Genomic DNA, 72,089 nt, shown 5'->3' with positions numbered 1-72,089 from the left:
TGAGATAGTATTCTTTCAAAAACCTTCTTTATGTTGTTGAAATGAACTTCGTCACTACTTCCCGTAATTAGTAGATCATCAATATAAAATATGACATCTTTCATGTCACTGAAAATTTGATCCATAATTTGTTGAAAAATCGCAGATGAAGTCTTTAACCCAAAAGGAAGTCTGGTAAACCGGTAGTACCCCCTGTGTGTAGATATAGTTAATATGTCTCTGCAGGTTTCATCAATGGGAATTTGTAGGAACGCATCCTTGAAATCTATCTTGGTGAACTTCTTCCCTTCCTTGAGCTTAGCGATAAGATCATTTATTCTTGGAAGTGGGTATCTGAAGTCCTCAAGGGCTGGGTTGACAGTGTCTTTGAAGTCGGCGCAAACCCTAACGCTCCCATTATCCTTGTAGACAGCGGTTATCGGACTTGCCCATCGGACATCTGTTACAGGCTCAATGACTCCATCTCCTATCCATCTCATAAGTTCTCTAGTAACAGCGTCTATCTTTGAATAAGGTAACCGTCTAGGTGGTATGATTTTCGGTTTGGCATCGTTACGTAGATATATCTTGACATTCCCTTTATTGATCGGTTTTTTAGTCAGTTTAGATTCGCAATCTTTTATTAATTTCTTTATTTCATCTTCATAGTTGGTATCAATGTTTGCTATATCAAAATATTACTAAAGGCATTAATCCACATACGTCCCAATAACGCATTTTTATTAGATTTAACGATCACGGCTTGCAAGTGTTTGGTGATACCTTCGTAGGTTACTTTAACTTGAGTGACGCCTATAATTTTAATTAAGTTTCCATCATAAGCTGTGAGTTGTAGAGTGGACTTTTTAAGATCTTTAATACCTATTTGTTTAGCCATATCATGAGGTATAATTGTGAATTTAGATCCAGTATCGACTTGCATTGTAACGGTAACATCGTTTATTTTTAAGGAAGCCATGAATGCTTGAGTTTATGCTCTGTTAAATTGTTGATATTAAAATCACTATCATTATTATTTTGTGTAACATCATTTTTATTTTCCACAATCTCTTCAATATTCATATTGCAATTGTTGCTATTACTTTGGCTCTGATCATGATATTGTAATGGTTTTCTTTGATTAATATTTTGATTCTAATTTTTCCACTCATTATTTTCTCCATTATTGTTGTTATTATAGGATTGATATTGATAACCATATCGATTATTATATTGACTCTGATTTCTTTGATTGTTGTAAGACCAGGAATTGTTTCTCCCATTATAATTATTGTTTTGCCAAGTACCTCTACCATAATTGTTTGAATTGTTATTGTATTGCCAGGCATTGTTTCTATTATAATTATTGTTGTGCCACATGGAGTTTCTTCCGTAATAGTTTGAATTGTTATTCGAAGATTGGTTATTACGAAAATTTCTAGAGTTACCCTCACTGTCTCGAAAAATATTGTTTTGATAGTTTCGGCTAGCACTATAATTAGGCCTAAAATCATTATAATTCCTCTTCTTAAAATCAAAATTTTCCTTATGAGTGTTACGTCCATTATAATTAAAATTATTTTCTTTAAAATTATTACGTTCATAATCATTAGAATTATTCTCATTATTACTAAAAGTACTTTTGCATGGTATTTTATCCATGTTTAAATTGTAAAATTTTTTATTTTTATCCAATTTTTTATCATTATATACATAATTTGTATCGCTAACGTCTGGTTTAATATTGCTGCCATCTAACTCCACTCCTAATTTCATCATCTTATCTAAACCTTCGTGCTTATGTTTATTTAACTTCCTTCTGATATTATCATTTAAAGAACAAGTTATTAATTTCTCAATCATTCTTGTATCGTTATCAAAATCGCATTTTTTATGAAGTTTTGAAATTCTAAAATAAAAAGTATGGAAGGACTCCTCGGCACCTTGTACCGCTAAATTAAAGTTCTTTATATTTACATTAATGTCCTCACTTGGAATTAACAGTTTCAATTTACCAAAAACAATATTAAAATCTTTTAACTGTGCTTTAGAACATATCGACGTAACTTGGTCTACAATCTCAATTGGTAAGCTGCATAGTAGTGTCCTAACTTTAGATGAGTCTGACTCAATATGTCCTTCAAAGTATGTTTCTATTAAGTTAAGGTAAGTCTCAGATAATTTTCCTGATAACTTGGGAAATTTAGGAACATATTGAGTGTGTGTAAGAGTTAATTTTTCGTCCATGATATAATTTTATTTGAGTAAAGTAAACTTTCAATATTTAAAATCGTAAAAGCAAAACATTGTAGTTCATTAAAATCAAATTTAAGTTGTCTAAAAATTTTAATTTTAATCAAGAGAATATGGTCCACTAAGTTTTAATAGTTTATCTATAAAAATTCTAATTCGAATTCGTAAAGAGGATTTAATCCACTAAGTTTCAATATAATTTGTCTGTGAAAAATTTAATACTAATTCGTGACTAAGTTTTTAGAAAAAAATTTATTGATATTCTATAAAATGAAATATAGGGAAAAATTTTCTTTACCCTATAAATATAATGTCAAATATGTAGAGCATAAAGATATTTAAATTTTAATATTCAATAATTTTACAAAATATAAAAATAAAATTATTGTCATCAAGAATATACGGTTTTCCATTTAGAGACATATATGCATCAATCATTTTTCGTAAAGATTTAAAATAAAAAACAATTTCGTTCGTCCTATTATCACGTACATAAGAAAATTCTTTACATATACCCATTTCTTTCAACATATTATCAATAATAACGTATTGAGGTATATCATAAGTTTTAAAACAAAACATCACGACGTAAAAATTGAAAGATTTAGACGAAAAAATATTTTTTATCATATAACTCCTTTATTTATATATATATATACTCTATTTTATTTTTTATTTTTTTTACCTTTTTATAATTTTGTAAATTTGGATAAAATTTTGACTATCGAAAAGAAAAGTCAAAAAATTTTATTTGTCCTTTTATCATCTCCAATATCGAACGACGAATTTGATAAGTAATACGTTTACTTTTTATTTTTTACAAAAGAATTCAAGGTAAAGATATTTTAAACTTTTATTATTTTACTTTGTTTTATATTTTTTTTTAAAAAGAAAGAAAAACGAAAAAACGTACCACCGTAACCGGGGCACCATAAAAGAAATAAAAGAAAAGACTTAGATCAACTATTACTATTTAAATTTAAATCAAATTTATTACTATATATATTTTATCTAAAAAACATTATATATATATAAATATAAAAAGTTAATTGAACATATTAAATAATCAACTTAAATAGTTAATATATAAAATAAATAATATTCAAATTTAAATCAAATAATCAACTTAAATAGTTAATATATAAAATAAATAATATTCAAATTTAAATCAATCAACAAAAACATATATAGGTCAATCAATCCCCGACCAAATACAAGAAACGAAATCGTTCATAATGTAACATCAATTCTTAATGAATTTACTATTCCTTATGATTCTTCAAGTTATTATAATAAGATGCATCAATATTTGGAGATTGGTTATCTAGAACAACCATTGAATTAAGGTAAATTTATAAAATATAATATATATTGAAATATATTTTAAAAGAATATAGAAAATCGGAATAGGTAAAGAAAAAACAAAAATTAGAATATTCAATTTTTTAATATTTTAATGTATTTTTTAAATCTATTTTGTTATATATTTGATCGTCATTTATTTTGAGTATTATGCAAAAATAAAAAAAATGATTACAATTTTTTAATTTTTTGCTTTTATTATATTAACTTACCCTGTATTAGGCTAGTAATTTACAGTATGTTAGTATTAGGCTAGTAATTTACAAAAAAGGATGCCTTTTTTTAAATTTTCGTTAACATTTTTAAAAATATATTTAAATAATATTTTTATAAAATAAAAAATGGAGATTAAATATATATTAATTTGTAAATCTAGTTTTATTTAATATTATTGGGAAAGAACATATTTACTAGCTTATTATGACTCAAATTTTATTTTCTAATTTTAAAATTTAATAAATATATCTCCAAAAGAGGGAGTTAAATACATAAATATTAAAATATCCAGGTAAGCCAATATTATTGGTTAGCGCTATATATAGGGGTATAGAATGCAAACCTAAAAATTAGAAAAAATGATAAGTTATTTTGACATTTAATTTATGTAACCTCAAATTTGTAAAGACATATTGCTAACGCGATTGATTGAAATCTCTTCATTTTTGTTTCCAAATCTTATCTTTAAGTGTAAAACATTAACCTAAAAAATATTGTCAAAATTTTATGATTTGACCGATTGCAGAATAAAAATAGTCAATGACTAATGCATTGCTGGTGATATCCATTGAAAAATCCATTTTCGTTATATGTCGCAATAATTATGTGTATAAGATCATCCTGGAAAATATTTTAAAAATATTATGATTTGATCGATAACCGACTCGTAATAGAACCAATTACTGAATATTGCATTGCTGACTTTATTCTTGAAAAAATCTTCATTTTTGTTTATGCGTATATTTACGCGTTAAGCATTATTCCCAAAAATCTTTTAAAATATGTTTTGACCGATAGCCGAGCTCAAAACTAACCGGTTACTAAATATTGGAGACCAAAATTACTAGAATTATCAAATGAAGAATATTCATTTTTTTTATTTCTTTATAATTACGTGTGGAACATTATCCCAAAATATGTGTTAAAAATATTGTAATTTGATCGAACCGACTCGTAACAGACCCAATGACTAAACAGGCATTGCTGGCGTTGCCCATGGAAAAATATTCTTTGTTTTATACGTGTATATTACGTGTTTAGCAATCCCATAAAATGTTTTTAAAATATTGTGATTTGACCGATAACCGACTTGTAACCACCGATCCAATGACTAAATACAATAATGTATAAATATATAACTTATTTTTGAAAAATTTTGGCTGAATTAAATTGGCCAAAGAGACTTAATTAAAAGATAGTCCGAAAGGAATTTAAATAAATTGGTGTAAGCGGTCCTAACGGGCCGGTAAAAATATCGGGGTTTTCGGCCTGACACGTGGAATTATCGGGTTTTTCGGCTCGGCCCATGATTTAATACTCATCTCATAAAAAATGTTTTATAAAAATTGTATCGCCAGACCCGTAAAAATATTTTGTACAATATGTCCAGCTTTGCCCGAAAATTTACTCGCACGATCCGGAATGAGTCGACATTTACCCAAAATCCCGATAAATGGGAGTCTTACCATCTGAGTTTGATTATTTCTAAAATAGCATGTGAGAATGGTCGAAATAAAATAATAATTTATTTATCATTGAATATTTAAAAAAATATATATATAAATTTATCAATATTTTTATATAAATCGAAAAAATTGAATTTTTGATAAATTTATACTTATTTTTAAAAAAAAGTAAAGAATGAATGAATATTTTGGTGAGCCTTCACTTCAAATATTAATCAAAACTATATATTTAGATGGAGGTTACAATCAGGTGATTGTTTAAAATAATCTGTAAAATCGAATTCAAATGAATTATTTTTAATTGCATTTATATTTTGATTTAAAATCATTGATTTATCGATATTGTATTATTCCATCTACGTTTAACTTATTGATGAATCAATTTTATGATTAATTTTATTCAGTGCTGGAGAATTTATGAAATAATAAAATTATCAAATAAACCATAAACGTTAAGCATATATCAATAGTAGTAACATAGGAATACATGGATAAGCAACTCATATAGAATATTCTCAAATACATGAATACAGGTAGATAAGGTGGATCAAAACAGTCTGGTATATGTTTTTTTGGTTTATTGGTAGTCACCTGATTAGATATGTCAGCCTCATCTTCGCTATCATTTAAGCCTTTTAGACCCATAATTCGGGCTTTCATTCGAAGTTGATGCTTTTTGCAATCAATATTAGAGATTTTAGAAAAACTGTGATTGTAACACCATGCCTCCAATTTTGATGCCCAATGATTAGGCAAATTTTTATGTTCCGATTCAACGCACTTAACAATAAAGGTGTTATATTCCAATATAAATACCAGAATAATTATTATTTGCATAGGAATATCAGAAATTTTTTCATAAATATAGTATATCAATTCTATTTAAAAAACATTAAAATTAAATAACAAAAAATGGAATCGATTTGAAGAAAATTAAATTTGATTACATATCTTTTTTTTAGAAATGGATTTAAAAAATAAATCGTTTGATTGAATTGAAATCTTGTATAGATAACCACATCGATATCCGTATATGAGATTAGGATCATTCTTAATTTCAATATAATTAAAGGTATATATTTTAGGTACGTATGATTTAGAGCCCAAACCGAGTTGCTAAAGGGCATACCTATTTTTAGAAAAATAGGAGCAATTATAATTCTTTTTAAAATGTTGGAAGCGATCAAATTTTGTTTTGCATCTATACAAAAATGCAAAATAACAAAATATATAAACTACGAGAATTATAATATTAGTTAAATTAGTTACAAGAGGATTCTAATTTAGAAATAAACAAATAAGCATAATAAATAATATAATTAGGACGGCGTTTATACTTAAACGAAATAGCCTTAATTTAATTTATACATTTTTAATTTTATTTTACAACTGAATGCCCATTTACCTAGATGTATAATCTTAGTAATCTACAGGGATAAATTCTTTGCAACCTTTGAAGAAGTAAATAATTGGGCCCAAATTAAAAACATCTCTAGCCTATGTTAAATCAAGATATTGGCCAAAATCATCTCCAGGCCCTGCGTAATATTTTTTGGTTAAAATATTAGGTTAGTCGTTTTTATAAATATAGGAGTTTGACGACGCTATTGTATAGTACCATAATAGCAACAAATAATGAAAAATAGGTTAACTGTCTTCTTATAAATTAACTGAGCAAGAGCGGCGTCTTCATGAGTTTAAATAAGTATAAGACGAAACTCTAATGTATGTGTCCTTACAGCAATACTGTCAATTTCTTTTTAACATGTAATAAATGAACCGTTGATTTTTAGCTCAAAAGCCATTATATACTATTTAGAAAATTAAAATAACTATTGATTTAGAGAAAGGTCTAGGAGGGCTGAAGGTCAGTCTAGAACAAAAAGCAATGACCGGTGCAGGCGATGATCCTTAAAAACCACTCTTTTGCGGTTCAATTTTTCAAAATTTTTAACAAATATTTTTTTAACCCTTATTTTCTTAAGTGTTAACAAATATAATTATGAATATCAGTTATATTATAGATAATGATAATACAACGCTTATTTAATTTTTATTTATACGAATTAAAATAATTCCTCTATAAAATAAAAAGGAATTAGCTATAACTCGGTGTGAATTTGAGATCTGCAACACAAAAATAATTTTGGTTCGCTAATATTTAAAAAAAAATTTGAGCCTGGCAGGACTCAAATTTTTAAAAAGATATCATCTAATTTTGTGAAACAAATTGATATATTATAATTATCTTGCAAGAAATGGCGCTAATATATTATATTTGTAGAATTATTTTTTTGACAATAAAATAAATATTTTCCATGTTTAAATAAATTCGGGTCGGCGCTGGCGGACAAATAATCTTTATTTTTATCTCGGGAGAAATAAAAAAAATTTTGTTCGGGATCGGGCCGAGCAAAACAAATTTTCCAAAAAAATTTCGGGCCGGGTCTGAAAATTTAGGCCTGATGTAGATCACTAATGAACATAGTAATAATAAAAAATATAACTCAATAAACAAATAAAATTTATGAAAATTAAATTGGCCAAGCAGACCTAAAACAAAAGGTTCCTAAATGAACCCAAAAGGGTACAACTCAAGGAAATCATTTTTAATTACATGAAAAGTCTGACTTAATAAGATATTTTAAAAGAATGAATAAATTTGATTAAAAACCATTATAACTTAAGCCTAACCCATATCTCAAATCTTTATTTAAAGCTAAACCATTTCTTTCAATATTTATATGTTTAACTTTAAATATATTTCACCCAATTAAAAAAATTCCCTGAATTGGGTTAGTTACTCTTTGTTCTGAAGAAAAAATACTTAAGATAGACTGCCTATATTCCTCCAAATTTTTTTTTATTCAATTGTAAGATATAAGATGCATACGAACCCCGTTCATATCGTTGCCCTCCACCGTGAAAAGAATATTGAATAATCATAAGGCTGCATTCAGGGGCGGACTGGCCATAAGACCAGGTGGGCATTTTGCCCACAGAGGTCGCGAGAAAATGTTGATTTTTGAGGCCGATAAGAGGAAAATATAAAAAAAAAAGGCCTAATTAGAAAGAAAAATTTTTATGATTTGAATATCACATATCTTGAGAATTGTCATATCGTTTACTATATTTTAATGCATAAAATATCAATAACGTCGCTTGATGCTATACATCATTACCACGTTCTTTTCTTTGTTTTTTTTTCAAATGAAGTGAAAACGCTTCCGTTTGAGTAGAGTGAAAGCTAAGTTTTGCTTAATTTATAATATTATATTTTTATACATTGATTTATTGTTGAAATAGAAATAATATAGCCAACATTTCTTGTTCTTAATTCATTAAAATCAAATAAAATCCAGGTCGGTGAATCAGATAAAAGGATGGATGCTTGGGTGAAACAGAATAATTCATCTGGCCAAAAAAAGTTGAGAAGGCTGAAAAAATAGATGAGATAAGGTGGTGGGCACGTGAAAAAGCCCTTAGATGGATATATGGCAAAGAGAGCTTGCTCCCAATAACGATAAATGCACTTCAATTTATAATAGATAATAAATTATTTGAGACAAAAACTTGATAATTTATGGAAATTTAAAACTCTAAGTATAGCTATAATATATTTGGGAATTTTTGAAATAATGGGGCCATTTTTGTAGTAATACCAACTACTAATTATAAACAATACGACCACTGATTTATATTTCAATTTATTTTTGATATCAAATTTTTATTTATTATTTTTCGAATGTTCGATTCTGTTTTAATATACAATATACATAAATAATCATTTATTAATTTATTACATTTCCTTCAAACAATTTAAAGTTAGATTTCTTCAATAAACCTCTTTGTAGGTTTACGGTTTCTTGATGAGCAACGTAATGTGGTATTTGTATTTGTGTTTGTATTTGCTTCATTCACTGGCACAACCATTTCTGTAACTTCCAAAGAACTTTCATGATTTGGGATAACTAAACGATTTCTTAACTGATCTGCATGCTTCCGTAATGTTTTCCCGGAAGATTCAACAATATAAGAATAAAGTCCTATTCTTTCTTTAATTACTCCCTCTCTCCAACCATTGGTATTTTCATTATTTAACCATATAGGTTGTGAGATTTCAAATTCTCTTTCCTTTGAATGTAAATCATGATGAAGGCTTTGTTTATCATTAGCCCTTACTATTTCGTGTTCGGCATTTGGTCGGATCCAATCCAGACTTGTTTTCAATTGCCTCCCAAACATAATTTTAGCAGGAGATCTCCCTGTGGAACTATGCTCTCCCAATCGGTAGGTTGTTAAAACCTGTGTCATAGCTTCTTCGGGATCGCTAATTGAATCTCTCGTTGCATAATACCGACCTTTCAAAGTTCGTACTGTACGTTCAGCTAATCCGTTAGTTTTTGGATGATAGGGTGCTGAACGTATATGACGTATGTTATTTAAATCACAATACCTACGGAATTCCCCAGATAAGAATTGTGGTCCATTGTCTGACACAATGTACTTGGGTATTCCAAACCTAGCAAACCATTTTTTTAGTCGTTTTATCATAGCATCAGCAGAGGTATTTTGCATTAGATCAACTTCTAACCATTTGGAATAGGAATCGACACCTATTAGCCAGTATCGCGAATCTACTGGTCCAGCAAAATCAATATGGATTCGCTCCCAAGGTTCCTTTCCAACAGTCCAAGAATATAGAGGTACTTCTTGAATACTAGGTCTATTTTTCTGGCATCCAGAACATATTTTGATAAAATTTTCTATATCAACATCACATCTGGGCCACCAGCAATACAATCTAAAAATAGATTTCATTACATTTTCCCCAGGATGTCCCCGGTGAATCATTCCTAACACTGCATTTCTTAATTTATTAAGAATAACCAATCTCCCATTCCATTCTATAATATCACTTTGCTGAATATGTATGGCTACTTTTTTTAATATTAAATCTTGCTTCGACTCTTTTCGTAGAATATTTTCTGACAATTGCATATCATCCAAATTAATACTTCGAATATCCAAAGCATGTTTAGAATCTTGATTCTCTTCCGTGTCTAATATTGGAAGCCTTGATAATGCGTCGGCGATTACATTTTTATTACCAGGTCTATATTCTATTGTAAAATCATAAGAAGCCATCTTCCAGGCCCAACGTGTCAAACGATTATTAGAAATTTTAGGTAAATCGCGTTTCTCCCCAAATAATCGCTCTAATGGTTTATGATCAGTTCGAAGTAAAAATTTTCTACCATAAATAAATGAATGAAATTTTTCAATACCAAATAAAAGTGCTCGAGCTTCTTTATCAATCGGAGCGTAGTGTTTCTCTGATTCTAATAAAGTACGTGACGCGAACGAAATAGGTTTTGTCCTTCCGTCTACAAATTGATGTAACAACACAGCCCCTAATCCTGAATCAGATGCGTCGCATTCCAAAATTATAGGCAACTGCGCGTTATAAGGAATTTACGTTTCCTCGGATGACAATAATTTCTTAACCTCATCGAAGGAATTTTGTTCATCTTTCGACCACTGCCAAGGTACTTTCACGCTCGTTAATCTATGTAGTAGCGCCGCTTTAGAATGTAGATTGCGAATAAAACGTTCATGATAATTAACTAGTCCTAGAAAAGATATAAGTTGTATATTTTTAGGTTTTGGTGCATTTCGGATAGCCTTCACCTTTTCCGGGTTAGGATGTATACCGAATTTATCAATTATCACCCCTAAAAATGAAACCGATTTTTGTAAAAATCTCACTTTTGTTAATTTCGCCTTAAGACCTGCTGCATGTAATCTGTCTAACACTATTCGCAAATTATTTAAGTGCTCCTCATCATTTCGACCAGAAATAATTACGTCATCTAAATAGACACCAGTCATTTGGCAATCTTTTAGTAACTCATCCATATATCTTTGAAATATAGTTGGTGCACTTGCCAATCCAAATGGCAATCGTCGGTAACGGAAATAGCCCTTATGAGTCACTATCGTTAGTAGTTCATGAGATTCCAATTCTACTTCCATCTGTAAATACGCATCTTTCAGATCTATCACGGTAAATTTATCACCACCTTGGATTTTCTCTAATAAATCGTCTAAGGTAGGAATAACATGATGGTCATATAATAAACACGGATTGAGTGTAACTTTGAAATCAGCACAAATTCGAATATCGCCATTACTCTTGCGTACATTTACGGTTGGCGTTGACCACTGTACCCTGGTTATAGTCGAATCAATCTTTTCAATAATTCCTGCAGCTACTAATCGGTCTAATTCCATTTCAATTGCTTTGCGAAGTGGAAATGGTACCCTACGGGCTGGAAACGATCTTGGTACAGCGGTATCCTTTAAATGTATTCGCACTGCAAAATCACGTATATGTCCCATCTTATCATCAAAAATTTCTTGATGTTTATTAATCAAATCTCGAATTCTAGAATCTAGTGTTATGCAACATTTTTCTTTTTCAATATTGTTGACCAAATTGCGTACTTGTTTAATCATAACCTGACGAGGCATTTCTAAATTGAATGCTATAATTTATGGTAATCCGAAAAGAGGCACCCCAGTTGTATTCATTATTACCACTGGTAGAGTCCTTGTCTGTGATCCAATCCTAACATTGACTTGGGTCTCGCCCTTGACGTCTAACGGATGATCACCATATGCAGTCAATGGACTGGTTGGCCTAATTTTTGGTCGCCCAATACTTGTCCATATATCAATTCCTATCAATGACGCTTGTGCACCAGTGTCAAAATCAAATTCAACATCTAACCCATTTATCTCTGCAGTTAGTTTTGCTCGATTCTCTCGATTTTGTTGAATCTTCCAAATATTATGAATAGAATCACTTGATGACACTCTTATATAATTTAAATTCTTTGATTTACAGCAAACTGCAAAATGACCAATTTTTTTACATTTATTACATGCCGCATTTGTAGCTGGACATCTCACTTCTCGGTTATGAATAAAACCACATTTATAACATTTAAGTTTATTATAATCTTTATCATTATTATATTTGTAGTTATTATTCTCTTTATCAAATGTATTATTATACTTGACTTTATTATAGCCTTTATCAATTGTAGTCGTCGTTTTTATTGGATGTTTATAATTATCATTATCATTTCTTTTGTTATTAACATTTATCTTATTAACAACTGGCATATTTTTATTTGCCATTTCTTTATCTGCTCGCTCAGAAGCTAATGCCAGATCAAGAATAAATTGAAAAGTCAGTACATTATTATCTCTATCAAGACCGTCGGGATATAGAGCTCTAAGATCTCTTTCCAATCCCGGTATTTCCATGCCAACCATAAACTGATCACGTAAACGCTCGTCAATATCATTAAGATAATGACAACGCTTGCCAATTGTTCTAATTTTATCTGCAAATTCAGTTATGGTTTCAGTTGTTCTCCGTAATCTAACGAAATCAAATCTAGAAGCAAAAGCTGTTGACGTCGGTTTAAATAGTTTAAAACATATTGACTTAATTTCCTTAAAAGATAAAGTTTCGATCGAATCAGGATAACAAAAACGGTCCACCAACTCAATATTCTTATTGCCAAAAAATGTTAAAAATATATCTTTATATTGACATTCAGATGGGCTTACGTTTTTTAACCGAAAACTGGCTTCCCATTGAGAAAAATATCTGTGGATAGAAATATCCAACTCGAATTTATCAAATTTAATCGTAGATAAATCCGCTATTTTTTTTGAATATCCATTTAAGGAATTATTTTCTCCATTTAAGGAATTATTATCTCCATTTAAGGAATTATTTTCTCCATTTATCGTCGCCATTTGTAGTAATACCAACTACTAATTATAAACAATACGACCACTGATTTATATTTCAATTTATTTTTGATATCAAATTTTTATTTATTATTTTTCGAATGTTCGATTCTGTTTTAATATACAATATACATAAATAATCATTTATTAATTTATTACAATTTTCATATCTTCAAACTAAAAATTTAGGTACTTTGTCGGCATGGAAAAGGATAGAAGATGCTAAGTCTTCTGTATCATCGATTCAAAATAAAGCAATAAAATGGCTTCTAAATGAAACACTTCATAAAGCTCCCGGAGAGTATCAGGGTACAGAATGCTCCGCCAAAAAATAGAATGTCCTCAAGATTGACCTTATAGATTCGAAATATTTCGTCCTATAATTAATCAAATTATAAACAGCTTGTCGGAACTGCTTTCTGTAATTACATCCAAGAAATTTTGATGAAATAAATAGTAAAGGTATTTCTGAAAAGGTATTGACAAAACTGGCACAATTGGCATATATATTGAGTGTTAAATTACGTAACGAATTATGTTCATTTGCGTATTCAAAGATTTGGCAGCAGAATTAAATGAAACGGACGATGATATCGTATGTAAAAGTGAGGAGTCAAATGAAGAAGATGGAATATTACAATATGATAATAATTCAGAGTGTGATAATAAATGTAACAAGTGTTTAATATGTATGAAATTCTTAAAAGATACAATATGCATACAAGTGACACTAATTTATTTTTGTATATTTTAACTTTGTCATTTACTCAAGTTAATTGCGAGAAAACATTTAGTATATTTTATAAAAATAGGCTGAGAGCTAATATTGACCAAGAAAAATTAGAAGCGTTTTTAATGTCAGTTGAACGAGAACTATTAACGCAGATTGAACTAGAAGATATTCTTGTATATTTGCGCAAAGGTTCAAAGTTAATGAGAGATTTATTAACGTAAAAATTATATATTTTCTTATTCTTTTATTCGAATATTATTAATATCTATTTACAATATGATCGGTGCCTGATTTTATAAATGCAGCAATTTTATTGCAATAATTTTATGTGTAATTAATTGATTTGATATATTGAGTATGTATTTTTTTATATTTAACACATGTATGATTTGATTTTATAGTGCAATATCGTTGTAAATCTAATATAAAATATACATGTGCAATGAATATTATTATATATATGATTATCGTACACTATTCTTTTCTTTTTTACTAAAAATGTAAATTGTTTGAACTTATTTTCAAAAATCATGTAAATCGAAGAAGCCATTTAAGGAAACCGGTCGAAGGCCGGGCAGAAGGCCTGCAAAATAAAGGTATGGGGGCGAAGCCCCGAGGCCGCTATAAAATAATGCCCATGAGGCCATAGAGTCGTCAGTCCGCCCCTGGCTGCATTCATAGTGGGATCTGATCAAGCATGATTTTCTGATTATAAAATTTTATATATTAAAATCAATCATTATTAGATTATTATCAATGAATGGAGTTTTACAATATTCAATATAGAAAAATTGATATCATAAAAAGATCTTTAAAATCGATCAGCAGTTAAATCGTGCCAGGTTATCGGATCCTACTACGAATGCAGCTTAAATACTATGCAGATGACACGTGGTCATATTTTAAAGAGCAAAGGGGTGCTATTTTATTCTCCCCCAAAATAATGTTTGATTTAAGTTTAAGATTTCCTTTTTTTATAAAATGACATCTATTTAAAAATTTATATATGGAATTTTATATTTGAGTTAAGAATATTGGCATATAAGTCTCAAGGAATTTTTTCGATTGGTCATTCATTCTCATAAACTTAATTTGACTTGAAGTGGGAAATTTTAAATCAAGTGTGAAGAAATTACACTTATTCTAAATCTATCCCCTCCCCCATACACAGGTAGTCACACCTTTCCCCGATGGCAAAACTATAAAATCTGAGAATATCCTTAGAAATTTCAATGAAGTAATTGTATTGTACCCCTACCCATACACTAATATTAGGATATATCCCGCACCCTTTAGTCTAAGAGTGGAGACAGCGTCCCACCCCAAGATAAGTATACCTCTTCTGATTTTTTACATTTTTTCCTAATGACTGTTTTTTAAAGGGTCTTGAGATTTACTTAGGGACTGTGTTAAATATTGATAAGCGCAGCGCCCCACCAATTTAAAAAAGTAGTTCTATTATTATTTGACATTTTAATCAGTATTTAATTCATTAAAGCACTATTACAACATATTTTTTTTTAAAAATAAATATAATAAAAAAATAGTATGTGTATAATAAAAAAAATAATATCATATCAAATTGTTTATAAATGTGAGATCCCATATATTATATTTTTATGCTTTTATATAATAATAACTTTTAACTTTTCTATAATAAATTTTATTAAATATATTTTTAAAAAAAATCAGATAAAATAAATAAATATAAAGGAATAAATATTTAAGGTTTGGGACATTAATTATTTAGGCATACTAGTACTGCAGCGATATTATGAGTGTAATATTTATATAATATTAATTATAAACTATTAAAATAATTGTTTGATGATATCTTTAAAAAAACGAATAAGTTTGTATAAAAACGTAGCTGATCCTACGCGTTTTCTTTTAGTTTTAATTCAAAAGATATTTTGTTCACGTTTTGCAGATTTAATTCGGATAAAGAGCCTTCCTGTAAACTCAGACACATATCAATGGAAGTGCTATCGGGATTCGTTAAACTTCTAACCCTTCGGCCTGCTTGAAAATAACCGTCCTTCAATTGAAAAGCATTTGGCAAATTCTCGAAGTCATTTTCTGAAGCTTGACATTTGAAATTGCTATCATCGTCTGATGGAGGTAAGCACGTCATCATAGCTTCGAGGCAACTTATAAACAATTCCAAATTGTTTGAGCTTACAATATTCTAGATAAAAAATAATCATTGAAAGGTATATATATATATAAATAAAGGAGGATAGACATTATTATTACTTGATTAAACGATCCCGCAAAAGTCCAAAATCCTCCAAATCCAATCGCTAAAAAATATTTAAAAAATAATCAGTTGAATCTTTTAATTTAAGATATTTAGAATTCTTTCTTCCTTTTCTTCTTTCTTATTCATAAAATGTTGAAATTAAATTTCTATGTAATAAAAAAAATATTTGAGGCAGTCTCCTGTGTTAGAATTTATATAAAATATTTAATTTAATATATACACCTAAACAAACCAAAATGCGGTGCTAGTTCAAATCCTTTTTAGTCTGGAACAGAAATAAGGCACAAAAATATCATGGGCTGAAGAAGACTTTTAATTTGAACAAATCTTAAACTGCGGTTAAAATGATAATTTCGTATCTTTTTTTTTCATTGTTCTTCTTAATTCTTTCAGAGACAATAATAAAAATGTATTTATTTTTAAAAAAGTATATATTCTAATACTTTGCAAATAGGATAGCTGATAAACTTGATGCTGATGAGATTCTTCATAAGGACCAGCGTTCAAACTAGGAGGTTCCTGAACAGCATCATTAACTTCAGGGGAAGGAGTTGGGAATACAGGGGTTATGTCGGGTAAATAGATATTCGAGCCTTTGAACTTTAGTGCATTCGTTGTTAGCGATGAGCGGTGAGCAAATGTAATCGAGTTATTTATTATTGTTTCAAAAGATTTCAAGGGATGGGCCAAAGTGGATGAGTTAAAATTGGAAACTTGTAGCAAGCTGTTCATTAGCTGACGCCCGTCTATCAGGTTATATACCACGGGAAATACTAAAGGAAAAATCTCGGACGCCTTGGCGAGATACTGGTATATCACTAGTTTTTTCGAGGAACCGTTGACTGCGTTATGCGAGGCGAGAGGTAAATTGTAATATTCGTCCAGTCTTAAGAGTGTGGCTAGAAGAACCATCAATAAGGCTTGAACATCGGGATTATTCCTCAGCAATTGAAAAATGTTTTCGTGTGAACATAGAGAAGTGTGGTGAGATTTAGGGGTAAGGACGGTAGAAAAGAAGAAGTCCCTAAAAGAGAGACCCGTTTCGCGTAAGTAGGGTGACGAAGAGGCGGATGTTAGTAGCGAGTAATCATCGGTCGATGGTTCAACTTTATGTATGGTATTCAATGATCCCAAGGAAACAGAGTTGAGAGAATTATCGAAACGGCTTTGTAATACTAAGTTCGAAAAATCTGACTGGAGGTCAGGAGATTGACAGGTTGGGGTTGGCATTGAGCTAGATCTCCTAGTCTTGGAAGCAAAGAACATCGACTCGTCCTTGTTTACGAAACACCTAGGCGTCAACTGATTTTCTATGCCAAGATTGTCCTCAAACGTGACATTTTTCTTGGAAATAGTAGGATCGCTATTACGATTCGTCTTGGTTAAGCTGAGATGGTTGAAAGGATCGGATCTGTTCTTTTCATCGTCAAGCAACGAGGAATGATTTAGAGCACAAATCTCGATCTGGGAGTTGAAAATGTTTTTCTTCGAAATTGGGCAAGCGCAAGAATCGGACTTATGAGAAGGACTCTTACATTTTTTTATAGGATATCTAAGTTTGATCTCTTCGGTCACAGGAAGCAGCGCAGTGATGTAAGGCAAGTTATGAAGAGAAATTTTTGGTTGATCATTAGAATTATCGAGCGATGTTATCATCAAAAGATGATTAAAAATGCGAATAGTTCTAGAAACGACGCTCGTATTAGGATGGCGGTAGCCTTTTATTAGATGCCCAACTAATGCAAAATTAAAATTGTGCTTAAAACTAAGGCCGACGCAATGATCAATTTGTTTGAAATGCCAATCTAAAGGTTTTCGAAAGGACATCATGACATGTTCTAGGGAGTTTTCGTAAAAAATTCCGTAGCCGTGCAAAGAATGAAGAACTTGCTCTAATAAAGCCAAAGCGCACTCGTAAAATTTAATATCTTCAAATTGCAGAACAGCGATTGCCACCCAAAATAGAGACGGGTGTATAAGAGAGTTCTTCGGAACTATTGGTTCGAGTCTGGTCAAACTTAAAATAATACTTTCAATCAAAATTTGATTTTTATCGAAGGACTCTAACGCTTTAGAGAGGATGCACAATAAGTGTTTAATGTCTTGTTCGTTTAAGGATTTATTACTGCACCCGTAAACGATCATAGCGCGAGGTTGAAGCGATGGATTAGATCTATTTAAAAATTATTAAAGAAATGTACGAATATTAATAAATAACCAATTCGAAACGCCTGTAAATTTTTAATAATTAAGTGCCCTGCAAATTCTTTTTCCAGCCAGAGCCAGGCCCGAAATTTTTAATTCACTAATATAAATCAAATAAGGTTAAATACAATAAATAAAAAATCCATAATAATGGCAAAATATGAAAAGAATAGAGACGAAAATGGTTAGATCTATATATATTGGAGACAGAAACTAAAAAAAATTATGAAAAAAGATTGGGATAGAAGCGAATGAGAAGAAATACTGTGGTTAGAATATGTTAAGCGAAAGAAAACGACGATTAGGTGAAGAGCGATATGATGAGAACGAGGAAAATCTAAAACAACATAAAAATGGTAGAGCATACTCTACCATAGTATTACAAATTGTTATGCCAACCACGGAAAGGGGATCATATGGACAGCTGACCCACCGTTATAAAAAGAATAGGAAGTGATAGGAATTATTTATTTTAAATTTATTTCTCGGATAATCATAAAAACGATATGCCTAAAAAATGTATCCCTTAATAATAATATTATTTATTCTGTACATTAATGTTTATTACTATCCTCCAAATTATAAATATTAATAAATATCCTGCAATCACTTTAATGTATAAATAATATCAATTTATTTTTTTTCAAAAAGGTTATTGGAGAATTACTATTTTTCATACGAATATTAAATTATTTTTTTTGAAGCCCTAATGAATTATACCTAAAAGTAAACGTTTTATTTAAATCCGTCCAAATTTGCAGCCAATCGCAATCCGGAATAGTTTTGTAGCAAGTTTCGATGATTTCAAGGAACGCGTCAATCAAAAATTCCAAATAGTATAATGATGGTCCGGGCGTGATATCATTCGAAGTAAAAAGATTATCGTACATGTCTCTTTGCTGAGTATTGGTTTCGTGTCGGTTGTCATTAGGGGAGACAAAGAGTAACGGCAATTCTCCTTTATCATTCGTATGCTTTAGATAATTACATGGAAATGGTATAGGGGTAAAGGCCATAAGTGGAATCGATTTACAATCCTCTACACCGAAAATAGAACGAAATTTTGTCAAAGTAAACAACTCAGTCAAACTTAACCTCAAAAGTTTTTTGCTATCTTCGTTCAAAACCACTTTGCTACTAGTACATAAGGAATGCATCACGTTTATAGTGAGCCCGTGTAAGCAGGCTCTAAAGGATTGGCAGCCGATTCCAGCTAACATAACGACTATGTAGCACAGATAGGGTAAATGAGAACTAACATCTACTAGGTCGTCAAAGGAGAGCGCTAGCAAATAGCGAGTTAGAATTGTAATTTCGGTCCAGGATTTGTGATGAGCCAATGAAGGAGTGGAATTAGAAGCGGTAGCGTCTAGAATTCTAAACAGCCTGAAAATTATTTTGCGGGAAACAGCACGCCCATTTAGGGACGCTAGGGAAACGATCGTATCCAACAAAATCTCTCCATGACGACTCCCAAGTCCTACAGACAAACTCGATTCAATGAAACAGTCCAGGGTGAGATCAAGAATGTCGCCGTTCATCTGCCCGATTCTAGCCCAGCATGTTGCAGTTAGATTTCCCTCTTGCACTGACAGTGCCAATAGTTTGTTAATGATACTGACTAAACGTTTCCGTTTGGTGTCGTTGCAAGAGCTCCCCCCGTTTTTAATAAACCTGGGTAAGTTATCTATCCAAGGAATGGTATATTGCAAACGAGCTTTCACATGAGATGATGACGTGCATCGTGATACGCTTTCTTCCATGAAGTCGAGCGTTAAGTGGGGATGAGCGCGAGCCAAGCGAGAGCTTATTCTTTGAACAAAAGGTAAATCTTCACAGTTGGATGGTGGAATGGAAAGGCCATCAGCCCAAAGAAGTTCGTCTTCAAGACCCAGATTGAATGCGGAAGATAGTGCACAAAGAAGATTATATGCAGCACTGCGAAGCATGGGGAGTGATGGCGTGCTTAAATGGGACAAGGCCATATTGAGGAGAGTTCCGGGGACGTCTTTGGCCCTCATCCGAAAACGGGAATGGGGCTCCGAGAGAAACAAATGAGAATCGACTGGGTGGTGTTGCTGTTGAACTTCCCAATTTGCACGCATGTGCACAAGTAAGGCTGCTATGGCCTCACACTCAGGGTGAATGAAAGAAAGTGGGCGTCCATCTTGGTTGGCGACCGTAAATGTGAAGGTGTCATCATCGAGTAAGCCAACTTCCTCGATCTCCGATGCGTAATACACGTCGTTAAGATGGGTGACATATCCCAAAATTTTGGTTCGGTCCAGTGAATTCACTTGAATAGCCTCGGGACCTATCTTTATAGTAACACGTGTCCCTTTGTGAGCGAGTTTAAGGGCGTTTCCATATATCTTTAGATCATCATCCAAGGACAATGTAGTGCTAGGAAGTTTTTGCTGGCACGGATCAATGTAATGGCCCAGCCTCGAAAGAGATTCGATGAACAAAAGCTTTTGATTGTTCTTAAGTGGTGATAGTATTCTATCGTGAAATTTTGTGAACTCCCGAACCCACGAGTTACAATTGTAAACATAACAATGGGATAAGCTGGCAAATATTTGATCAGGAAGGAGAAGAAACCATTTTGGTAGGAAATCTGTTTTGAAACGATTTTCGTTTTTGACGTTTGTCAAATCAAGTACGATATCGAATGGTTTATTGGAGTATGGTTTAAGAGTTAGTATTATGTGATACAATAGAAGATCTCCATTCATCTCTGTAACTTGATACCTTCTTGCGATATAATAAAAAACAGGGTGGTCCTCCTTGGATACACCTGATTGATAAAATATATTGAGAGATTTAATGTTTTTAAAATCATCCTTATCCTGCACGTTATGTTTCGTCATCATTTCCTCAAACCTTGTGGTGTTCATTTCAGAGGCTACCCAATTTGTAGTAGCAGGGCCTTGGTTAGGAGGACCGAGGTATCCCAGCAGGGTAGTGAGTTTATCAAAAGGACGACGACCCGTAGTTTTATGATCATAACTCGTCATTAGGTACTCGCCAATTTTTTCTTGGTAGGTCCATAATAGTTTGTGCAAGGTGCTTAAGGTGTTATCGTCGATATAAGACTGGCATCGATCGTAATCTTCAAGTTGCTCTGTAGGTTTATTATTAAACATCTCGTGACAATTATTATTATTATTGGTAGAAGAAGAGAGTTCACTGGAAATGTCATTAAAAAAACTATCGCAACAGTTAATATTGGTCCGCAGATAAGGGTTGAAGGGTTTCATGTAGGATTCTTTAAATAGGGTACCGTTTGTGATCTTCTGCAGCACTTTGCCGATCAGGGTGAGTCCTCTTTTAAAGCGGGGATCAAGTGATTGATTGCCGTTTTCTAATAAATCGTATTCCTGGGGCACTAATATAGCAGGATTTATGAAACGCAAAATTACCAGACTTCCGGCCAAACCCCGTGATGGTAGAGTAGTGTTAGCACTATTATCATCGTCATCATAATGGTCGTGCCTGACAGCCAGTTGAAGGCAATGGCACATAGTGCGCAGTTGGGGAGGAAAGAGTGAGCCCGAGTTAGTCACTGCTGAAAGTACAAGGTCACAATGATTTTGTAGGCGAGATGCATTAACGGCAACAGTCGCTTTTATGTCTTCTCGAATGCCAGATGCGTGAAAGGGAGTTTTGGAAATCAACCTTTCAGGATCCACCTCAAGAGAATAGGTTGGGTCGGAGGAAAAAGTGTCATAGAGTTGGCGCAAAGGGGCACTGAGAACTAATTTCAGATAGGTGGCCCCAAACGTCCTAAAACAAGCGCTCATTAGTTTGTTGACGAAGTCGTTCCCACGCCAAAAGCAGGGATCATTATTGCCTAATCCTCTCACACTGCTTATAGTTGCTTGTTGTATATTTTTAATATTTAGTAGGGAAAAAAAAATATTAGCATATAAATAGTGTCTTCATGTTATTTTTTGCTAAAATTATAGGTATCAAACTAAAAGCAATTTTTTTAAAAAATAAAAGATACACAATTAATTTAATATGAACCTAGGCCGTTATTCTTTTAAAGTCTTATCCCACATTCTAATTAAACTTAGATAATATGTGATTTTTTGTAAAAAAGAAATGTTGAATATTAAACAAGCTTTATTTTATAAATTAGGACACAAAAAATTTTGTCCTGGGTTACCGTTTATGTTGATATCTCCTGGACTACCTCCTTTACGTTTATAAGAAGGGCTGGAAGTCTGGCGAGAAAAGGCGTTCCAGTACAGTTGATAAGATAGGTGCTTTTCCTCAAATACGCGTACTAAAGTGCGAGCAAGAGCGTCAGCGTGAAGCGGATGCTGGGAGCAAGCATAAGCCAGAGCTGAAGCGATTGGCAGCTCTCCCGAGTCCGTTATCATTGTGACCAGGTCGGTTAAACGCCCAAAGCGGTCGCCATGGGCTGAGTCAGATAAAGAGTCGAATTGGGCTCCCTCTCGAAGGATGTTGGCTAACATCTCCAAAATGAATGTCTAAATGGATTTTTAATTTTGAAGATTATTAAATATATGGCTGCTAAAAATGGGAGTATGATATTTTAATTTAAAACCGAAGTAGTTATCTTTATTTTATCATCAATTTTAAATGAACTTAAATTTTTTTTATCTCCAACCTGGTTTGCTAAATTGACATTTTGAAAGACAAAATGGCGATGAATATGAGGTTATCTTATATAAAAGAATAAAAAAGCTTAACTTTATAAAAGTCCGGTAAAAATAAATAACGTTAAGAAGACTAGGCTAGATTGGGTTTAAAACTAAGTTAGGGTCTAAAAAATCATCTGAACTTTAGCTCGTGGTTTTAGGGTTCTTAATTAAATTAAAGAATGACATAAATTAGTTATCTGCATCGGGTCTAATTTTTCAAGCCCGACCTGGCCCGATTTTTTTATATTAGGCCCGATCCAGCCTGAACCCGAATTTGGGCTATAGGTTAATTTAAAAAAAATCTTATATAGTTAGTTACGATTTGGTTTAACCTATAAAAATTTTAATAATAAAATATTATAAAAAATTAAATTGAAACAGAGTTAAGCGAAGTTGATAGGAAGGCCGAAGGAAGGCTTAGTATAGGAAGGGAAGAAGGAGGATTAATGGGTAAGTAAGCGTGAGATACACAGTGGGTCAGGCCTATGTCCAAATTGGCGTTAAGCATACGCGAAGCTGTTAGTATCGTAAGATCGTAAAAGTGAGAAAAGGATTTGGTCGAGGTGGAAGAAAGAGGAATAAAGGGAACACAGGATGAAGGGTGCTCTGATGAGTTTAGCAGATCAGGGCATGCGAGAGAGGATGAAGATATTGAATGGCCATTTACGAGATTCAGGAAAACGGTGAGATATCTGCAAATATAGAAAGACATAAAATTTGTAAATACAGAAAAAATTAAAACAAAATTTGGAAACTAGAAAAATCTAGGAACCGGAAGTCATTTTAACATTAAGAACCGTCTACTATATGTAGAGGTAATTTATATATATTGCTTAAAATGGTGTGTGGATTCATTTTAGAATTTTTTTTGATTGCTTTAACAGAGTTAGGATGGAACTCGCTTTACTTTTCAAAATTTAGGATCCCGAGCCACTTTCTCTAAAAAATGCATAATCGGAATCTTTCTTAGTACAGATTACAAACTGAATAACATGAATAATTTTAATCTCATCTTACCCCCTCATTATGAAAATATAGCAAAAACAAAATTCAGTTATAGCAAATGAAATTTGAAGGGACAGAAGCCCTTTTAACGTACTTTTTTTTACAAAAAAACTATCAAGTATAGAATGTGCTAAACATAAGTCAAAAATAGAGAAAATTATTGACAGTTACTTTTGAAATAAAAGGCTTTTAGCTTCCATCACGTTGCCTCGATCCATCTCTTGAGGCTGCAGGGGCAGGCCATCCAGCAAAAGTGCCAAGGCGTTCAAGCATGCCGAATCTAATTCTCTATTTTTTACGTAATTAAAATAATTCTCGCCGATTTCACCTTTATATTTACGACCGTCAATACCGAATGGGTAACAGTGATAACATTTGTCGGGAATTAACGAAGATCTGCGTTCGCTAGAATGAGAAGTTGGCATTTCATCTGAGAAGTTGTAATAAAGATTACATTCGTTGCAATTATTTGTCATTAAGTCAGAAGATTGCCTATTTTCGTGGTAACACTTGTAGCAGTTATATTTGTTGCCTAAAGAGGGTAAAATGAGTAGTTCGTGATTGTAATTTTGTAATGAAATAACTTAAGGTTTTAATAATGAATTCGATACTACCTTTCAATATATTCATCCATTCGCAATGTTTTATTTTTTAATATAGTATATGGTGAATTCCATATCAAATCAACAAAAACAAGTCGATTTTCAACCCGACCCCCTTCAATTTTTCTTAAATTTTGTATACTGGTAGTATATACTATAACTAAGAAAAAAATGTAATTCCAACACTGTTTACCCGCTAAGATATGGCCGTTTAAAGCGCGGAAAAATGGTACATTTTTGATAAAATGCACCTCATTTATTTTCAAATATCTCGAGAAATAATTATGTTAGAAAAATAATTTAAATTTTATTTTGTAGCTTTATAAAAGTTCTTTAAAATGACATAAAAATAAATATGATGGACATTTTATTAATATTGAAAACCGGATGTGTAAAACCGGAAATGGCCATAGAAAAAAAAGGTATTTTTTTTCAAAATTTTTTTTCTGTAGATAGATATCACATTGCTTTATATTTGTACAAAATCCTAGATTGTGATGAACATGGGTTTAGGAGTTATCACTCTTTATATGGCTAAAATTGAACAAATTTAACATTAATATCATCATATTTTATTTTAATGAATAGTTATGAAATAATGTTATTTTAAAATTTATGTCTAAATGATAGGCCCTTACTTTTTTTTATCTTTATAAAAAAAATTTGAGAGGTTGCTGGGATAATGAGCTGTTTAAAACTTTAGTTAAATTTTATCTCGAAATTAAAATTACTTGACAAAATAATTTTAAATATTTTATTTAGCATAAAATAATCTACCAAAATTGAAATTCAACAAAAAATTTTCCCCCATATATTCAAAATTAAAAGAAAGGCTTAATATATTATTTGACGAGAATTCTATAGATTATAAAACATTCAAACAATGGATAGCAGTTGATCAAACTACCCTCGAAACACTGATAAAATCCGCTGACGAATTTGTAGATTATTTAATTAAATAATTAAACAATTTAATTCCTCATTTGTTTATAGCTTCACGATAATCATTAATTCGAAACTTTTTAAAATTCAATTTAAATGTTGGCAAATTCTTAATTATTGCAGACTTTTCAGAAAACATGCATTTTTAGTGCAGAACCATGCACAAGGATTTAATCAGACCAATAATCAAGCCACTATCAACTCTTTTATAATTTATTACCGTGAGAACAACATAACAAAACATGAAAATTAGTGGTTATATCAGATTGTTTAAAGCACAACGCATGTGCATTTTATTTATTTTAAAAATTGATAGTATTCTTGAATGAAAGATTTAATAGAGTGGCTAAAATTTATTATTTTTCTGATGGAGCAGTAACCAATATAAAAATAAAAGATTTCATTAATCTCTACAATCATGAAAATGATTTTGGGATAAAGGCTGAGTGACATTTTTTGAAACCGCATAAGGTAAAAGTCCATGCGACATTTTGGGGGCCGTTACTAAACGGTTAGCAGCTCGAGCAAGCTTGCAACGTCCATATGAACATCACATATTGACAACAATAGATTTATTTAACTATGCAAGGAATAATATCTATGGGATAAATTATATATTTGTGAGCAATAATGAATATATGAACATAGAAAGTCATCTTGAAAGCAGATTTTTGAGAGCAAAGAGAATTTCTGGAACACAAAGTTCCAAGCTTTTATTCTCCTAAAAACAAAAGTCATAATTTATTAAAATTCCTTGGATGATTATAATATATGATATATTTTAATTATAAATTTTTGATTGTATTATATGTAATGCAATTTGAGGCAAATAAAGTTTAAATATATTTAGAATTATTTTGTCAAGTAACTTCGAGACAAAATTTAACTAAAGGGTTAAACAAAGCACATTATTCCAGCCACTTCTCAAAAATTTTGATAAAGATAAAAAAAAGTAAGGGCCTGTCATTTATACATAATTTTTAAATTAACATTATTTCATAACTATTCATTAAATTAAAATATGATATTAATGTTAAATTTATTCAATCTTAGCCATATAAAGAGTGATAACTCCTAAACCCATGTTCATCCCAGTCTAGGATTTTGTACAAATATAATAGTGCGCACAAATTAAGCAGTAGCGTTTTGCCGTACTTTTTTAATAAAAAAAACATAACGCTTGCTGTGTTTAAATTGAAGCGGCGTTTTTAAATTATTTTTATTTTGTAAAAAAAAAATGGAGTTAATAACTTTGGATAATGAAAAGTTAATGGCGTTATATATATTATACAACATAAAAATAAGAGGAAGTTCAGAGGAAAAACTTCAGAAATATTTATTAAAAGAAATTTATTCTCTGAGTATGTTACACTGAAAGGTGATTTAACAACATCTCAGTTCTTTAATTATACGAGAATGAAAAGGTCTACCTTTTGAGTCATTCTAAATATGATTCATGATGATATCAATCCCAAATTAACTAATTTCAATAAACAAGTGGATGCAGAGGACAGGCTATTTTTGACATTAAGGTAATGAAAATATTTTAATTATCCTATATTTATTCATAAAAGATATTTAATAACTGGGATGTCCTTCTCCCAATTGTCTTATAGCTCAATGATATCCAAATCCTGTGTTGCATACATTGTTAAATCAGTATGCAGGGCAATTTGGAATGCTAGCAAAGATATTTATATGCCAAAGCCTACAAGAAAAGATTGGGAAAGAGTACTTTAAATTTATATATTCCAACAATTTAATATATAATTATTTAGATTTCCCAGGAGTTTTTACTTCATTCAGGGTTCCCCAATTGTTTTGGAGCCTTGGATGGGAAACATATTTATATCAAATGTCCACCAAATAGTGGTTCTCAATTCTATTGTTATAAACACAGATTTACTGTAGTTTTGTTAGCCCTTACTGATATATATATAGAAAATTTCTGTATATTGATGTAGCTATTGGGAATGGTCTTGTGGTCAGGTTGGGCATTGTATCTTTTATATATCAAGAAAATATAAGTTACTAAAATATTTAATATACTTGTATCATCAACATCTCCAGCTATTCCTTCATTACTAATTATTATATTATGCAACAAGCATATAGTTTTGATAATAATTTCAATGCTATTGACACTAATTTCAATTGGTCTACTAAGTATTTCGAACTTCTTTACAATCCCTCTAAAGCTCCTCTCCACACTGATACGTGCATGGGAGAGTCTCATATTATATTCTCTTTCCTCTAGAGATAGACCATTTTTTGGATAAGGTTTCATCAAATAAGATGACAGTTGAAATGCATCATCAGCCACCATTACATATGGCATATTTTCATTTTGGCCTGGAAATGCTTTATCAGGTGGGAGATCCAGAGTATTGTTTATAATTTCTACATTATTATTATATGTATGATTTAATATCAGTTAAAAATTATTATATTCTAACCTCTATACAAGGAGCTATTTTTAAATACTCCTCCATCACTTTGCTTTCCATAAGCCCCTACATCAATATACAGAAATTTTCTATATATATCAGTAAGGGCTAACAAAACTACAGTAAATCTGTGTTTATAACAATAGAATTGAGAACCACTATTTGGTGGACATTTGATATAAATATGTTTCCCATCCAAGGCTAAAAACAATTGGGGAACCCTGAATGAAGTAAGAACTCCTGGGAAATCTAAATAATTATATATTAAATTGTTGGAATATATAAATTTAATGTACTCTTTCCCAATCTTTTCTTGTAGGCTTTGGCATATAAATATCTTTGCCAGCATTCCAAATTGCCCTGCATACTGATTTAACAATGTATGCAACACAGGATTTGGATATCCTTGAGCTATAAGATAATTGGGAGAAGGACATCCCAGTTATTAAATATCTTTTATGAATAAATATAGGATAATTAAAATATTTTCATTACCTTAATGTCAAAAATAGCCTGTCCTCTGCATCCACTTGTTTATTGAAATTAGCAAATTTGGGATTGATATCATCATGAATCATATTTAGAATGACTGAAAAGGTAGACCTTTTCATTCTCGTATAATTAATGAACTGAGATGTTGTTAAATCACCTTTCAGTGTAACATACTCAGAGAATAAATTTCTTTTAATAAATATTTCTGAAGTTTTTCCTCTGAACTTCCTCTTATTTTTATGTTGTAATAATATATATAACGCCATTAACTTTTCATTATCCAAAGTTATTAACTCCATTTTTTTTACAAAATAAAAATAATTTAAAAACGCCGCTTCAATTTAAACACAGCAAGCGTTATGTTTTTTTTATTAAAAAAGTACGGCAAAACGCTACTGCTCAATTTGTGCGCACTATAAAGCAGTGTGATATCTATCTACAGAAAAAAAATTTTGAAAAAATACCTTTTTTTCTATGGCCATTTCCGGTTTTACACATCCGGTTTTCGATATTAATAAAATGTCCATCATATTTATTTTTATGTCATTTTAAAGAACATTTATTAACTACAAAATAAAATTTAAATTATTTTTCTAACAAAATTATTTCTCGAGATATTTGAAAATAAATGAGGTGCATTTTATCAAAAATATACCATTTTTCCGTGCTTTAAACGGCCATATCTTAGCGGGTAAACAGTGTTGGAAGGTAAAATTTCATTTTTTTCTTAGTTAAGTATATACTACCAGTATACAAATTTTAAGAAAAATTGAAGGGGGTCGGGTTGAAACCTTGGTTGATTTGATATGGAATTCACCATATATATAATTTATTCAATTTATACACATAATGATGAAAAACATTTAAAAAATAGAAGCGCATCAAACGTCTAAATAATCCTTAATTCTATCATAAAAGGGTAAAATCTTAAATAAATTTTTAATTTATTATTTTTTTTGTTTTTAATACGAGTAGAAAATCATTAGATAAAAGATATGTAATTTAATCATTGCATCTTCTAAGCAGATTCCCAATTAAAATTTCTTCCTGAGCATAAATTTAGCAGAGTCACTATTCAGGATATCAATAATAGGTCTTCTAGGCCAAGATTCTTGTTAACTAGCAATTCTAAAGTAAGGTTATATAAAATATAGCCTAAAGATGATCCTTGTATCTTTAAATAAATCATACTTAAACGGTCATGCAAGCACTCTGGATTAGATGTAGAATGGAATTCTATTAGAGGGAAAACAGGTTTGTAACAACATGTCAAAGAGGAATTCATAAAATGGGATACAGTTTTTTTATTTATTTTTCATTATTACCTTTAACCTATTCTTTAACCTAGGCTATGTCAAATAAATATTACAAGAGACTCTTAAATACAGTAATTGGTCCAGTTCTCCAATAGTAATATTAGGGATCGTTCAAAAAGAAATAGGCGTTCAATACTGATTATTTATCACTAGCCATTATATCAAGAGCACTACGATATGAGAATTAAGGAAATCCAAAGGTGCTGAAAGTTTGACCTTTCTAAAAGGCATAATAAAAGCTTTAAAATGGTAAATTACTATCTTCATTCAATTTATTTCCTGATAGCGCTAATTTTCAATAAGAGGGGACACCATGTCATACCAAAATGGTTATCTGATAGAAGGATTACTATTTTGGATTGCCGCGTCGACCCCTGATTTAAATCTAATTAAAACTCTATGAATTATGAAAAAAACAATTTAAAATCAGCCCTAATATTAGAAGGAATCTAAATTTTTTTTTATAATATATGGAAATCTATTATACGGAAATAATGCAGAAATCTCGTAAATTCAAAAGCCTAATAGAATAAATAAACGAAAGTAGGATGCATAAATATTTTCAAATGGTAATGAATATTAAATGAAAATGGAAGTAATTTATGAAGCGTTTTTTTATTTTATTCCTGAATGTATTTTTTAACATTTTTATATGAATATATAATTAGTATAGGTGAATTTAAATTAATGATCAAACGTTCCAATGCCCATGTCTGGCCCCATATCTAATTTTTAAAAGATAAATTTCTGATTCGGACATTTTATGATAAAAATTTAATTAACTCGCGTTTATATAATAAATATAACATTTATCGTATTTACTAATAAAGTCAATTTTGGCTCCTTTGTCTTCGTTATTTAGTAATAAATAAGGCGATGAATGACAGAGCCCGGAATATTTAAGCATGCTTTTATTCGGACAAATACATCGCTCTCTTGCGGCAAAAGGTTGTGATGACAAAGTATTGTGGTTTTGAAATTTTGTAAAATTTGATGTGTTAGTGCAGTCACGTGGCGGACATAGATCACTATATAATTAATAAATTTAGAGAAAAAAAAATTATCATTCAAATGTAGGCAGATAATAAGATAAAATGAATTAGCAATATATCATGTGAACCTATCGTAAAATATACCAGAATAAACATAGTAACAATGGTTTATATTGCATGAAAAAGAATATATTTTTTAAAAATTGACCCTCTTAACTAGGCAACTACGATCAGAGTTGTTAAGCTCTACTTTTAAAAGTAGCATGTTACCATCAAAAAAAGTAGCGCGCTAATAGCTATCTTTTAAGAGTAGCTTTGGCTACTTTTTATAAAAAAAATTTGTTTTATTTTTTGTTTATAATGTAATTGCATAATATATAATATATAAAAATCAACATTTATAAATATTTAAATATAGTTAGCTTTGATTATAAAAAAAAATATGTAAAAAGATTATAATTTATGTAATTAAAGTAACTATAGTAATATTCTTTTTATTTATTTGGTTGCATTTTAATAATAAAATGATTTCTATACTATCCTCCCCAAATCTAGCGATGATCAGAAAATATAAGTTGCGCCTTACTAAATAATCTCTCGGCACTAGCACTTGAAGGCAAGGCAATATTTAATTTAAATATTTTTAAATAAGAAAAATTATCAAAAATACTCATTTGAGTATTTTAAATTTAAAAAGCGCGTTTAGGGCAATTTCTTTTATATTTTTATACTTTATTTAAAAAATATTATTAGTGGAAGTCGTTTTTACTAGGGAATCTTTGTCTGCTATCTCAATCATTAGTGTCTGGCGACAATAAATTGTTGTACCAGGAGATAGTTTTTAGTCATCATAGTAAATGATGGATTATCAACTAATGATATTGGCTGAACTGTATTAATTATAAAATCGACAGTAACTTTATCAGCCAATTTCTGAAAAATATGGTATGTGCAGTATTATTAATCAATTTAGCTTGATTTAATTGGTCTTTTTGGATGTAGTCTACCCTATACCAAAATTATTAAGATGTTTTTTTTAATCTCTTTAAAACTGTTGGCATGAACATTTTTACAAAATAAAAATACTACTAGAATTTAAAAATGACAATTACCTTTAGGTGTTTATGAGGTTTTAACTACTAAATTTATTTGAGGATATATTTTTTACAGTTTGAACACATAAATTTGTAGCCATCTTTTGTTTTTACATAAATTTGAAAATATTTTTCAAATTTTGGAATTGGAAAATTTGTATTATTTTTATCAAGAATATTTTCTCCAGAGTACCGTCCATTTCATTAATATCATAATTGTCTAACTCACTTGCATCGATTTGGATATCCATTTGCTTTTCATTTTTATAGTTACATTCATTATATTTTTAAAAAGTAGCACACTAAAAAACTAAATAATTGGGAAAAAAGTAATGAGCTATTAGCTATCACTACCAAAAAAGATAGCGTGCTACTTTAACAACTCTGACTACTATATATATGTAGTCTATCAAACTTTTCGGTTATAAGATGCACACATGGAGCCATCGATCCATAATTGTATTGAGGTTTAGTTGCCGATTCCGAGTTACAGCGTTGCATATTATGATAATTGCATAATGTATTACTATTCGAATAACTAGGAAAGGGAGTCAAAAATGGGGATACAACAAATCTGGGAAATGGCACTATCCAACCAACTATGTATTCAACCAATTTGTTTCTAAATTTAATTTCTTGACGAAATGTTAAATCCATTCTTCGTTTCATCATCTATCATTTTTTTAAAAAATAATATAAAAATAGAATAGATCCAATTAATTTAAGGATATCTAAATTAGAGGTTCCAAGCAATTTTAGGATTGGGTGAGACAAATTTTGCAAAATTATTTTATTATGAGCTGAAAAAAAATATGGTCCAGACTGGGCTGAAACCATATTCAAAAATCGTAAAGGGCCGGTTCAGTCGTTTAACACTTAACCTAAAATTCGATAGCAATATATTTATCAGCCAAGGTTAGTAATTTTTAAAAAGTCAGAATATCCCTTTAAAAAAATTGGCTTATAATGTAAAAACCAATCTTAAATGAATGTGTCAAATATATTGTTTTTTTTTCATAACAATAAAATAGCTTTAAAAGTATGAATATAAGTTAAAATACGGTTTCGACAAGTTGACATGTTTTAATCTTCATGGAGAATAACAATGGAGAGGAGATGTCCAAATAACGAACATATCTAAAGTTATATTTGTGAAAAACAATTTAAATAGATTTGTAATATTTAATATAACACATAAATATTATCCGTGCAATAAATGTAAATTATGAAATTAAAGGAGACAAACACCCATCAATCTCTATTTTATTTTATGGATGGGATGAATTTCAGAAATGATGGATCGGTATGCGTCGCACACTTTACCTGGGACTCCCAAGATATGATGCTTAAACTATACACGCCGCAAGATGCAATACATTAGATAGTTCATGTATCAAAAGAAAATTTCGCTGTTTAGTTTTTTTAAGGGACTTAAAAATACATATTTTATAGGCGAGAAAACATTAAAAACGCGAAAACTTAACCTCATTAATTTAAAAAATTTTATGGAACAATGAATTTAAAACAGTAAATGAGGGAATTTTTAAATCGAAATCTGAATATATTTTTTTAAAAAAATATTTATTAATATAGTAATCGAATTGTAATATAAATCAAACTTTATGATATTTGAAACCAAATTCTCGATGTTAAACTCGTCCATTTTAATATTTTCTTTCTCCAATACTTGCTTGATCATAAATAACACGTGTTCCATAAAACGTGAATTGGCTTCACATATTAAAACCTATACATAAGTATTAGCAAGTGAAGATATTTTTATTATTATATTATTATTTAATGTAAATTTTATAATAAAGCATTTCGCTATAAAAAGTAGTGCTGCTGAAAAACTTAGATTTAGCTTTAAAAATGAGCAAATCAAGATAAATCTATATTACATAGGCCTTGAAATTTCTAGAAAGTGAATTCTTAATTTTAGATTGTTTTAAAAATGGGCAAAATTTCTAACAAACTAATAGGCAAAATTTTTCTAAACGATGTTGTACTTAAAATAAAAATTCTGACAGATTATAAGAGGATTCACTGTAGTAAACCCTGATATTATAATATTTATATATAAAATTTTGCCATTGTGAGCCTCGGGGGCCCTTATTCATAATTATGAAAAAAAATTATTTAAACTTACCAGTTATTGCATACTAGTTTTTGTATGTTTAAAACCAAAATATATGATAAAATAAAAATTGTTACAATAAACAAAAATTTTCAGTTCGGACACCTAGAGTTGACTACAAATAGGTGTTTCCATTTTAAAGAAGAAAAAAAATATGCATTTAATAAGGCTTTGTATTCTCCTAATTAACAAGATATAATTTTTAAAAAATTTTATAAAACCTGCCAAAGAGAATAAAATATGCCAATTAAAAAAATTCGACCTCTCCTGTGTTTAAGAAAAATTTATCGATTCTCATCCGGATTTGTTCGAAAAGGATAGGGTATAAAGTTGGGTGCAGTTCGTTTGATAACAAATCTTTTATGTATGTTTGAACAGCGAGTCCGTATTTTTCATTTTCGCAAACGAGTAACTGTAATAGGTTATCGATGAATCTACAATTATTGATTTTTTTTTCGGTGAACGATTTGTAAATATAATTTCTATAAAATAAGAGCGAAAAAATGGCCATCTATTTTCTACTCAATTAATTTAGCTAGATTACTAGCCAAGTTCCTAAAAATCGTTTTCTTTTAAAAAAAAAAATCTCAAACTGAAATTAATTGCAATCAAAAAAAAATATTTAAAAAACTGAGTGATTGGACTGTATTGAAGATTCGAATCTAAGCTAGCATAGGCTAAGCTACTCTTCCTCGAGGAAGTAGTTGTTAATAGTGCGCTTGTAAGACCAAATATTTCGTTTCTAAATAACGGGTACATTTTAAAAAATATATATAATGACATAACCGGCTCTTGTCCTAACATTATATTCAATTATATATATTTTTGTTATAGGTATACTGAACACAGAATCGCGTCCCCATAACGAGATGACGCGTTTGAAGTGTACCATTAATTATTAAATCATATTAAAAAGTTTAAAATATTAATCCTAGATTATATCTAAGACTACACAATATCTACTAACCTTGAAAAAAACCTGATCTTTCTATTTACAGGTGAAAGTCATAAATAATTACACGGACTTGTTTTAACCTCTTCTTCAAATATTTACATTTTTTTTCCATTAAATTACCAATTTATAATATAAAATAGTATGGCTGAGCATAATATTACTTGGAATATAACTAATAATTCTTAGTCTCCATAATTAGTGGTAAGCGGAAAATAAGCTCCTAGAAAAAAATCCCAGGAGTATAATATTGGAAATAACTCTCAAGAAAAATTTCTCCGGAAATAAATTCTCATATAGATTATAAAATATATAAAAGTGTGAAAAAAATTGTAAAATTTATTCCCATAATTTTTTTTAAATTAACAAAAATAAACGAAAATATTTCCTAAATTTTTTTTTATCTCAGTAAGGATGAAGTTGCAATTCTTATAAGGAAATTGGTAAAAATATATATTATAATTTCAGTGAAGATGAAATAGAGAAATATAACAATTGTTATAATTATTTTTAAACTTTATTTTGAATAAGTAAAATAAAAATAGGTTAGCATCGTTGTTGTATATTATGATTATAATGAAAATAAGGGGGGAAGGGGGTGTCTACAGAGTTTATTTTTTAAAAAATATTCAAAAAATGAATAGATATCTTGGTCAAAAAAATAATTTGAAATTATCCATAAAATTTTCATTGTTTAAATCTTCAAAAATCTCTTTTTAAGTAAAAAAAGTTCAAATTTTATCTAAAAATTAAAAAATTTTTTTTATTAAATATATTTTATATATAATTAAATCTTTTAATATGAAATAACAAAAAATGAATCTTTTATTCAAGTTTCAGAAGATTTTTTTCAAACTCAATACAGTTTTTAAGTTTAACAAACCATTAAGACAAACAAAACTTTTATAGCTAATGTTTATCATAGAGAAACTTTTGTCTCTAATCCGCATGAGAATTGAGAATATGAGAAGCAAAATTTATGATAAACGAATCACTATTATTTTTCAACTGATTGAAAAAAAATTTGCATGGCCAACAATTTTTGAAGGCAATTGCGAAAATCCTCAATTAAAATCTCCCATCATTTCATAATTTTTTATAAAAAAAGGAGATTCTAGGGGGTCTAAAAATTGTAAAAATATATTTTTTTTAGTGTAAAAAAACTAATTTTCTTGTAAAATTTCTAAGCCTTTAAAATTCTTTCTCATAAAATATTTGAAAGTTGCGGGTTGTTAGGCTTAATTTTCACCAAAACTGGGTTTGGGGATAAGGCCATAACGTTACACATGATAAAATTTAAAAATTACCTTTTATTGTTTTTAATTTTGGTTAACATATTTTATGAAATTTTTTTCAAAGGAAATACTTTCAAAGAATTTTTTATATCTTGTTGCTCAAATTTTTTTCATATATTTTGTTAATTTTCTAAAAATGAGGAATTTGTTACTGGCGGCGAATTAGGGTAATTATTTTCGGTGGCTTTTTTTCTCCTTTGGAATTATTTACTGTGATTCATCTATTAGCTTAAAATATTTTATCGAAATAAGTGATGCAAAATGGCTCCATTTAAGCCGATTTTTAAAACTACTGGCTAGCTCAATATTTTAACCAGAAAAGTATTGATATAGAGTCGAGATTACGATAATAGATGCCAACCCTTTGTGCTATCAATGAAAAAAAATCTCGGCTTGCTTAATAGAACGATTTTGCTTCACCAATTATATGCTATCTAATATTTAAAAATTTTTTTTAAAAAAACTTCATCATGGTAGGATTACTGGAATCTCGCCGCTTATTATCGCTCAAACTATAGGTATTGATATTATTATCATTGTCACATATCTGGCTCAAATGACCACAAGCAAGCAGGTATCCCGTTATGTTTGCCCATTCATTTATATCATGATTGGGATCCTTTTCGTCACTGTGCACATAGCGCCATTGGTAATTAATGAAATTGAGATAATTTTGCCTAGGTTCACTTGAACTGAATTTAAAAGTAAACGTGTTATATCTATATAATTTTCATTTTTCAGGTTAACAAATTTTTAATAAATTTAATCGTAGAGTTAAATTATTATTCTGTAAAATAAAAACCCAGACCTGTTTGTGCTTAGGTTCAAAATTTTTTTTTTTGGGGGGGGGGGGTTCTTTCTCGTGTGATTTGACAGCAAAAAACAATCACCGGTCATTTCAAATATCAATAGATGGGCTAATAGTATTTTAAATGGTATGTGGGATTGTGCTAATGCTAAGATAGTACAGATTAGTTTATATTTTGAAATTCTCTATTAGTAAATAGAGATAAGTAGGGCTGTGCCGATCCACATATTTTCACCGATCCGATACGATATTGGTTCAAAGCCGATCCAATATTTTACCGATCTTTAACCATCCCCCTTTGAACCAAATGTAATTAAAAAATCAATATTTTATATGCAAAAAATCGAATTAATGAATCTTTCATTATTCCTTTTCGTGAAATTAGAATTCCGCAGATAACGCATTTTGCAAAATTATTTTCAGATACCATATTTAAAAAAATTCTTTTATTTAAAGTATAAATAATAAAATTGGCTTTACTCTTGATTTAAAATAAATAAAACTTTGCGTGTTCCTTTCCATTTTTATAAAAAAACTTTTAAAATACTATAAATCTATTTAAAAAAATAAATAAAATTTAGGGGGTTTTATGCATTTGCATTGTTCAAAAAAAAATATTTAGAAAATATTATAATAATGTAAAATAAATATACAAAACATAAAATAACAAAAGACGAAAAAAAGATCGGATCGGTTTTTTACAGGTATAGGCCCGATTCGATATTTAATATCGGCACAGCCCTAGAGATAAGGTATATAATTTAGTAAGTACTAATTCATAAACAATTACTAAACATTTTTAAAAAAAGAACCTAAGAGTAATCTGATGTGTACCACAGGCTTCATGGTGATTAGAGACAATACTCGGTGAAAATGAGTGGTCGCAACTTTCGTTTGAATTTGAGCTCTGAAATGATTGATTGACATGATCCAAATTTATATTTAAAGATAAATCACCCTGATTAATCACTGATACAGGACTATTAAGAGCTGCGTCCATAGTATTTTGCGAAGAAAAATTTTGATTTGTAAATCTATTTGCAAATATGGAAGGCTTGCAACTCAATTTGGTCAGAGGATTATCCGATATAATATTTTTGGACAGTGCTTCCCATGATTTATAGGCGTCCTCCCAAGCTTGAACGGTAGCAGTAGTGCTATATTCTATTCGCCTTAAAAGTTTGAGAACTTGTTTTTGATTAGCAGCTCTACCTATATGCAGCATAAATGTGTTATCACAGATATTTAAAAAATATATTCTTAACATTTTAATACCATTAAAGATGATTAGCTTTAATAAAAATATTTATTAAAGACAAAGGTTTACATTAATATTATAGGGTGTGCATAACGTTAGCTTTCTTCCTTACCAACGAATGTGCTGGTTTCATTTATCTTAGATGCTCACCAAAGTTATGATTAGATTTGTTTATCCTTATTATATAATGTTTTGCTTGAACATAATTGTCCGAACATAAATAAGATGTGTTGTCAATATAGTTGATTCATTCAATAACCTGTCGGGACTAGGGAAGAGCTCGTTTTCGCAATTTCTTTATAAACCTCGTAATTTGGACATATTTTATTCCTAAGTTTTTCGTTGTTGTTGCATCTACATCTTATGTCCACCTCCTTGCATAAATTAGCGAATATCGACATGGATATTAAAACGGCGTCGATATTGACACTCCAAATAAAGGTGAAGCACACCACCTTATCAGTTTAAGAAGAAAAAAATAATGAACATCATATTTACGAAACTAGAATAACATTTTACTTCTAATTTTAGAAACATTTGTTTGGCAATGAGTAGATTCTGTTCGTTGGCGGAAAAGTTTATTGGTTTATTAAGCATGTACTCATTTCGGAGCGTCAGCACGTGCCATAACCATCTCAAAACGTTGCAATAATTAGGTATATGACGCTGAATCAACTTTTGGCACACAGATAATATTACTTGTGAACTTTTTTTTAAATTAAAATTACAATCAATTATTTTTAAATGTCATAATAATTATCAAAATATTTACTCTTTTTAAGAGGGCTTAGCATTTAATTTTCTACAATGGGCGATCGTGTTGTTAAACGATTCAATTTGAGCCGATTTTTAAGAACGGCTAACTCAACATTTTATTCAGAAAAATATTTCGAAAGCCAGAAGATTTTGCTTATAGTTGGTACAAAGGTTTGGACATCTAACTGAAATCTCGAAGCATATTTAAAATATTGAGTCAGTCGTTTTTAAAAAATCGGTGCAAATCGAGCCGTTTAATAGCACTAGATGGGTGGTGTACAAATTTTTTAAAATATAAAACTGTATGAATCTAACGCTTGCCAATATCTGGGTTTTGGCGAGATCAAGGAGGTCGGGTATAGACCTGAGAAATTAATTTTTTACCCGAGTTTGCTTATTTAGGCCCGGTGACAACAAATTAAGGTCAGATCTAATAAATAGATATTTGTGGCTAAATTTGTATAATATTAAAAAATTTTAGTCTCTGCATAAACACAGAAAAGCTCCTTTATAAGATAAAAATTTGATAAAATATTATGTAAATTCTTTTTAAAAACCTGATGCTCCAAAAATTTAGCATGTGTTGGCAAAAATTTAGCGTGTTTTGGGATAACAATCCAATGTTCCCCTTATTTGGTGCGAAACACCAATAGGGTACAATGTCAGGACTGTGTAAATGAAGTAAAGCATTCATCGCTTCTTGAGCTACCTCAGGCATGGTTGAGGCTAAGTGAACCAATGAAGCCAGAGCGTTAATTAATTCTGCCACAGAAAATTTATGGTGATCTTGAGCGCTGCGATGCTATAGCAATATAATATGGTATAAAATAGAGGTGACATTATGACTGGTATAGTTGGTTACTTATTTTTACTGTATAATAAAAAATAAGAAGATATTAATTTCGATTATAGATTAAAATTTTATAGATTATTTAGTAAATCGAAAAATAACCTTTTAAAAAAAATAACAGATCGGTCTAAATGTTAAAGAATTCATGATGATAAAAATCTGGTCCAGGTGAGACGATTGTTACGGAACACAAGATGCCGGCAAATAGTCACATGTTAAAAAGATATTTACACCCACATATATGTTAGACTTTAAAGCTAACCATGCCTCATATATGTGTTTTATAGCAATCAAGCGGATGAGATAAATATAATATATCTTAAAAATTTAGCCTTATATTTTTTAAAGCAAAACCCTTGCCAAAATCAAGCCTTTGCCTATATTTAATATATATTAAACCCATGAGGCATTGGACTTTATGTAGATTCCTTTTATTTTAACCATTTTAAGTATCATTTTAGGCATGTGACTATTTACCGACATAGTGATCCATAATAATAAAATCCAGATAACAGTAATGATTTAGGATTGGACAGTTTCATTTGCCCTTTGCAAATTAGGTAAACGTTGGCAATTTATTTAAAAAAAGATTTGGTAAAGGTAAAAGGTCATCATTAACTTACATTTAAAAACAATATGGGCTTCATGTTGAATAATTTGATAGCGCATAACAATAATTGTTTATAATTCGGATTTTCCTCACTTTTATCTTTAAACTTGAGCGTCGTTACTTTTTCTTTAAAACTCTGAAATATTATATAGTTATTAATTTATTTTAAAAAATTGATTATTTCAAAATGGCATCCATATATATTATTGTATGGCCAATCAGACAGGAAGGAGTCAGTGACTCCACTCTTATACTGATATAAGGTAAAGGTTATTAATATGGATAAATTAAATATGATGATGTAAATGTATATAAAATACTGTGGAAGAACGCGAGGAAGCGTTAAAGGCGAGTCCATGAGTTGCCTTAGTTAATACATCCGAAAATAGATTTCGCAAGTCAACAGATTTGTTAAAGAGTATATCAATTTTGGGCCACCATGCCTTGCTCGGCTATTTAAAAAAGGTTAAAAAAATAGTTTCTAGTTAATATATCGACGGTCCAACAACCCTACTCGTCCTCCTCATATAACTAACATTTTTTAAAATAAAAATATAGGGAGAGACCAAAAAAAGGTGCAATTCAATTTTAATGACATATATAATTTACGATATTTAACTTTATAAAATAAATTTAATCATCCGTTTATTAAATATATTTTCGGGTTTTACCCAATTTAAAAAAGAAGAGAAAAGCTTAGAAAATGATGTAATAAGGCATTTCTATTGGGTATAGCTTACAATACAAGCTTTTACAGTATAGTGGAATAAGCTTTTATTATGCAAATAATTTTTTTTTTTTTTTTTTTTTTTTTCTCTTTAGCTTTCACCTTTTCTGGTGGTAAGCTCCTTCAACATCTCTCTCCACTTTATGTTATTCGTACAATCTCTTTTATCTATTTTATACTTCTTTATATTGGCTCTAACTTTATGGCCCCATTGAAGTTTTGGCCTTCCTCTTTTACGTTTGCCCATCACTTCCAATCTTTCAACTTTATTTCCTATGTAGTTCATAGGCCTTCTCATTGTGTGCCCATACCACCTAAGTCTGTTTACCATTAACTTAGTCTTAATGGGCACTACCTTTAAACTATTTAGTATTCTTGTACTGCGCACCTTATCCTTTCTTGTTACCCCAGCAATCATCCTCAGCATTCTCATCTCCATAGTTTGTAGACTTCTCTCGTCTGATTCTTTGGTTGGCCATGTTTCCGAACTATATAGAATAGTTGGTTGTACTATGGAACTGTAAATTTTTCCCTTTAATTTGTGTGGGATTCTTTTGTCAAATAGCACTCCAGATAAAGATCTCCACTTTAACCACCCTTGATTAATCTTATTCTTTATCTCTTTTTCTATTGTGCCGTTTGTTTGTATAGTGGAGCCCAAATATTTGCAGCTTTCAATTGCGGATATCTGCCAATCATTTATATCAATACTCTCCGTTTCATCTCCTCCTATCACCATATACTCCGTCTTTTCTCTATTTACTTTTAATCCGTGCGTTTCTAGGATATTTATCCAATTCACTAACCTTTCTTTCATTTCATCCTTGGATTCGGCAAGTATCACAATATCATCTGCAAATATCATATTCCACGGGACTGTTTGAGGTATAGACTGTGCTAATACATCTATTACTGTAATGAAGAGAAGTGGGCTGAGAGCCGACCCTTGATGAACTCCTTCGGCTATTGTGAAGCCTGCTGAAGTACCTGTTGTGCTACGGACCATTGTTGTATGTCCCATATACATATCCTCTATTATTCTTATATATTTTTCGGGAACTTTTTTGTGGCGTAGCGCCCACCAGATAAGTTTTCTTGGGATTCTATCGAAGGCCTTTTCTAGATCGAGAAAGACCATGTGTAGCTTTTTGTTCTTTTCCCTGTATTTTTCACTCATTTGCCTAATTGCATGGATAGCATCGGTTGTTGATCTTCCAGGCATAAAGCCAAACTGTGTCTCTCCTATTTCGATTATATCTCTTAATCTTTTTTCTATTATTTTTTCGTATAGTTTTAGACAGTGTGACATTAGTTTTATGCCCCTGTAATTTTGACAATTGTGTGGATCCCCTTTATTTTTGAAGATAGGAACTAGATAGCTCTGCCTCCATTTTTGGGGGACCTCTTCATTTCCAAGTATTTTATTGTACAGATTTGTGAGGAGATGTATTCCATCATCTCCTAGTGCTTTAAGGCTTTCTATTGGAATATCGTCTGGACCCCTAGCTTTGTTGTTTTTCATATGCTTGAGGCATGTGATTATTTCTTGTTCCGTTATAGGTTGTACAAGGTTTTGACAAGGGGAGTGTTCATCGAGATGCAATATGTGGGAATTAAAGTTGAGAAGCTCCTGAAAATATTCTTTCCATCTATTCATTATTTCTTTTTCCTTTATTATCAATTTCCCATCTTTATTTTTGATTACTTTCGGAGCTCCGTTTATATCCCTAGAGTTCTTTTCTCGCTGTTTGGCTAATCTGTATATTTTATTTTGCCCTTCTTTGGTATGTAGATCTTCGTACATGTCATCGTATGCCATAGATTTGGCCCTAGCCACCGCCTTTGTAGCTAATCTCTTGGATTTTTTGTATCTTGACTTGTCATCTGCATTTTTGGATTTGTACCATATTTTATAAAGGGCTTTTTTCTCCTGTATAGTGGTTTGTACCTCTTGATTCCACCACCATAGTTCTTTGTGTGATTTGTTGCCTCCTCTTGTCAAGCCTAGCGTCGATTTTGCAGTGTCTATTAATCTGGATGAAAGGTCTGTCCAGATTTTTTCACTGACTTGTGAGCAATTTATTGTTTCAATGTTTGCATTGATTGCAAAGGCATCTGTCATTGTTTTTAATTTGCCCCATTTGATGCATGGTTCCAGTTTTATCTTATTTTGAGTGGATTTATTTGAGATTTGTAAATCCATGATTAGTAGCTTGTGTTGAGCGGCGATATCTTCTCCTGGGATGACTTTGCAGTCTATTACATCTTTTAATCTTCTGCGAGAGATTAGCATGTAATCTATCTGTGTTTTCCTAGTACCACTTTCATATGTTATTAAATGACTGTCTTTTTTCCTATAGTAGGTGTTGGTTAAGGCAAGGTCGAAGGCTTGCGCAAATTTCAGTACGTGCTCTCCTTCATCATTTCTTTCTCCATATCCAAAACCACCATGATGCCTTTTGTAGCTATCTCTTGCTTTCCCCACATGCGCATTTAAGTCACCACCAATTATGACTAGGTCATCCTTAGGGATTTCCATTACGGCTTCATCAAGGATAGCTCTAAAGTCATCTTTCTCTTCTTCCTTGCAACCCGTTTGAGGAGCATATACTGATAGGATGTGTAGTATTGATTGACCAATGCAGAGTTTTATCTTCATTAGTCTATCAGAGATCCTGTTGACTTCTACAACTGAGGAGGTTAGATCTTGACTGAGGATGATGCCGACACCGTTCCTATTGCTAACAAGTCCATTATAGTACAATTTATACCCATCTCCAATCATCAAAGTCTTCTGTCCTTTCCATTTCGTCTCTTGTATGCAGGCTATATCAACTTTTCTCCTGTTCAACATTGATGCCAATTCTCTCGTCTTACCTTTAAGCGTCCCAATATTCAAACTTGCCAGTCTTGTCTTCTTTGCTTTGACCTTTACTTTATTTTTCACAGGATGGAGGTCTACACCCTGCGCGTCGCATGGAGGGAACGCCCTAGCTTTCATATTCATATTTTCATTTGTGTCCTTCATTTTGTTTATTGGACAGGTATCCTTAGCACCCGGCTGTCCAGGCCTGTCGGTGACCGGGGTGTCATCTCTAAGCTCCGAAATTCATCATACCATATGTCTTTACACATCAGTCATCGAAGAAAAACTTGAAAGTTTTTATGGTTCTTACCAGGATTGAACCCGCGTCCTTGTTCATACTCGTGTTTCCAAGCCTACATCTTACCCATTAGGCCACCCCGGCGATATTATGCAAATAATGAATTTGAAAAAATTTTAAGTTAGAAGGCCTTGTAGCTTAATAGTTTAATAAGAGTGAAAATAAAGAAGTTAAAATAAGTATCAAGGCTGTATCCTGCTGGTTCGACTTAATTTTGATAATTAATGCCGTTTAGCCTAGGCTAAACAGCTTTTGAACTAGGATCCCCTATTGATTTGTTTAAAGTATTTAGTGGCAGTTTTTAGATTTTTGGCTATTAAGTCAAAGCTCTATAGGTTGTTAAACAGTTGGCTGCTAATTAATCGAACCAGAGCATGACCTAAGAAATTTTTTAACTTAAAATTTAATTACATAATTTTATTTATTTTGTAATCATCAAATTTACTTGAGTAACTATTTTGTGAAGGGAATCAAAGAGGACAAAGTGGAAGATCATGGGAGATGACGTGTTAACGCAAAGTTTGAACAAATCCATACCGTGAGGATTAACACGAAAACAGGTTATAAAAAAATCTCTCATCAACTCTTTATCTTGAGAAAAATATGAAGAGCCTCTGGAATAAGGTCTGTGGACGTTAAAAAGATGGGCCTGGTGTTTATATTTGGATAAAATGTAGAGGATTTTTAAGAATATCCATATATTTTATGCCCATCAAATTTTAATTAAAACATTATTTAAATGCAATTTATGGTGTCCTTTTCACAGAACAATAGTCAAGCTAAATATTCTTTCCGATTAGGGATGCGACAATATTAAATATTAGCATTAAAAATCTTTAAGTCAATTTTTTCCATTTAAATGATAAAATAATAACTTAGAAAATATTAAATCCTAAAGTCCCGTAAGGGTTTTTTAAAATAATCTAGCTTTCGCAAACTCAAAAATAGCCTAGTCATGTTTTCATCATAAAAATTTAGCCTCAACTTCGTTTAAATCACTTTATTAGGTTAAAAGATATAATTCGTATTGGAATTGTCCGAGGTTAGATGATTTACATAGCATAACCCCATAAGGAGTTAAACTTAAAAAGCTTGATAAAAAAACAGGGGAAATTTAATATAATTTACCTTAACTTCGGCCATCACCGATTGAACCATGATGAACATCACGTTGTTACTTTGATTAATATTTATATAAGTCGAAGCTTTGCAAAGCTTGATGCACGTGGCCAACGAAGAATCCAACATGCTCTTAGACATATTGTGAGATACCAGACATTTTTTCATAATGTCCACAAAATGTTTCTTAAATGTGTATGGAAAGGATATAAATTATTTGTGAGTTCATATTAGGGAGAAATACATCCATCAATGAAAAAATATTTTTTTAAAAAAACGCGGACTAAACCTTTTTAATGTGTTGGGCAGAGCAAGGGGCACCTGTTTCAGCGTTAGTAATCTCTTCCAGTATTTTCTATTGATATATATATAAAGGATAACAGTTTGTATTGTGTATATTACAATTTTTTTAAATGTACAATATAGTAGTTTTTAAGTTGTTTGGGTGGATATATATAGAAAGGAATTAGACTTATTAAATTATACTGGGCAGAGAATCAATAGCATAACTTGCAGAGACCATATAGACGTTTTACGTTTATGATTCTCGGAAATCAGGTTGAGATCGGAAAATAACTTATCACAGCAATCTTACCATATATTTTTTTTATTGAAAAATTATAATAAACGTTAATATGTGACTCATGGGTGACAATAACAAATGCATTAGGCTGCATTCATAGTGGAGTCCGATCTAATAAAATTAAACAGCTGATCGATTTTTAAAATCTATTTACATGAATAGAGTTAAAGATATTACTAATAAATAAAGAAAAATTGATCTGTAAAACAGATTTTAAAAATTGATCAGCTGTTAAATCGCGTCGGATCGGATCCATATACATGCGCCCTTTTTGTTTTATTAAGGATATAAATATATTCGTGAATTCAACCGAGCTCGATGACCTAGTTTTTAGTTTCTTAAACTTTTAAAAATCTACCCCAGGAATTCCGGATAATTCTACAGAAAAATTTTAGGTTAATTTTAAAATTTAATGATGCAAAAATACCAGAGTTGTTAAAAAATACTTTTTAAATGGATCTAGATACAGATACAGATACATAGTCTCAAAAGTTATCTAGATACAGATACAGCGTCTAAAAAGTTATCAAGATACAGATACATTTTTTAAATGTATCTGTATACAGATACATTTTTTATGCTCTTATAGGTTTGCATAAACTTAAATTAATATTATATTGTGAAAATTCATGAAATGAGCTAAAAATTTATTGACGCGATATAACATTTATCAGAATATAACCAAAATTATAATTTTAATATAATATATGAAAATATATGATTAAATAATTATTAGATTTCAGTAATAAAATATTTTCAAAATTTTGATCATTTAGGCATCCTCGTTTATCTGTGAAGACATTTTTAGCAACACTAAATAGTCTTTCCACAGGGGCGCTTGAAGGAATTGTAGTGTTATTTTTAATAAATAACAATTTTATATCAGTTCTTTAAAAATGCTAAAATCTCTACATTTATTTTTGAAAAAGTTATTTAAAATTTGTTGATTATCAAAATTTAAATCATTATTAGAAATTATATCTGCTGTAGGCTACTGAAATTAAATTATTTGTTTTTTTTGGCAGGTTATTTGCTTGCAGTCAGTTGATGACTTTGATAATTCACCAGCTAATCTTTGTATCAATTGTTTTCTTTTATAATGGCTGCATGCCATCTATAATAAAAGCAATAATTAAATCATCTAAAGTGCCTTGAGTTAAAGTCAAAGGTCTTTTAGCAAAAATATTATTGGAGGATGAGCCTTGCCAATATTTTCTTTAGTATTTTATTTTCCTTCCCCTTTTTTATTTTTGTTAACAAGGTTGGATATTTTCTCTTAAAATTTTAATTAGAATTTTAAATATATATTATCTATACCCTTATGTGCTTCATGATATTGCACGTTGAAGTCATACTGACGGATATTTTTGTATTTTTAGGTAGACACGGCAAACCTTTTACCATCAGAGAATTAATTGTTTTCTTTGTTTTGAGATATTATTTTAAAATATGCTCAATTTGGCCATGGTAAAGCAATAGAACTTGTTGCTTCCTCTTCTTCATCGATATAGATCTAAATAAATATATAAACTTAAAAATTTAGTTATAAAATAAAATTTACCATTTCCATATTGTAATATTAAAATTTGTATAGTTTATTGATAAACTCGGACATAATATTTAAATTAATGAATATTTATATATAAGTTTTAATATTTTATGTATATATAATTCTTTATTATAGTATTAATAAATATTAATATATAATATATATATATTTATTTATTTCATAAGCTCATATGAAATAAAATAAATTTTACAGTCAAATATTTTTATTTACAATAAAAAAAGGGGTATATAAAATGTATCTTAAAAAGTATCTAAAAACAGATACAGATACCTCTAAAAAAATATCTAGATACAGATACCTTTCTAAAAAATCTATCTTGATACAGATACAGATACTAAATTTTTATATCTAGATACAGTATCTAGATACTTGTATCTAGATACTTTAACAACTCTGAAAAATACACATAAAGATATCGCTTCAAATTAAAAAGTGATTCAAAATTTTATGGCAAATTGGTCTGAAACTAACTGGAATTAATTAGATTACTGGGAATATAATTTAGACAAAATAAGACCTCTTAAAAGTTTTCTAAAAAAAACGTAGCTAATAAATGATTAAAAGTTTTAAAAAATTAGGCGATTACCCTGATTTGACGATTATTCGTAGTCGTTTAATTATATATTTTGTATGTGAATTATTAAAATTTAGGGATGACAAAATTTGTGGTTTTTTTAAAAAAAAAATAAATAAAAAAATCGATTTTTCTGATTTAAGATTTAAACCAAATACTAATATTTCAATTAGAGAAGTTACAGATTTAGATGGAAAAATATCATACATCATAATTATTTATTTTACCTTAGTATAATAATTTTTTGTAAGTAAAAAGTTAATGCTTCAGAAGATCCGGTCAGGAAATTATTAAAAAAAATATATATTGATAAGTCATGAGCTAATTAGATATTTTGCCAAATAAAATTCTTTCAATTAAAAATTCGATGTGTCTAAATTTAACTAGTCGATATCAGTGAGTGGGAATTAATAAAATTATGCTTCACAATGAAATAATTAAAGAATAATTTGCAGGATCATTTAATTCATAGTAAAACAATCAACAGATCTGGTAGGGTATTTTCATCATATGGAGTGTATTATAAACTTAGGAATCGTTTAGGAAAACTAGTTTTTTTTAAATAATTAAATAAAAAATATCAATGTCGAATACATGAAAAGTTACAATGCACTGTCAAAGTAGATTTTTGAAGATATGATAATTCTCTTATAAAATTTTAAAAAACAATAGAATATTATTTCTCTTACATTGTATTGCATTATTCTATTATTTCACTGTACCAGAACCCTTTTTTTTAGAAGGAGGGTTCACAGCCCTGAATTTAACAAACTAATTATTATTTATTAATTTCTATCAACACTTGAAAAACATTTTTATTCAAATATTTATTTTTGAATTTGATATGTTAATTTTATGGACATTGATTAGATATATAAACAACGTTTAACATACTAACGTATTCTCTAGTGATATATTTTTTGGTTTATTCAACTCACATGAATAGGGTTCATTTGATATCGATTCCATCTTTCTTTCTTTTTACCCATCTATCTAACTATCTATCTATCTATCTATCTATCTTAATTTCTATTAATAAGAGAAATAAGAAATTTTATATAAAATAAATCATTACCCGTGAGGTCTTCGTTCGGCTTGATTTGATTATCGGTAAATTCTGACGTATGCGATTCAATCCAATTCCACAAACACTATATAGGCCATTTAGGGATATTAAATTATATATATATATTTTTCAACCTTTTCGAGATTCATAATGAGCATAAGTTGAGCATTTTTTTTCACGTATTTTAATTTTTGCGACAAATCTAAATAAAAATTTATTTATATCGTAATGCTTTTATTTTATGTGTTAGTAATAAATATTAAGGACGATTAGATCTATCTGCTCATGTCCCATATAAATTATTTCGGTTCTACCCGTAAAATTTTAAGTCGATTACCCCCCCCCCCCCCAAAAAAAAAATTGCGAAAGAAATAAAAATTTTGTGATATTAGAACAAATTGTCTGGTTCGGTCCGAAAAGGATATTTTGCATAAGTTGCCTTATCCGAATTGCTTCTTACCATGTAGATCTTTGATAAATAATATATCTTGATCAGCTGTGTTTGGTTTGATCTAACAGCTGTTTGTGATCCAACACCAACATAATTTAAAAAGAGACAGAAGATTCACATTACTCTTTATAATGTGATCAATTTCATAATTATATTTGATTTTATCGTAGCTTAAGTAAATAATATAGATTTATAACTTAGCGTCATACCGATGCCGAAATTAATATAAATCGAGAATTTTATGATTTTTAAGATTCGCTTGATTGAATCAATGACTTTTTTAAAAAAATAAAAAATCATGATATTCTTCTCATTTGTTTTGTATTTTAAATAATTATATTTATATTGTTTATAAATAAAAACACTTTATTCTACCCTCATTCTACTTACATTTTGTAAAAATTTTAAAATAAATTCTTAAATTTTAATTATAAATGATTTTATTTTTTTTGTTTCTTTCGCGCCCGACATATTTCCCGTGAACAAAAAAATTTTTTCTTCTAAAACTGAGTTAAATAAGACGCAAATAACATATTTTCAACGTTTTTTATTTTAAAAAGTGTATATATATAGAATTATAAAATGTTACCAATTGTCATCATTGGGATATTCATATGTAAAAAAATATACAATTTATTTTGAATGATAAGAAATAAAACAATTGCGATTTTTATTTAAACATAAAGATATTTTACATTTTAAACATTCAAATCTGGTATAACCATTTTGCAACTCTTGCATCTTTGTCTGTTAGCCGCCGAGGGCCAATGCCCTATTTTATCGAATCTAATATCTGGGATTGGATGAAAACTATTCAATTTCTTCTTTTTTTTCAATCTTCAAATTATGTTTACCTTCTTTTCCATAATTTTCCTTTCCAGCCATCATTAATCCTTTAGTTATCCGAGCTTTAAACGCTAAAAGAGATATATATTTATCATCTTTCTGCTTGAAGTGGCGTCTATAGAGTAACCACGAATTCACCACACAGGAGTCTAATAAATGAAAGAAAATTCGCATGTAAAAGCGCTTCCATTTTATGTCAATTCTTTATAGTTCAATTAACATATCATGGAGATCCACTCCGCCCATACCAGCATTATAATCTTGAATTATAGCCGGAATTTCGACATTAATAAAAGATTTTTCAGATACCGACCATCTTTTCGTTCGTGATGTGGAATTTATACCCATAAATGATGATATCGTGATAACCAATTTGTTATCAAACCATTTGCAAATTATAATATTATTATTAGAATCCACTTTATAATCAAGGGACCCTCTTCCTTTTTTCTTTAAGATTTTATCATCAACCAGATGGCATCCTAATAATTGATTAAATCTAATGGTCCCCGACATGATAAAGCCATTATCTTTGAGTGCAACTGCTAAATTATATGAAGAAAAAAGGTTATCCATGTAAATTTTATGATTTTTATGTGGGGTAACAGTTTCTAATAGTCGTATAACAATATCTCCACTAATTCCCATCAAAGTTTTTTTATATTTGTGCATTTCCCTAAATATATTTCGAAATCATATAGCATTCCAGATGATCCACATAAAGCGAAAATTTTAATTCCCCATTTATGCGGTTTTGAGCTAATATATTATTTAAATTCACATCGCCCTTTGAAGGGGACTATCATTTCATCAATTGATAATTTTTCCTCTAATTGAATCTTTCTCATGTTCATTTTTAATGCACTAATAAATGGTATTAGTTTGAAAAGTTTATCGTAATTAGGCTGGCCCCTAAGGATTATATTATTATTATCATTAATATGAAATTATTTTCTCAATTCCAAGAATCTGTTTCTTGTCATGCATTGAGAAATTTGAGGAATCACTGTCTCTATAGCCCAATATTGCCTTATTGATGGCAATTAAACAATGCCCGTATAAAGGTGAATTCCGAGAAATTTTTCAATTTCACTACTATTTGTTTTTGTTGATTTGCCAGATAATTGAAAAGAATAAATATACGTTTGCTCTACTAAATTGTTAATAATATCATCGTCTATAAATTTTTTAAAATATTTGTAAGGCGAAATTTCCTTTTCAGGTGGAGGCAAAAATTCTTGTTTAAATTCTGTATTATATTTATATAAATCCTTATTTCGTCATAGGGTTTTCCTATTACTTGGGATAATATCATTATCATAATTTTCCAGTTCCAACCCAATATCTGGTAAAATATCATAGGTCATATTTAGATCAACTACTGTGGCATTTTCAAAGTCATCATCCCTTCTCAATATCTATATCAGATATATCTCCTTCTGGTATAATACATGTTGAGGTCATCTAAAAATTATTTATAAAATTTTTAAAAAAATATAAAATAAAATTTTCACTTTCTTAACTTTTTGTAAATATTATAGTGGCTTGCTAAATGGAAAATAGCCTATATTCAATTCTTACTATATCATATTTTCAATATTTAATTTTAAAAAATTTATGGAAAAAATTACATAAGAAAATCCCAATGTTACCAATTTGGATTTTCTTTAAAAAATCATATAAAAAATAGTTATTGTTAATTTTTTTTTTACTAAACATGAAATACTAGTAATAATCTATCATAAAAATATTATTTACCTTTGATTTATATATATTTATATAGAATGGTAATCGATGTAAAAGTGTAAAAATTTTGGCGCCTAAAATACCTAACTTTGAACTTATATTCTGATATAATAAAATAGATTTTGACAGGTTAATGATAAAATATGAAAGAATAAATATTGTTTTGTAAATTAATGTGTCTAAATAGCAACTATTCGTTTTTTAAATATAAAAATTAATTGATTAAAAATTTTGATGTAAGATTAATTTAGAAGAGATTTATAAATATTAATGCTTAATTCTTAGTTTGTATAAAAATATTTATTTGAAAAGATAATCAAATATTGTTACTTAAAATTTATTATGTTTTATGTACTGACACTCATAATGTATTGAAATTATTTTAAGAAAATATTTTTAGCGCACACAAATTAATTATTGTTAGCGATTATAACTATTTTATAAAACGCAAACTGGTTTGCTTTTTTTTCAATAAATTACGGCCAGTATCTTTTTTTGTTCCAGTATTTAAAAAGTAGCTCAAAATGCAAATGCTCAAATTGTGCCGCATTATAACACATGATTAAATACCACTTCAATTCATAAATTATACAGGGAAACAGATGTTAAATTTAATAAAAAGTTTATTCGATTAATAACTTTGTTTCAGGATAATGTCCCTCCGGATCATACTTTAATATAAAATTTAATTTAAATATTAAAAAAATAGTGATATAATCAAACAAAACGATTTTTTTGAATTAAAATAAAATATTTATACAAAGCTTCAAGTTGTCTCGTGGTACTATAATTTTTTTAAATAAAATCCAAAGCGACGTCGACTAGAATCTAACACAATAAATTTGAATTGTTTCAACTATTCAGCTGATAAACACATGTTAGATTAATTTAAAAAAAACAATGTACAAAAAAAAATGCGAGCGGGATATCGAACCTTAGAAAATAAAGGCAGCTTTAGCGAGCTTTCAATAATATTTTTTATAATGATTTAAGGGCTTCAAAGTAAAAGTTGGACATTAGGATATTAATATTATACGTATATTCGTAAGCATAAAAATTGTGCAAATCAAGCAAAATTTTATTGGCAAAGCCATCATCTTCGCAAACATATCTTATTTTTCCCAAGCAAAATTGAGTGTATTATGTATTTAGCGCGAAAAAATGGCGCGAATGAGCAAAATTTTAATTATTTCCGAATTTAGCAGAATTTATTTTATATTTTTAGATAATATAATCAAATCATTTCTTTAAAAAAAAATAAAACATGCAAATAGAGATATACCTTCTAATTGATTTGTAGTAAAAACTCACTTTTTAACGACTTTTTAAATTAAATCTCTGGCCCTTAGAAAAGTATTTATAAGCGTGGTTATGTTTATAATATTATCACAAAATATTCCAAAAAAATGTCACCTAGATCGCACACCTAGTATTGTTAATTAGCTGCAGGAACGATTCAAACATTGAAACTAGGATTTAATCGTAAAATTGTAATTAGACTTAATCAAATATCGAAATTTTTTATTCGCGATTCGGGTTGAATTTTTTTACAACTAAATCATCCTCAAAGGATTTCTCATCCCGGCGCGAAAATCTTTGGTATCAAATTGCATTTTGCCTCATATTATAAGCCATGTTTAACGATTATGATAAACCAACAAAAAAAGACATTAAGTTGATAGTATATAATAGTTATTATGATCACGGTATAATTATATTTAAATAAAAATAGTCTGCGCTATAACATTTAGATTTAAAGAAAAAATTACTGTTTAATTTAAAATACTCTTTGTATTTTAATATTAATATGAAATTCACGAGTTACTTTCCCTCCCACGTATTTATAATCTCTTCGTTTTATGTTTTGTTATAGAAAGATAATTAAAAAACATTATAGTATAGCTATAGTTAAAGTCCACATTGACTCGTTTAGCGAAATATGAACGTTCGAAGTAGAAAAAAAATATATAGGAGATTTAGTGAAAATCGAATTATTTTTTACAAAATTTTTTTTATCATCTTCTCTCCTAATTTTATCGATCTCATCTGGGAGTAAGGGAGGGGGGCACACTTTTATATAGCGCAGAAGCTAATAAATTAAATATAAAATAAAAGCATAATAGTTGTGTCCTAGCGCCTATTTTTAATTTGTTCTTAGAATTCTATATAGCTGCTAAGATTTTTAAAATTCTAAAAGCTGTCAATATATAATGTGGTTATTTATAATTTATATTAAATAAAAAAATTATATTTTTAAATAAAATGTTCTGTTCAGAATTAGCAGTAATTAAGATGAGCTAGGATGCCGCCAACAAATAATAATCTTAAAAGGAGAAAAACTTTCTTTTAAAAAAACCGATATAAGCATGAGCAGAATGATAGATTTCCGAAATGTATCATATTGAAATCTGAAAGAACATGGGGATAGGAATATGATATAATGGAGTAACTCAGTGAAATGAGGCCATCGCTAGAGCCGTTAGATATCTAGTTTTTAAACGTCTCGGTTTGAGCCGATTTAAAACGGCCAACTCAATATACTAACCAGAAAAATATTAGCAAGCCTGAAGATTTTGCCCATGGATAGTAAGGATTTGGACATCTTTTCGATGAAATTAATATTTTAGCCAAAATAATATTTCGTATGTCTTGATATTTCGCTAATAGATGTCCTAACCTTTATGCCATCTATGAGCAAAATATCCAGACTTGTGTTATATATTTCTTTTGAATCGGTAGGGTTGACTTTCCTATATATAAATATGGGCCCTTAGTCATGCATTGATTATCTATTTTAAAAAAATTTCCAGATGTTTTTCCGTAGAATATTTATCTTGTTTTGATTTATTTAAAAAAAATATATATAACGTTTCCATTTTATAGGAAAGGATAGGAGACTAAGGAAACGCTTTTCTTAGTTTTTGTTAATTCACAGAAAACTAACTAAGGCATCGCATTATATTCCGACAGCTAATTAGAATGCTATAAAACAGCTAAAACTAACGTATTACTCATAGATGTGGCAGAAAAGTTTGGACATCAATTAACAAAATCTCGAGGTTTGCATAATATTTTTTGCTAAAATATTGGGTTGGCCGTTTTTTATTTATAACTAGTGGTTTAACGATACTATCTAGAACGAAATTTAAGAACTTAATCTGAGAGAGAAAAACGATAATTAAAGTGTAAGGTAACTAAATAAATAAAAATCGAATAGTGCATTATTCGTATTTCGAATTATTCTAATAATGCGTTTTTCAAAAAATATTATACTAAATTATATACTATCAAATGCAGGGTAGGAACCCGAATCAGGGTTCAAGAATTTAAGAATCAGAAGAAATTTATAAGAGAAACTTAATCGTAATCGATATTCTGAAGAGATCTGAAGTCCCGGGTTGGTCTCAAAATGTTCGACCAAACAATTTTAAATTTCTAAACCTAAATTTGTGTTCACAAACCCTGATTCAAATGTAAAAATAATGATATTGAAATATCAGTATTTGCCAATATTGATCGGATTGAGGTCAGTATATACTTTTCAATAAATTGGCTTATTATGTATATATAATAATTATACTTTTTCATTTTATACATAATTTCTTAATAACAATAAATGTAAAGAAAGGATTTTAAATGTTTATATTATTTTTTTGTCAATTGCGACAAGGATAGGGATTTAAAATGTCTAACAAGTCACTCTCAGATTCAGTTATATAACATTGCCCATATTTTAAATAAGAGATAACTTGGGGGGAGGGGGGTAAAAAACTATAATTATTAATTCATAATATGCATTGCACCAAATATGTCATGCCTAGACCTGTGCGCCGCCGGTATTTTTATTCACGCCGGAAAAGCGCCGATTGAGATCAGAGGCGCGAGCCCGCTCGCCGCCGATTTTTATTATGGCAGCGGCGCGGCGTGTGTAATTTTTAGAAAGCATATTAATTATATTTATATATTATTTAAATTTGAATACTAACATTAATAAAATTAAAATATGAATTGTATTCTATTGCTATATATAATAGGCTAGTGTATATCATTATTGTATTCTATTGCTATATATAATAGGCTAGTGTATATCATTTAAATTCATTCATACATCATATTTTATTTCCACAAACAATTCATATTAATTATTTTTATGGACTTGCACGTTTTAAACCACCCTATATACAATTATGAAATAACAACATCATAAATCAAGTTATGTCTGGAGGTACTTTGGAAATCTTAATGAAAATAAGAAAAGCACAATAATGCCTGATTATATTTATTGTGAACCTTGTTTAAAATTGTTGAAAAAAGATGAGGAAGATTCGTATAAGCATAATTCATTTTCACAGTAATTTATTTTTTTAAGACTTATATTTATATATATTTTAGTTATGAAATAAAATGTTTTAGTAAAAATATAAGTACAAGTAATCTATCTAGGCACTTAATTAATTATCACAAACTATCAGAAAAAATGAATAATAATAAATTTATTCAAAGTCTAAAAATATTTTTAAAACCAACAGCAAGATGCAGCAACAATATAAAAAATAAAAAATGGCTCTTACGTTAGTATTATAGTTTATTATTATTCATTTAAAATTTTTAACTGGTTTGTTAAATTAATTTTATTAAGCTTTATTTTGAAAGTTCAAAACAACTAAATTTTTAGTTTATTTATTGCCAGCTCTATTTTGATATCTTTTTAATATATAAACTTAATATATGATTTATTAAATTAATTATGTAAAACTTTATTTTGAAAGTTACTACTAAATCAAATTCATAATTTGTTTCATTCCAATACTAATTATTATGTTTTTAAATGTCTTTTTAATGTATAAACTTAATATATAATTTATTAAATTAATTATGTAAAACTTTATTTTGAAAGTTAAAACTAAATCTAATTTATAATCTGTTTCATTCCAGCTCTAATTATTTTGATATTTTTTAAATATCTTTTAAATGTTTAAAATAAATAAGAAATCTAATAGGGCGAAATTATGTTTTGATGTGCTGCTTAGATTTAATGCCACTTGATTCTATAAACAATAAAGGAATGACAGATTTTCTAAAGGTTTAAAATTTATATAAAATGATTATTAAAAAATAAATTGCCTAAAAAATAGAAATATAAGATAATTGATTCCTAGTCAGAATTGCCAAATAGGACAACCATTCGTCGGGGTGCGCTAGACGATGTTTAACTATCTATAAAGGCCCATGTTTTAAATTTAAATGATTTTGGACCAAAATTTTGTTCTATCACTTTTGATTTATGGACCGATTATTTCAAGCGTCGAAATTATATCACATTTAGTCTTCATCATTTAGATGGAAATTTTGATTTAAAATATTTTACCCTAGCAACTAGAAAGTGACTCAAAAGCATACTGGGGAAACAATATTATCTGAGAGATAGTATTGAAGAGGAGTTCCATTTAAAAGCCAAAATAATACAAATGGTAACTGATGCTGGGGCCAATGTCAAAAGAAGCGTCAGATTAAGGAATTATGAGCATCATTTATGCTTAGGGCATGGACTTAATAATTTGGTTACAGTTGATGGCATAAAAAGTTACCAAAATTGATATTCTCATTAAAAAAATTAGAGAAATTATTTCAGCCCTTAGATATCGAGTAGATTTGGAATGTGAAATTGAGGCTGAACATCGTAAATGTCTGCAGTCAATTTATGAGACAAATAATATCTTGGATATTAATGATTCTGATCCAAACCTTGATGACCATTTTGATATGTCTGATGAATCGGATAATAGAAATGGCATTGCACCAACCAATCTAATTAATTCAAAAACTTTAAAATTAAATTGCCCTACCCGCTGGTATAGCATATATGCCAGAAAGTGTTCGCAGTGTAAACAAAATTCTATAAATAATGTTCTAAATAAAATAGGAAAACAATCTTTAAAACCCTTTAATAATGAATGGGATATGGTTGATGAACTTTACACAGTATTAAATCCATTCCGAGAGTAGGTGGAATTTCTTTGCTCCCAAAAAGGATCGACAATAAACTTAGGGTTATTATTTCGCAGTGATATAGAAGCTCTTATACAAATCAATAGATCTGATTGCTCAGATATTATATGCTTAAAAGAAAATATGGGAAAAAAAGCTTGAGTTTCCCATTACTGAACTTCGAATTATTTTATATTTTTATTAATAAAATTATATTTTAAATATTAGATATTAGCAACACTTGATCCCAGATTTCAAAATCTTAAAGTTGTTTCAGAATATTTAAATTTGAATTCTACGACATCATTGCAATTTTTAATTCGACATTTAAAACTTTTAGAGCATGAAAGAAATGCACAGAGTGAAATTCAAGTTGAGGATAATGGTCAAACATCAAGCTCTTATATAGCTAAATTAGCTTGTAAACATTCTCTTCCAAGTAACGATTATAACAATATTAATAATCTAGAACAAGAATGCCATATTTTGCTCAGCCAAAATAATATCCCAGAAGAGGACACATTAATCTTTTGGAAGAAAAAGCGACGGGAACTTCCTATGCTTGCTAATGTAGCTAGGAAGGTTCATTGTATACCTGCACAGCAAAAGATCCATTGCTGGATTAATACTCAATGCTAAAAGGACTTCTTTATGTCCCACAAATCTTGATAAAATACTGTTTATTCATGACAATTATAATTTTGATAAATCTGAATTCTTACTTATTATATTTCATACTTTATATTTTGCTTGCATTCCAAATTTATTTTAATTATAATAAAAATCAATAGAATATTTCTTATATGTGTTGGATGACTCTGATCTGAGTAAAAATGCAATTCCTTAGATTTCTGAGAATGAGAAAATACATAAATTTAAATTGGAGTGAGACAGGAAATAATTTAAGATCAATTAAACTATGTTAATTAATTATAAAAGATCGCCCAAATAAATTATAAAAAATGTAATACATTAATTTATAAATTAAATTCAAATAAATTGATTTATAAATTAAATTCATTTAAAAAAATTTTAAAATAAATATTGCGCTGCCACCAACAATTTAGTAGATGGCGGCTAAATCGGCGTGCTGCCGAACGCCGATAAAAATTTTTAAAAAACAGACGCTGTGATTGAGACATTGGCGCACAAGTCTAGTCATACCCATGAGAGATGGGTAATTTCAAAGTGTCTTTATATCTTGCCATAAAGATAACCCAGCCCATAAGCAATTTGTAAATAAAAAAATTCTGGGCATAGGCAGAGCCTTGCAAATCTTTCATTTTTGGTAAAATGTTAATAAGCAGTTCAGAAAATAAAATACCCTTCTTTTTTTGAATATGAGCTGTCAAACTTAAAATATTGAATCTATAAATAATATAATAATCTCAATAAAACAAGTTATTTATGATATGATCCAATTAATAGGAGTATTCAGAATTTTGCCAAGGGAGGTAGGAGGGCACTAGATTTTCCCTCCATAAATTTTATTGGAAGTATTTAGGTCAACTTATTTGGCTATATTAAATTTCTATATAAATAATTTTAGGTTATCATTTTTTTTGTAAAAAAATTTTTTCTAAATGAATTAAATCTATTTTTAATGTTATTAACTTTTACTAATTTTTCTTTCAAAATCTAATTTATAATGATATATTGTATATTTTTTGGGAGGGATTAAAAAAATTTTAAAAAAATTCCCCCCCCCCCCTTGGTTACACACCTGACTTAATATAGATACAAACAATTGATTTAAAATGTTTATGAAACCAAAATTGACATTAGGAAAAATTAGATATAGATTTAAGAATGTGATAGCCAGAAGATTAGTGAAAAATTTTTTTAACAGTCCAGACAAGTGTGACAATTCTTACTGGACCAAGGGAGGGGCTTTACATATTTAACAGTTATTTTTTTTTGATAGAAAATCTATTGATTTCTCAATGAACTTAGTTCAAGGATAGAAAGCAAATCAAAATCAATTTAAAAGATTGACAGACCAGTGAAAAAATTGTAGCTAGTACAATGTTAATTAATATAATATTTAATTCTTTTGACACATAAATAATATCAATATCTAGGTAATTTTAAAATAAGAAAAGTTTATAAATAAAATATAGAAAAATTTCCTTTTTGAAAACTAAAATTTAATAATTAAATCATCAAAAATTTACCAATTATATATTTAATATTTACCTAGAATTAGTTGTATAATGTTAGAAATATCAAAATCCATATGTTGTAATAATTTAATGTCATAATAATTTCCTAAGTCTTCAAAATCATTTGCCAAATTATTTACACTATTTTTTTATAATAAAAGTATGATAATAGATTCATATTATACTTATTTATAATTCGTTTATATAAAAGTAAAAAACACTTTTCACTTATTAAGTGAATAATATTTGATGCTAATTTTTGAATTTTTATGATTAATTGGTTGTCATCAGACAGATCTATAATCTATATATAAAAATGATATGTAATTTTTTTAAATTATCTTTTTTACGTGACATAATTCAGGAATTAATATTTTTGAAAATTGATATTCATCAATTTTGGTTACATCCCTTTGTAGCTAAATTTATTGTCAAATAAATTTATTTATATTATAAAAAACTTTAAGGAAACATTTTTCTAGCATTTCCAAAACAATAAAAATAGATTCATATTGATTTGCTTCAATTTCATAACAGCATAATTTCTTACAAATATTAATAAAGATAATAAGATTATATAATACCTTGCTAGTTAAATTTTTTAATATATTTGCCAAACCAATTACCACGGTTGTAAATTTATAATTACTAATATTAATAAGAGATTCCCTTAATTGTTCAATTAAATATCTTGTATGATTAGACTGAGCTCCAGATATAAGAGGAAGCTAGTATAACAATATGCATATGGTAAAAAAAATTATTATCACCTGTTCTTCAAATTTATTGAGAATCAAGCTTATCCATTCAATTGGTTTCTGACTATTCATAATTTTTATTCATACATTATTTTGGGAAATTTGAATAGGTTGTGCACTCTTACCATAAAATAAATGACATAATATTTGACTGTCGTCTATATATTGACTGTTCGGTATTAATTCCTACATTCAATTGAATTTTTGGATTTTATGAAGAGTCATATATATTATTTGATTGAATTATTCGAAATTATTTCGTCAAAATTTATCGTATATATTCGACATTATTTGTAAATATTCGAACCTATTTGTAAATATTAAAACTTATTCAAATATTTATTTTATGTAAGTAGGAACATGTTATTTTTTTTACTATATTTTTTCGGTCTATAATAAATGACTTTTAAAATTTTAAAGGTCTAATTTTTCCAGATTTTGGAAAGATCCATAAAGGTAGATACTCCGGAGATCAAGCATATAGTCCAGTGGGATATCTATAGATATTGATATTCCGGTGAGAGATTAATCAGCAATGGATTTGATATGGGTAGCTGGGATCCGTCAATATTGAAAGGGAAATGATATTGTTTCTCTAGAGATCAATCGTACCATGGCAGCTAATATTGATGCTCTTTCGAGAGATCAAAATTTTGATTGGAGGGAGAAGAGTGGATGTTAGAAAAGGGAGCAGAACACGATAAAGGTAAATGGAGATCAAAGACAAAAATTTATTAGGAGATTTACTATACCTTTATCAGATGTAGGTCAATTAATGAAGAGGAAATGTAGTGATATAGAAGATATATGTATAAAGATAATATTGATATATGATTATATATGTATTTATAATATCGGGTAATGTTTAACTGCCTAACTTTATTATTAGAATGTAGAAACTTCTATTATATATTAATATATCCTATTTTATGAATTATCATGGTTGTATAATAAACGAATGAATTATGAATTCTTTTATGCTATCTGATATGTGAAATAATATCATTTATTGTGGTATCTGGATGATGACACTATCTATTGACCATCCAAATAAATTTTAATAAGTGTTATGATATTAGAATTTGATTAAAATTGTCCTTTTTACTTTCGTTGATTTAATCTTCCAGTTTTATTTTTTTACATAACATTTTTGGTAAAGCTATTTTAACAAAATATTTGGTTTTAAACGTTAAGGATAAGGACAAATAACATTTTATTTTGTTCAAAAATGTTAACTTAAACTTTTTATTTTGCTATTTATTTTATTACTAATTATATATTTTGTATATATATAATAACTTTATTTTTAATTTTATTTCTATTGTATAATTTTTTATATTTGTGTTTTAAATAAAGTTAGGCTGCGTATCACTTACTTTAATAAACCTTACTATAAAATAAATAAATCTAAATCTAAAAGAGGCTTTTTAAATTCAAATCCTTTTTATATTTTGGGATTAATTATCGTAGAAAGTGAAACAAATCTTGTTTCACATTTAACCGACTGTGAGGTGTTAATGTAATTTTTCTTAATAGATTCAAGATTTATTGTTTAATAAATTTTAAATCATTTATGATTGAATGATATTTTAATTTTAATGTGTTTTAGGTTAGATTCATGTGCGATCTGATCCGACGCAATTAAATAACTGATTGATTTACAAAAAAATTTCAGAGATCGGGTTTTCTATATTGTTTATTTTATTTTTAATCCTATTCATGATATTATATGATAAAACTTATGAATATTAAATTTAAATATTAGTTCATATGTTGAGTGAAAATTGGTATAATTAAATAAGAATGGAAAAATAATAATCATTTAAATAAATTTACCATTTTTGAGTGATTAATTTTGATCCACCTAGTTCGTATTTACATGAACTTATGTTTTGGTATGATCATAAGACATACCATAAACTTAAAACAATAGCCAATTCTGTCAACAACCACATAAATATTATGTTAATCAAAAAAATATATTCAATTAAGAGCTTTTTGTGATGGATTCAAATTTGCAAATTTTTTAAAAATCCATTGGGCCTATGTATTTTTGAATTATATTCTTAAAATTTAATTAAAAAATTTAGGCGTATTATTTTTTTTTATCTTAGAGAGTAAATAGTTTTATAAATATCTAAACATTTAGGTTAACTTAGCATTGAAATTGAAGAAAAAATAAAAAATAGTATAAACTTTAAAAAAATTTTGAAAATTATACAAAAATTAAATTTTTATTTAAAAAATCAAAATTTATAATTTATTTGTTTTCGACTTATGTTTCATTTTCTTTTTTGGGTCAACAATTATTGGATCATTTGAACGCAGTGACGTCCGCGTAGCTATGGAAGAATGAGATGAAGTTTTTTTCGTACTTTTCCCATGGCCGCCCTTAAATTTAGGCGGCAGATCTGTCGGTAAATTTTCATTTACTTCTTTATTACCTTCTGTTGCCAATAACGCTTGCTTTTCATCCTCATTTACATTCTCTCCCTCGATAGCCATCTGCGAATAATTTGCCTGACTACTTGCTTCTCCTATATTTGACACCGTGGATGGATTCAAGGATTTTTCTGAGCCGGCATTCTTTTTTCCTTTTTTTATTTTAGTCTTAATTCTTTTTCCATTTGCTCCCACTTCTTTATCATCACTAATTTTAGGGATTATGTTATCATCGGGGGAATCATCTTCCACCTTTGGTTGATTAGTTTGTTTCACACTTTTAATGCTAGTTTCGGCATGCGAAGAAGTAGATTGTTTCTCATTCGACGTTTTTCCTGACTGTGATTGGGTTGGTTGAAGTTTTTGGCAAGGATCATATACGTTTTTTACATAATGTTGACTTTGTTTATGACCCGAAAAAAGAGGATTTTTACGAAAATTAGAAAGTTCATTTCCTTTCGGTACATATCTAGATATATATTGAGCGCTCAAATGTTTCTGTTTAGGGGAGAAAAAGGACATTTTATCTGATTTCTCGTTGCGGGCTACATCAAATTCGATTCGAATCATGTGCTCGATACGATCATTAGAAAACCAGGCCAATTTCTGCATTAGGGTTTTGATGCGTTGCTTATTTTTATCCTTAAAACAATTGGCTATCAGTGTACGATTAAAAAAATAATCGAATGCCTCAAGGATTTCTCTCGACGTTATATTTATTGGAACGACTGCGTTTTCATTTTGTTCCCCTTCCTCTTGGTCGTTGCTGGACTTCTGCGTATCTTTACGATTAATTTGTAAATGGATCTCGCTATTCTGGAAGAAATCTTTCATCAAATCCCTACAAATGATAGCTGTATCCACTAAGATTAATACGAAAGAATTGTTGAAAGGATATTTGCTTCGATAAAAAGAAAATATGATGGAGGTCAGGGAATGATAGCGCAATGCGATCATTTCTAAAATCTCTAATTCTTCGTACGAATAACTCTTAACTTTAATATCTTCTATTATTTTTTGAATAAATTTGACTAGTATGACGAATTGAATTGTCCCAATGTCGGGATTGCAAGCGTTGGCCACGAAATTCCATAAGGAGGCTAAGAAAGAATTCACAAAAGTGTTTTCGATGTTTATTTCTTTTTTGATGTATGCCAGATTCGGATTAAGATTAAGGAGCTGTAAATTCATTTTTAGGTTATTTTTTGAAAATTATGAAAGAAAATGATATATATAAATAATGCTAAGATCCACTTAAGATATATTCATAAAAAAATATCCCTATTAGTGTTTAAAAAAAATCAACATATTAAAGAAATGAACTGAATAATATTTTATAGATTCTATATTGGCATATATGGTTAAGAAATAAATGATTGTTGTGAACTTTAAAAATAAATTTTTTAATCAGAATGCTAGTTTCCATTTTTAAATTATGAAAAAAATATGATTAAAAAAATATCCCTTCTATTAGTGTTTAAAAAAAATCAACATGTTAAAGAAATGAACTGAATAATATTTTATAGATTCTATATTGGCATATATGGTTAAGAAATAAATGATTGTTGTGAACTTTAAAAATAAATTTTTTAATCAGAATGCTAGTTTCCATTTTTAAATTATGAAAAAAATATGATATTATGTTGTTATGTTTTCCCCACCTGTGACACAGTTAAAAAACTTATCCTATCTTTTAGATTGAAATGTTTGTTAGGCCTAAATTAATATTTGCTCGCCGATTCAATAAATATGTGCACTGAAAAAAAAATAGGCCATTTAAATTTTTTTTTAAAAGGATTAGTAGCGAGTCGGCACGGATCTTTAATATGAGATATAATGGGACAAAAATTATTGCGTATAATTAACCTGAACAAATTTCTTATTATAATTCTTATTTTATTATAAATTGGTTTTTTGTTAAATTATATAAAATATTTATTTGATTATAATATAAATAGAAAGTCACTAGGATAATTAAATATATAATAGGTCATAGGAAAATTCAACTAAAAAATATAAATATAAGTTGCATTTATTAATAAAAATTATTTATTTAAATCAAAATTTTGTAAATGTTTTCACAAAGTTTAGTTATTATAAAATAGAATAAGTTAACATGAAGTATAATTTGTTAAAATTAATTTATAAGTATAAAATATATATTTAATTTTCGATATAATATTTATCAAAATCGGAACATTATAAACTTTGAATATAAATTCGTGATGGAGTTTTCTGTATAAAGTTATTTTGTAAGTTCCCGTGGTATCAAAATAAGTGAGAATTTGAATCTCAATATTAAATCTTATACCTGGGGGATTCATTAAAATTAAATAGTCCGATTTAACCGGAAATGTATTTTAGCATGTGTGGATTACCTAGCCTATAGATTTCAAACAATTTTTCCTCTGACCCTTGCAATACTCTTAATTTATTAAATTTAAAAATACACAAAATTTTAGCTAATTTGTTTAAAGTGGTTCTAATTATTTAAATTAAAAATCCCAACCCCACACCCCCTTCTATGGAGAATTTAAAATAAATTCAGAATCTTCAAATGAATATTCCGAATAATTAGTTTACCAGAAGAAAAAAATCAGGATTTATATTTTCGAGACCTTGCGTTTGCTATTAGCTAGAACTAATTTGAGGCGATATTAAAAATACAGATGATTCAATATTTTGGCTAGGAAAAAATATCGCCTAAGCCCCGAGATTTTACTAATATATAATGTCCAAACCTTTGTGCCACATATGAGCAAAATATTCAGGCTTGCATAATATTTTTCTGGATTAAATATTGAGTTGACTTTTTTTAAAAATCTATTCAAATCGAGCCATTTAACAATACTACCTAGAAATTAGCCACTTAATTTGTTTGCATAAACCACATTATCTTTACCTTTCATTATACATGGTATATTAACTAATATATTATATATATGTTAGCGGCAATGTGTTTTTCCAACAATGTGTCATTTTTCCAACTTTAAATCATTTTTTGAGCGAGTTTATTATATTTAAAAATCGGGTTTTACTGGAAATGTATTCCACCATGTTTGGCACACCTACCTATTAATTATAGGCAATTTTGGAACTTTTGAACTTAATATAATTTTATTAATTTTTCCATAGATTTTTATATAAATTATAAAAGACTCAAAGGCTAATGGCAAAATTGTCTACAATTAATAAGATAAGTATTCTGAACATGCTGTTATACATTTCTGTTATAATCAGATTTTTAAATTAAAAAAACGGGCTCAAAAAATGATTTAAAGTTAAAAAAATAACACATTGCCGCTAACATAACCACTAAAACTAAGAATAAAATTTGACACATAAAATTAATGATGGCTATTTTGACTAGTCTTATTAAATGACGTGATTTGGGTCGATTTTTTAAAAATTGCCCGATTAAGATTTTAGCCAAAATAATATGTAAACCTGGAGATTTTTCCCATATGTAGCAGAAAGGTTTAAATCTCTATTTTCCAAATCTCGAGGCTTACTCGTATTATTTTGGTTAAAATCTTAATGGCCGTTTTTAAAAATCGGCCCAAATCGGGTCGTTTTACAAATTTTGACACCCTATTGGAAAATATAAAAAGGCATGTTTCATTATTGTAAATCTGGATGGAATGGCCATGTAAATTAAACCCATCATTTATCCAACTACGTATTTTATTTGTTAAATATATATTAATTATGAATACCATGTATAATAAATACATGATTATATACTTTTCAAAAAAAAATAATCTTATATATACTGGTTTCTGTCAGCGGTAGAAAAGAAAAAATATAAATTAAAATAAATTTTAAAATAGTAATAGAGCAAAACTCGCCAACAAATAAAACTATAATTTATAGCATGTTACGATCATAAATATTCCATATAAAGTATTGTACTTATATATATCATATCTTACTTCCAAGTTTTTATAAATTAATATTTCTTTCTTCTCGCGTTCTTTAAAAATTAATGAGATATTTTTCTTAAGGAAACATCTTCATATTGAATCTTAATAACTCACGTTTTTAACCGAAAGTTAGAATTATACTAGAACTATACTTTAATATTATTCAAAATGTTTTTTTTTTAAAAAAAATATCTATTATTACTAAAATTAGATTTACTATTTTTTTCATTTGCGAAATATATTTTTTTATTAACTTATAAAATATTGAGGTATTAATTAAAATTTAAAGGATGAAGAAATTCTTCTTGTTTTGCGTGATAACACTTGCACTAATCATAGGATGCAAAGTAGGGCCCCGTTGTCAGGGGTAGAAAGGCCTCGAAAGATAAATGACACCGCGAAATTATAACCAAATGGATAAATATAGATAACGGTTCGTGTTAATATGTTAGCCAGTTTGTCATGCATTTCCACATTATGATTGATTGCAAGAGTTCTGCTAGCTGGAAACCCATTTTATTTTACCCAACTCGACTGGTAGAATTAAGGTCTTTTCATAACCCGAAAAATTATAATAAACTAATTTTCAACGACTGATTCAGCTCGAAACACAAAATTAAAACAAAATGGTTTTGGGTGTTAAATAAATTACGCTGTCAATCCACCTAATAAATATTAATTTAAAATATAAACCTTTTTTTTCGAGAATCTTTAAAAGAAATATGCAAGTGTTAATTTTAATCTTGTCGCGCCAATATAATTTTCATAAAGCGCTAGTAATCCTTTTCTTGTGGATTTAATTTGTGGTAGCTACTTTTAACAACACTTGTAGTAGTAATATACATATTAAAGCACGAGGTAAAAATAAAAGAAGAAGTTTTATGAGTAATATTTATAAAGAATATTCAAAATTTAATGAAAAATAGAATTTAAATTTTGGAAAAATTTAGATTTCAAATCAGATATTCGATCAGAGTAAAACACCTAGCTTATTCCAATAAGTGAAAATTGAACAAATCCGCATGCTGGTCTATATTTTCAACTTTAAAAAATTATTATAATCAAAGCGTTATAACGAATTCATTATTGTCTTTGTCTTGATTCAATTTTCAAACAAAACAACATAGCTTAATATCTTATGTTAAATCCTTCTAATGATGTTTAGAATATATTAATTTTTTTTTACAAAAAAATACAACACATTTCAATGACTTGATTTTTTCTTAAAATTGATTTAAAATAAAGTATAATAATGTGTACATTCCCGTGATCTTTCATTCAGGACCTAATCAATATTCTCTGAGATGACTCTAAAGAAGAATCTTGTGCAATATTTTATATGTTCTTATTTTATATTTTGACTTACAAACACACTGACTAAGGAATCTATCGCGGGGGGGGGGGGGTTGACACAAGATCGTCGTTAAGAAAATAATGATAATAATACTAACCTAAACGGGCGAATCTATTTGTGCTTACATTGAATTCAGATGTAGTGAATGCCATTGGATGTAGTAGACATCGTCAAAAGGTATTTCATCTAAATAGCTTTAAGTAATAGTTTTTAATTTCCTTTTCTTATTGGATTTTTCTTATTTTTTGATAATTTTTATTTTGACATGGAGGTAGGATGGAGGAGGAAGAGATTGACTTAAATGAATTAGTATGGTATAAAAATCTCTGCTGTCTAATTACTGTAACCATTTATTTATTCATATTTACCAACCATGGATTTATCTTTGAAAAAATTATATGAATAATATAATAATCTTATATTAGTTTGTCGCAAAATTACTTCAGAAGAATAAGATTTTAATCTTAATTAATTTTAAAAATATCTTATAACAATATATTTATTTATTTCAAAAAGATTTGCACAAATTATTATCTATAAAATATAAAATTAGCAATAAATTTTTATTTTATCAGCGATATTTTCTATTTTTATTATAGTAAATTCACATATATAAATACTTCATTCAAAGAAATATTTAGAATATAAAATTAAAATTACAACATTTTATTAACTAATTTCATTAAATTTTTAAAGATAATCATAATATCAATTATAAAAATTTTATTATTATTGAATTAGAAATATGAGTCATAATTGGGTTCAACTTCAAGGATGTATGCTTTTTTTAAAGAAATTAGAAGTAAATCTTAATCTAAAAATAATCAAAAAATAATATTGTATATATAAAATAATCATTAATATTATCAAATTATTATCTCTATATTTATTTTGCATCACTTCATGCGCATTTTCACGGATGTCTTAATATTAGGTAACTACAATTATTCCATATCCACAATTCATATAAAATTTAAAGAAGTATATATATACTATTAGATTAGTAGTTCTAAAGTATTTACTATTTTAATTACTGTAAATTAACAAACATATCAAAATATTTATGGACCTCCTATTCTACACCCCCAACTATCATAGTGCTGGTTACTAGAATATTGTCATATTTGTAGAGCATAAAATAGCTTTGTTAGACGGCTCGATTTAAACTTTTAAAATCTGCTAACTCAATATTAGCCAGAAAAATATTCCCTAAGCTTCGAGATATCGTTAATACATGTCCAAACCTTATTTATGACCAAAATCTTCAGGCTTGCATAATATTTTTCAGGATAAAATATTGAGTTTGATGTTTTTAAAAATTGGCTCAAACCTAGCCGCTTAACAACACTAGCATACACATACACAATGAATATTTGCTTTGTATTTTTGATTAATTAGCAATCGTATGATAATAAAATGTATTTTAAAACTTATAAATTTGGAATTAAGTTATACTTGCATGGATACTAGGAGGGGGAGTAGAAACAAAATATTGATTTTTGTGTAGTTGAAAGTTTGGCCACCTTTTTGGAAAAATTAAAGATTATATATTTATTTTGAGATTTTTTCTACTATTTTATTTTAAAGGCCTGGAAGTAAAAACCCCGTATTGTATTTATTTTTCGAAATTACAATTTTGTAAAATTATAATAAACCAGTGATTTTTGTTGTTATGTCCCATCAATTGTTTAAAAATATTCCGGGAATGAAATTTTGTATATTTAAAAAAATTATTTAAAATTAATATAGAACAATTTCCAGGAAGAAGTGAATAATAGATATGAAATGTGAAATGAGAGAGAAAATATAAAGTTCCATACCATTCCTCTAATTTTAATGAAATTAATATACATTTTCAAGTTATTAGAATATACCGTATATTTAAAATCATTTAAACTGACAATCTTTTAAATACCTTAAGACATATAAATACAAAAATGCTTCAGTTACGAAAAGAATCAAATAAAACTAATTTCGGTTCAGAAATGTGTGATGATGTAAATAATTTAAAATTTCGGATATTTTGTACAAAGTTTGTTTATATATTAATTAATATAACATTTATATCAACAATAATAAACCATTTAAAATGACAAAATTATTAAAAATGATAACTCAAAGTGATGCAATAGGCCGGCTAAATTAAATGACTGTATGTGGGTTTTTAGCCGGCCCTAAAACATTTCAAAAATCTGACGGGTAGCAGGTGGGTTATTAATTATTTTTAAAATAATGGGCGGGTGGAGCAGAACAGATTATTTATTAAAAATCATTATATTATATTTCATATTGCATATTTAATAAGTTTAAAATTTTTTTTCTTTTTCTTTTTAGCTTTCACCTTTTCTGATGGTAAGCTCCTTCACTTATCTATTATAATATTAATCTTGGTATCTATTTTTATCTTTGTATTTCTGATCGATTTCATTCACCGGTGTATCATTTTCGAGGTCAAAGTATCTTGAACTCCCACCGGTGTATGAAAGTATCGACCAGATATCCTATCTGATTCCCAACACGGAGTTATCCAATCGTAAGATATCCCAATCCTGATCTCCCAATATTGTATTTCTGATCGATTTTATTTGTATCGATTACGGGTGTATCACGAGGCCAAAGTATCTTGATCTCCCCCACCGGGGCATCAAATCAATATCGACCAGATATTCCACCTGAGTATTCCTCACACTGAATTATCAAATCGACAGATATCCCACCTGATCTCTCCCACTGGTATCAATATCGATGGATCTCCCACCGGATTATCGTTATCAAGTCCATTGTAACTTGGTACACATACATTGAGCTTGAACGACCCCCGAGGTCACCATCATCCCATCATCCTAGCGCTGGCCAAGAAATCGTTATCATCTGACCCACGAGTTCAGCTGGCCGTCTTTTTTGGTTTATTGGACAAGTATCCTAGCACCCGGCTGTCCAAGCCTGTCGGTGACCGGAATGGCATTTCTCAGCTCAGAAATTTATCATATCATATGTCTTAAGCCATACACCATCGAAGAAATACCCGAAAATTTTTAGCTCCTTCCCAGGATTGAACCTGGGTTTACAAGCCTTCATCA

General features: G+C 29.0%; 2 protein-coding genes across 2 annotated transcripts; both read right to left on the bottom strand.

Moving 5' to 3' along the window:
- Positions 1–1,134: 1,134 nt before the first annotated feature.
- On the bottom strand, positions 1,135–2,226 carry LOC135931665 (putative mediator of RNA polymerase II transcription subunit 26). Its single transcript, XM_065468926.1, has one exon. The coding sequence runs from the start codon at positions 2,224–2,226 to the stop codon at positions 1,135–1,137; it is 1,092 nt and encodes a 363-aa protein (XP_065324998.1).
- Positions 2,227–15,422: 13,196 nt separating this feature from the next.
- Positions 15,423–60,745, bottom strand: LOC135931588 (neurofibromin-like). Its single transcript, XM_065468816.1, has 28 exons — positions 60,718–60,745; positions 60,567–60,673; positions 49,474–49,541; positions 49,349–49,424; positions 46,033–46,136; positions 45,836–45,901; positions 45,556–45,732; positions 44,873–45,076; positions 40,857–40,988; positions 40,550–40,672; positions 39,634–39,878; positions 38,840–39,026; positions 38,580–38,775; positions 37,875–38,274; positions 36,719–36,946; positions 34,639–34,749; positions 34,270–34,441; positions 33,490–33,617; positions 32,932–33,007; positions 32,286–32,542; positions 30,607–30,812; positions 24,157–24,517; positions 23,360–23,672; positions 22,479–22,806; positions 19,028–22,187; positions 16,546–18,275; positions 16,096–16,142; positions 15,423–16,027 (listed from the first exon to the last, which is right to left on the bottom strand). Exons 2-28 carry the CDS (start codon positions 60,604–60,606, stop codon positions 15,716–15,718), a joined length of 9,447 nt encoding a protein of 3,148 aa, XP_065324888.1. The 5' UTR covers positions 60,607–60,673; positions 60,718–60,745; the 3' UTR covers positions 15,423–15,715.
- Between the last annotated feature and the right edge of the window lie 11,344 nt (positions 60,746–72,089).

Source organism: Gordionus sp. m RMFG-2023, chromosome 1, assembly GCF_954871325.1.
Source record: "Gordionus sp. m RMFG-2023 chromosome 1, tfGorSpeb1-WG-v2, whole genome shotgun sequence".
Taxonomy (NCBI): Eukaryota; Metazoa; Nematomorpha; class Gordioida; order Chordodea; family Parachordodidae; genus Gordionus; species Gordionus sp. m RMFG-2023.
This window is presented reverse-complemented; position numbering and strand designations above follow the sequence as displayed.

Excerpts from the sequence above, each read along its gene's own strand:
- LOC135931665 (XM_065468926.1), bottom strand. The coding sequence starts at position 2,226 with ATGGACGAAAAATTAACTCTTACACACACTCAATATGTTCCTAAATTT.
- LOC135931588 (XM_065468816.1), bottom strand. The coding sequence starts at position 60,606 with ATGGATTTTGATATTTCTAACATTATACAACTAATTCTAG. Across the intron at positions 49,425-49,473 it reads TCATTATGAATCTCGAAAAG|TGTTTGTGGAATTGGATTGA; the intron begins GTTGAAAAATAT and ends TGGCCTATATAG. Across the intron at positions 33,618-34,269 it reads TTTTCTTAAACACAGGAGAG|GTTTTAATATGTGAAGCCAA; the intron begins GTCGAATTTTTT and ends ACTTATGTATAG.